The 72,089-nt window shown below is 38.5% G+C and overlaps 1 protein-coding gene across 1 annotated transcript; it reads left to right on the forward strand.

Moving 5' to 3' along the window:
• Positions 1–37,767: 37,767 nt before the first annotated feature.
• LOC145113660 (uncharacterized) lies at positions 37,768–38,247 on the forward strand. The gene has a single exon (XM_079049723.1). It carries the CDS (start codon positions 37,768–37,770, stop codon positions 38,245–38,247), a length of 480 nt encoding a protein of 159 aa, XP_078905849.1.
• The last annotated feature ends 33,842 nt before the right edge of the window (positions 38,248–72,089 follow it).

Consider the following 72,089-nt stretch of genomic DNA (forward strand, 5'->3'; position numbering starts at 1 on the left):
AAACCCGAACCGAACCGAATTATACCCGAATAAGCAATTCGATTCGGTTTTCGGGTATCTATATAAGGCTTATTCGGGTTTCGGGTTATTCGGTCCGGGTTACCCGAATAAGGCCTTATTCGGTCCAAAAGGACCGAACCGAATATGAAAAGTCACATTTTTCCCCCTTGCACAATTGCTTAATCGGTCTTGTGTTCTATCGATCGTTACCCAAAATACCCACGTAATACACCAAAAAAAATCAACGAAATCGATTGAGAGTAGCGTATTACACCAAATCGACGACATTACCCTAGTGTATCTCGTATGGTAAAAGGTATAACTTTATTATTTGTATACTTTTTTTATAATTATATTTTAACATTTTCTATGTTTATGTTGATAGATATTTTGGGACTACAAATCTCTACCGTGGCGTCAGAGGCGGCGTTTAGTGCAAGCGGGCGTATATTGGATCCATATCGAACAAATTTGTCTGCAAATATAGTAGAGGCTTTGGTTTGCACTCAAGATTGGGTAAGGAAATCGAGAAAGCCAATTGTGGACAACATTGATGAAATTTTGAAAGACGATGGGGTCGCGAAAGCTTTAGAAGAGGCGATAAAGAACGGAGATGGAAAGGAAAACAAGCAATTAATATTCCCGAATAGTTAATTCGTGTTTGAAAAATATTATTTTGGATATGGATAAAAACTTAAGATTCATATTTTAATTTGGGTGTGGAATGTTTAATGTTTAACTTATATACTTATAGATAGATTTTTTGGTGTTTTGGATGTTTAATGTTTAGTGTTTAATATGTTGCTTAATAACTATATCTTAAGATTGTGGTGGTTGGATTTTACATTTTATATATCAAGAATAGTTAATCTGTGTTATTCGTGTTTATCATAAGCTACAAAAGTCATACAAAATACAATATTTATAATCACATTGTAAATGTTATTTGGGTTATTCGGGCCGGAACCGAACCGAACCGAATAATACCCGAACCGAACCGAACCCGTATTGCTTATTTGGTTCGGTTTTCAGTTCATACAATTACCCTTATTTGGTTTTCGGTTTATTCGGGTTCGGGTCGGTTCGGTTCGGTTTCGACCCGAATAACATCCCTAACACTATTAGACAAGTCAATATTAAATACACTATTTCCTAAGCTATCAACACAGGTCACTGTTTCATACACACCATCACAATGCAAAGCTTCAAATACAAAAACACCATTCTTATAAACAGAAATTGAACCATTCAAATCATTAAAAGAATATTTAAAACCTTGTCTGAACAATGCATGAAATGAAATAATGTTTCTCGTCATCTCAGACGAATAGCAATAATTTAATAAATCTAATCTAACATCATTACTAAGCAAAAGTTGATAAACTCCGATCTTGGTCACTGGTGAAGACTTCTTGTTTCCCATGATCAAGTTTATCCTTCCTCGCTCTATCTCCTCACTTTCTTTTAGCCCCTGTAAATCAGAACAGATGTGAAAACCACATCATGTATCAAGCACCCATGAACGAGAAGATAATGAGTTATTAGAAGAAATAGTGTAAATACCTGCTGAAGATGGCTTCACTTTGCCATCTTTGATATCCTGCAGATATTTTGGGCAGCTTCTCTTCCAGTGCCCTTTGTCATTGTAATAAAAGCAATCTGCATCTTTTGGATCAGAAACATGGGGAATGGTAGCATTGGGCTTAGCCTTTGGGCCATTACTAGATGACCCAGCTTGAGCCTTGTTCTTCCAGTTTTGCTTAGGAGAACCTTTCCTCTTTTTCCCCTTTCCCTGTCCAATAGCCAAGACAGGGGCAATTACAGGAGTGGAGGCTATACTTTTACCCTTCATCCCTGCTTCAGCTGTCTGCAACAAGTTGTGCAATTGGGACAGTGTCTGCTCAGTGTTGTTCAAATGGTAAGTTAGAATAAACTGACCATAACAATCAGGTAATTAGTTCAAGACCATGTCAATGGCCAATTCCTCATCAAAGTGAATGTTGAGCTTGACCAAACGCTCTATGTAGCGTTGCATTCTTTACACATGAGACACAACCGACTCCCTTCTTTCATCTTGCAAGCCATGAGTGACTTGACTACTTCAAACTTTTCTTGACGAGCTCGCTTATGGTACTTCTCCATAAGGTCCTTGTTCATCTCAAAGGGCCAGTAGTCCTTATAGTACCTCTGCAGTTCTGGGGACATGGTTGCGACCATGATGCATGCCACTTTGGTAGCATCATCATAATGTTTCTTGTAGGCAGCATATTCTTCAGGAGTAGCTTTAGACTCATCAAGCTCTTTGAGCTCCTTTTCAAGGACATATTCTTTGTCCTCAAATCGAAGCGCCATCTTGATGTTACGCATCCAATCGTTATAGTTAGAGCCATCCATAACGACTTTGGAGCAAATATTGAGCAAAGAGAAGTTGTGGTTGGAGGATGATGAAGCAGAAGTGTTTCCAGGAGTAGACATCTGAAAGGAAAGAAAGTTTTAGTTAGATTTCAAGATACCTCAATATAATAACCCAAAGATATAATATTAAGGTTAGGATCCAACTATGAAGATTCACAACTTAGAAATGGGATGCCGAGATCCAAGTGTAAATTTCATAAAGGTAGGTGAATGACGATTCACCAATTCCACCATTAGACGAAATAAACGAAGTGAAATTCCTAATTCTTTCGAGATACATTGAAACTATTCAATGGCATGTTTTAATCTCAGATTATGCTCTTCTATTTGTGACTGGGATGCCGAGGATCACAAACAAGATGTGAATAACCATGCAAATGTGCTTGGTAACCTCATTGTCTTTATCATTAACTATTGATGTGCTGGTAAACCACACACGCTCCATCAAAATGACAATTATGAGATACCCATTACTACTCTTTATTAGTGCCTTTTAGTGTGCTGGTTAACCACACACGCTCCACTAACGACCAATAAAGCATAATGTGCAATTTCATGGATTAGCATACTTTTCACATTTTTCCTAAAGTAACTAGAGTTGGGATTTTGTAAAATAATGTTCTAGTACTTTCTTTAATAACATTATACTTTTAATGAGATGTAGTTGTCCTATCAAACCCGTTCTGCTAACGACCCTCCACTAATCAAGGAAGCGGTGGGTGAGAGTGGACACCCATTCAACTACCATTTTATAGGCAGTTTCCTTATACCCCCTTATAGACTAGCTTCATGAATGAGGCATACTAGCGATTTGACTGACCATATTCTTATACATATATAATATTAAACTTTTAATTATAATACATATATAAGGTGTGTTTTAAACTTTTTAAAACTTTAAGGTTTATATAAATTTCGAAAAATTAAACTATTAATTTAAATTTAAAATAAACCAAATAACTAGATTTAATAATTATCTATTAATTAAATTTTAATTAATTTATTAAATCTTGTAAGGATTATCTAATCAAATTAAACAATTAATTTAATCCTAATCCTTATCCCTCTAGATTTCGAAAATTAGGGTAAATGATAATTTCCTTATTTTTCTCAATTATCCAATTAGGCAATAACTATCCAATCAAATAATAATTATCCAAAATAAGATTAAACCCTAAAATAACAAGCAAATTTCGAAATTCAAGGGAGGGGGCTAGGGTTTTCCAAAACCCTAACCCTAATTTCGATTAGGGTTCATGGAGGCTAGGGTTTTTTGAAAAACCCTTTGAACCAAAAACCCTAAAAAACGAAAATTTTGGCCTTTAGGGTTTAATGGCTATAAACCCTAATTTGCAATTCAACTATTATAGCAATTCAATTTAAAACAAACAATGGCTCTGATACCACTGATGGGTTTTAGGTAAAACAAATAAACTAGAAAACAATTCCTAAGTTCACATGCAACCTACTTTAGATCTATGTTTTAACTATTGAACATATAACTTTGAATTGCAAAACAAGAACCCTAGAGGAGAGAGGCTATTTTCGAAAATAACTAACTAGGGTTTAAGAGTTACATACCTTTCAATTGTTATAGCAAACAATTGACAATCCTCTTGATCTTGATCTTGATCTTCTTGGAAGCTTAGCACCACAAATGTAATGCCTCTAATGGAATCACACCCAAGAGCTAGCAAGAAGGAAACTTGAAGGAGAGAGGGTAGGGTATGCAAAAATCGGCCTAGGGTTTCTTCCAAGGAAGGAGTGGCCGAATTTAGGAGCTGGGAGGCTCCTTATATAGCTGAGGGATCTAGGGTTTAGGGAAAACCCTAATACTCCTTTGCTTAGGGCCTAAGCTAACCCAAAGGCCTTATCCAAAGCCCCTTGGACGAAATCCTTAGGGTTTCCCCTATAGATTTCGTCGACCTCCCTACAAGGAGGTTCTGGAGCCTTCCACTCAACTATTAGATAATTGCAAATCAGTCCCTACACTTTATAATTAATACTTTTAACCCCAAAATTAATTCTGATTAATTTCTGGCTAACTATTAATTAAACATAACGATTTCTAATTGATATATTAATCTTTTAACATATTAATAAATCATTTATATTAATTTATTAATCTGATAATAAATCAATATCTCTCCTTTCATAATTTCCTTGTCTAGTTGCTAGGTTTGAGGGCAACCCAAAAGGACTGTGTTGCTATCAATTCAAGTACATACCAATTATAGTTATGGGCTTAGACACCTAATCCAACATTAAGACCAAAATGTTTGTATGTTTTTGTACTCTGAAATAGTGCAAGTGTATGTTTTCCATAAATGTATGTTTTGTTTGATAGCAAATAGTGTATTGCACTTGTATGAACTCTCTAGTGTATTAGTGCTGAAAGATAATGATAGGTAGTCCTATTACTTAGAATAAAACTATTGAAGTAATGTTTGTTTTGTAAACCAAAATGTTTAGTTAATGCTTAATGTGAATGAGATTATAACCATAGTGAACTGACTAGTGGCCTACACGACGTTCTTCATGCGTCGGAATGTTATGACATTTGTCACCCCTAGACTTGACGGTCCAACTGTAGCTAACAGTTGAGGTGCGGGATTGTCAGTCCCGTATAGATCTATACATAAATTCACGCTCTCCCTCCAGGAGACTGTGGTTATAAAATAGGACTTTAGCATATACCTTGGTAGGTACCATGAAGTGGTGGCTCACATTATAGTATTAATTCATTTACGTATAATGTATATATGTTTTCTTGTTCTTGTAACTGAATAGTATATTGGTAATAAAAAGTAATTGTACTTAAGTATTTGGTCATGTAATGTATCCATGAACTAGAAAATAGTGTGAATTGATACCTAAACTATACCTATTGAAGTTTATAAGTTGTTATGTTTGTATTGAAAATGATTAAGGAAATACCCCTTTTGCTCGGCATGTTACAAAAGGGTTAGCAATTGTTATTGAAATAAGTTTTATACTTATATATATATATATATATATATATATATATGTTGTATGTATAACTGTAATTTAAAAGACCGTCGGACCAACATTCCTATCCTAAGCCCACAACCAAACAAGGAACAGGATTTAAGGCAGAAACACTGGTACTAAGACTATTAAATCATAATTATACTTAAATATATATATATATATATATATATATATATATATATATGAATATAGTTTGTTAAAAATGATAATTTAAGTAGTTGAAAAGCAGTTTAAAAAGATTTGATAAGTTTATAAAACATTAAATATCTTGAAATGATTTGTAACCGTATTTAAGTATTAACACAATTACTTTGTGTTTGGCTTGTATTCTCCCCCTAATAGAATTTGAAAATGGTAAAACATAGGGGTATGAACTCACCTTATGTGAGTGTTCAAATGAAGATATGGTGTTGTAGAGTTAATTCCACAAGTTAAAACTCGCAATAATAATCGAATCCTAATAGCATTTCACGCAATATACACATATAATTAGTGAAAATAGTGGTAAATATGTTGTGGAATATCCTAAAATGTAAGAATCAATTACAAATAGGAGTATTATAAGTGAACCGTGAGGGAGATAGGTGTTTTCGGCCACCTATGTGTTTTCGGTCACTTGATGATTCAAGTGGTGTTCTTGATGTTCTTGGTGAAATCAAGGATATCAAGGCTTTTCGGTTGTAGCTAAGGAGATTGGATGATAAATTCCAAAAGGCATGAAGAACACTTGAAGAATTTAGCAAGATCCTATGAAGATGTAGGTGATTTTCGCATGATACTTGAGAGAAACGAGGGTGTTTTCGGTCTAGCTTTTGAGAGAAAAAGGGAGGTTTTCGGTTATAAGGTGTGAGAATGAGGATAGGTTTTCGGATTCACTTATATATGGACTAAAAACTAATGTGATGTATGCATTGGAAATCGGAATTCCACTTCGAAATGTGAGTCAAATGATAGAATTTAGGAGTTGTCGGTCAGGAACTCTATCTGAAAAATAGTTTTCGGCCGAAAATAGGCATCATGCAAAGTTTGCGGTCCGAAGAGTTTGTTTCCTCGCACGTTTGCGCTCAGGAGGGAGTTTGGGCCGAAAAGGGTTTGCGGTCCGAGACAAGTGGCCTTTGCGAGGGTTTTCGGTTCGAAGGCTTACACTTATGCGAGGGTTTTCGGTCCTCGCATTTGGATCATTAAATTGCAACACTTATAAATTAAAAGGGTTTAGCTATATCATACTTTGGATAAGCTTCTAATAATTAAATAAATCAACAAGTTTGACTTTTATTTGACAAGTTTTGACTTTTGTTGATTTTGGTTGACTTTTACAGACTTGAAAATAATGGGTTGTCACAAATGCTATGCTTAGTGATCTGTAGATCTGTCTGACTGTATGTAGACTGTTATATGATTATCTGTTATATGTGCACTTGTTTGGTTGATGATTGAGGCTTTACTGCTTTGTGCGTGAGCCAACAGACCAGGGGCATTCCAACCTGATGGGTGAGTGGACCCGAGGGTATTCCATCCCGAGGATGACAGGACCCGTTGTGTACTGGCATTCCAACATGATGGTTGACTGTACCCATAGTGCATTGGCATTCCAAACCGATGGTTAAGGGTCTGGGGTATTCCAACCCGATGGTTGATTGGACCCAACATGTTGTTATCGTATATGTTATTTATTTATGTGTTGGTACTTTGGGGGATCTCACTAAGCGTTGGCTTGCAGTTTTGGGTTGTGTTTCAGGTACTTCAGATGATCGTGGGAAGGCGAATGCATGACCGTACACATCCTCATATTTTGAATTATGATTTTGGGAGACTCTAATGTTGAAAATGTTTTGAAAACTATGTTTGTAAACGATTTGTGAATTTGGGGTTGGTTTTTAAATGTTTAAATGTCTTGTGTTTTTTTATGCGTGTTAAAACTACAAGCACATTTTTGATCTAGGGTTTGGAAATTCGTGGATCTGCAAAGGAGGAAGGGAAGAGATGTATGAATGGATAGATAGAAAGGGGTTTAATTTTTAAAATCCAAAAATGAAAAATAGAAACTAGAAAAAAATGTAAAGAAAAAATCAACACATTTTCTTTGTTACCCTCTGAAATAAGCCTAGTAGTAGCTTCATTGCCGCCATTATCAACCTCCACTGCAACTTCATCCCATCTTGAAGAATAGAGTAAACGTTTAGATGATTTCTTTGATTCTTTCTTTGCATACTCATTTGCTGAAATTCCTTTCGAGCACATACACCCTAAAATTGTTTCTAGATATGAAGCTTCACAATCCAATATATATCATCTAATCTTGTTATCCCTAATTACAAAATAAAAACTCACCCACGATGAATGAAAAACAATAATGAGATAATGAGATAAACCCAAATCGGAGTGAAATGGGGTGAATAAAAATGATGACGGGTGAAATAGGGTGATTGAAATACATAGTAGTGTCTGAGGGATGGAAGGAAGCTCGAATGGATTTGAGTTTTGACTTGTGAAGATGAAGGCAGTAGGCATGAAGGTTGATGATCTAGTGTGGATGTGTGTGTGTGTGTGTGTGTTTGTCTAGAAAGAGAGAGAAAGAGAGAGAGAGAGAGAGAGATTAAAATATATATCATTTTTTTAAATAAGTCAAAACCACATAAATGGTCCCTATGTTGAATCTATATGCACAAGAATCATTATTGAGTGACATTGCTAATAATATATGATCCTATAGGGACACAACTTTATCATGTTGGCATATTCTGTATATTTATTATAAATATGATTATTAATAAATAATATCAATTATCGTATTTAATTAGGGAATAATTATTGTTTTGTGAAAATAGTAATTATAAGAGAGTATAACTAGTTGTTATTTCATATGGTATGAATTAATAATTCATGCACAACCTTTTGGACTAGTTGGATCCTTTTGTCTTTTACCTAAACACAAAGTTTATATTTTATAAATTTTGAGTTTATAAAATTTAAAGAATCCTTCTCTTCTTTAGAGGTATGGCCGAAAGTCATTCAATAGGTATGGAGGTTGCTTTTCAGCCTCCATAACTTGTCTCTCATGCCTTCGTTTCTGGAGTATTACTTTAGAATTAAATAAGGAGTAGCCTTTTGCACGCATGGAGTATATAAGAGAGTCTTATGAAGAAAACTTGCTAATTTTTTTTGTCTTAATACCTCTTTTATTTGAAGGGGCCGAAAGTTCTCTATCTCTCCTCCTCTCTCTCTCTTTTGAATTTAGTTTGGTGGTTTAAAGCTTCCTTGAGTTATCTCCTTTAATGCTTATTTGAGTTAAGCACTTAAAGGCTTAAGACACTCAAAAATACAAGAGGGGACTATCAATCCAAATGCCTTACTCTTGATGGTGGATACACATAGAGAAATTATACTCTTGAGTTTTTGCTATCTTCATCAACACCTCAAAACCAAATGGGTTCAAAGGCTTCAAAGGTTGTCATTCTAAAACACTCTTTAGTTGTTTTTAAATATCATTCTAACCTCTATAAATGGATCCTTGATGGTTTGGTTTTGTTATAAACTTAAAAATAAACTTGTTATTTTTATAAGACTCCTGTTGCGGTTTTTATGGAAAACAAACTTATATTTTGTGTAACGCCCATGTTCCAGAATGGTTTAGCTTTATATTTTCAAGGACTAAAGATGGAGTTTTGGGGATAACTCTATCCCATGGCGTGGCACAAGGATTCCCACAGCATGGAATCGTGTAAATGGACGCGTGTTATATTTAACCGTCACGGCATGGCCATGGGATTCCACGGCGTGACAGTTGTTTTGGCCCAAAACCATGATTCTTTTAGGGTTTCATTCGTATTTAAACCAAACTACCTTGAACCTAGGGTTCCTTATCGGCCTCCATCACCCTTCCAAGCTCATAAACCCTAACCCTAGCCTCCCTTGTTGAGTGTTGAGCTCTTTGTAGTGCTTTGTTGCATTTTGAAGGAAGAAGAAGAATGGGTTAGCCCAAGGATCAAGCAACAACTCCTCTCCATCTTTGGAACCACTCTATGAACCATTTATAAGTCCTCAGGTGTCTATCTTGATGACTCTTTGGTTGTAGATCTAGTTTCCTAAGCATATTTTGGTCCATAGGTTGCAACTATATGACTTTGGTGGATACACATAGATAAAGGTTGCAACTATATGACTTTCTTGAGTCCTATGAACATTATATCTTGTAGATCTAGACTTTGGTTGGGGTTCTTGACTATGCGTGATTTTTTGGTCACTTTTGGCGCATTTTTAACCTAAAATGGATTCTAGACATGCATTGGACATTTATGTCATTAAAGCACCCACCTTTATGCTAGATATGGTATTAGATACTCTTCTAGAGTGAGTGGGTTAAGGACTTTTTCGGATTAAGGGATTAATGGTTAAGTCCTTTTGGTAATTTGCCTTATTTTGACCTAGGGTTTGAGATCTTGATCTCTTTAGGTGTCTTAATGGATAAAGTTGGGAACTTTATCCATCTAGACCATAGGAAGGACCAAATCTGAGCTTTAGAGCTCATGGGATCAAAGGAAACAGCTTAACCCATTAATTTGTTGGAACCCAGTGCCCACGACGTGGCCATATGTCACCACGGCATGGCGAATGGAAAATTCCCGACTGTATCTTTGTATGAGGGCCACGGTGTAGGCATGGATGCCAATAGCATGACGGTTGACTAAAGTCAACGTTGACCGTTGACTTTTGGCAGGGGTTGACGTTTGGTCAAATTTCTATTTTTAGAAGGTAGACTTAAGATTGTCGTGCGTGGTTTGCTAGGAGGTGATCAACACCCTTCTTTTGGTGGTGCGAACTGTTAGCGGCATTGAATGTGGTTTTAGTCGCTATTGTGATTCAGGTGAGTCTCCTCATTGTACTCGTGAATCGAAGGCACCAATACCGACCCACTGGATTATATTATGTAGGAAGAACAGGTGGTGGCCCCTAGCAATTATATGAAAGATTGGATATGGCTCCCGACAAATTGTATGCAAGACCAGGGTCTGGACCCTGGCAGTTATATGTAGGATGCTAGTTGTCTTTGTGATGCTTGCATAGAAGAACAGGAAGTAGCTCTTGGTACTTGTTTGTAAAATCTGGGCTTTTGGCCTCCGAATTAGCAAGGAAAGACCATGATAGGGCTCATGGCATGATAGTAATTGTATGACTACGGTTGGCACATAACATTCTCTATTCTATGTATAGTATGTAGTATTTAGGGGAACTCACTAAGATTTATGTTTATGGTTTTATATTATTGGTTTCAGGTACCTCCGGTTCAAAGGGGAAGGGGTCGGCGTGACTGCACAATATCCCCCAGAGTTTTCCACATTGGCTATTGTGATCTTTACTTTGTTGTTTTAATGATATATTCACTTTGATTGATTTTGGAACAACTCCTTTGTATGGTTTATTGTTTTGAAAATGAAAATTTTACTACATATTTTTGTGACGTTACAAGTTGGTATTAGATCCTTGGTTTGAGGGATTCGGGCACATCTGAACTCAAACTGAGGAATTAGTAATCTTTTAAAAAATGGATTTTCTAAAAAGATTTTTATAAAGAAAAGGGGGTGCGGTGTGTGCAATCAGCTGAGCTCAAGTAAGTGATTCCTAGAAATACCCATACATGATGTTATGTTATATGTTATGAGAATTTCATGCTAAATTAGGGCTAAGGATCTTCTCAGGGTTGCATGATAGAATGCTAAGAGAGATACCTTTCTATGTCTGTTGATTGAGCTTTTTTAACTGCATGCTAGTATGGATATACGGTGATTGGATAGAATGGCCTGATTAGGTGATGCATTGGTTTAGATTACTCGATGATCGAATGTTGCTTACTTTGTGTTCTGTGGGACTCATATTGATATAATTTAATTATTATATAAATATGTTAAGTTACATGCTGCAAAGGTTAAATAATCTCAAAGTGATTGATTTGGCCCTATTGCGCAGCTCTTGTCTGAGTCCAACCATTGTAGGGTTGAGACTTTTAGTCGAAGGATTATTTAAGCTTTGTTGCATGTAATTATATTCAAGGAGCAGTTAGCTAACATTATTAGGAGCTCTTCAGCAGCTGATGACATAGTGGGGTGCGGAGCCTAGGAAGTGTTTTAGTGGGTTTGGAATGTGCTGATTAGCGGGTACTTGGAGTACCAATTTGAGAAGGTGACTTAGAGGTTTCAAGATAATTCTTAAGGAAAGTATGGATAGGTGTGGAAGGTATTATTAGGCATGTACTACTGAAAGCATAGGATTTGTACTCGAATCAAAGAGAGTCACGAGGATACTAAGAAGCTCGTAGGATGAGGAATTATTTGGGTATGTTTTGATCATTTGTATGGTTGCTTTTCAGTATGATGATGAGCACACATGGAGGAGGTTCGAGTTCTGGTTCAGGCTCAGGTGCTAGTGTTAATCTGATTGATGAGTAAGTGCCAAAGTTCATCTCATCGGAGATCACCCGCAGTACCTTGGAGCAGACTCCTGTGATATTTGGTATGGTCAAGAGGGGATCATGGAGATTTTGGACAAACGTTTGGGCATATTCCACACTGAGATTATGGCTATGGTGGGAGCTCGCACTCTTTCTTGCGAGTTTCATGCTTGTGGGGCTCACGGGTTCTTTGGGGAGAAGGACCCCATTGATGGTAGGAGGTGGTTAGCGGACATGGTGAATGCTTTCCGGATGAGCTTCTGCACTGAACGGTTGAAGGTCATATTTGCATCCTGTCTTCTGAAAGACAGAGCTCGTGACTGGTGGGAGGATGTAGATTTTGCTTTGGGAGGCGAGGCCATTGAGATGATGACTTAGGATGAGTTTGTAACCCGGGTTTGGGTGGATTTTACATAAAACATCCCAAAAATACAGACCAAAAATTTCTTTTTAAAATCATTTATAATAAAACCATAAGTCATCCATCATCATAAAGAAACCCATAAATCGTGTATCTCAAAACACCGTGTCAAAATACTGTATCAAAATCATATGAGAAAATATCATAGTCTAAACATCCCAGGCTGAAGCTGTGGTGTGTGTCATGCGATCATCCGAGCCCTTCCCCTTGCTAGTGGAAGTACTTGAAACCAAACTGAAAACTATAAGCACGAAGCTTAGTGAGTTCCCCAAACTACCACATACCATACAAATATCATGCAACTAGGAGATACGGGCCCCGCCCACTCTCATGGAGATTCGGGCCCCGCCCACACTCCACTGTCTAGGAGATTCGGGCCCCGCCCACACTCCACTGTCCAAGAGATTTGGGCCCCGCCCACACTCCGTGGTCTAGGAGATTCGGGCCCCACCCACACTCCGCTGTCTAGGAGATTCGGGCTCCGCCCACACTCCGCTACTAACATGCATACAAGTATCACACAGACAACAAGTATATCTACCAAACAATCACATATCTATACTCAAATAATACTATGAGAATCGGGCCCCGCCCACTCTAGGCTGCTACGAGATTCGGGCCCTACCCACACTCAGCTACTAACATATCAAATATACGGGCCGACCTTGGTGCCTCCGACCCGTCCCTACTGAAAGGAAACTCACCTCGCAAAAACTGACTGCTGAAAACTCGAGTAAGAAATCCCTGTCTGTTGTTATGGAAACTCTCCGGCTATCAATTCCATAATAACACTTAATCAAAATCTCTTAATCCTCCTTAGGTTAAAATGACCATTTTACCCCTGGACAAAGTCAAAGTCAAGGTCAACTCCCAGTCAACCCAACTCGCCGAGTCCCTTAACAGACTCGTCGAGTTCTTTCTGTCATAATAATTAGGACAGCCCGCTTCAACTCGTCGAGTCCTTCCCTGGACTCGCCGAGTTCCCCTGTCTGGTTGAGCCATCTCAATGGATTAATCTCCTACCATTCAAATCTATGTTCCAAACTTCATCTACATACTGGGAATACACTCTTAAGGGTAAAGTTTCCAACTTTACTGGTCCTTAGTCCTTCCTAATGCGTTTAACCCAAACCCTAACTTCTTTAAGACATAAATCTTGGTCCACAAGCCATAATACCCTAAACCAAGGCACAATATACTAGATCTAGGCTCTTATCATCTGTGAGACACGTAAAGTCTCGAGCTTTCCTGCCATGCATGGTCTTTTAGGGCTAAAAAGGCCACGTTCTTGCATATAAGCTTGCATGGGGCCTCCATGGTCATAAAGTTTGCACCTTTATGCCATTTAACCCTTCCTAGACCCCAAATCTGAGATGTGAATTACTTGGGACTTCCCAATCCCAAGGACTAAGGTTCTTGAACCAAATCATTCATAAAATAAAAACAAATAGATCTAAGATAAGAAGGATCAAGTTAGGGACTTGATTACCAGAAAATGTAGTAAATTGAGTGTAGTTCTTGGATCTACTTCTTCCCCTTTGAGCCTTCTATCTTCTTCTTCCACAAGCTTCAAAAGACACAAATAACACTCAAAATGGAAGAAATAGCTCAAAATCACTCAAGGTGGATTATGGTTTCGAGATTAGAGTTTGGTGGTGATAGAGGTTGGAGTGGAGGCCAAATATGATGTTTAAATAGGGTGCAAACCCTAAAGATTAGGGTTTCCTCCTGATGGACCTATTCGTCGATTCAAGGGTTCGGCTCGTCGAGTAGACCACTTAAACCCCGCGTCCAAACTGGCATCTACTCGACGAGTTAGGGCTACCAACTCGTCGAGTAGCTCTTACAAAATAAATACTTTAATAGATTAAATGCGTACCAGGAACGGGGCGCTACAATTCTCCCCCACTTGTTTTAGACTTCGTCCTCGAAGTCCGCTGCATCTGAAAACAACTCTGGGTAGTGCTCCCTCATCTCCTCCTCGGACTCTCATGTCCACTCTGAACCCTTACGGTGCTGCCACTGCACCTTCACTAACTCAACCCTCTTGTGCCTTAGCTCATTCGTCTAGCGATCTAGAATCGTCATTGGTCTCTCAATGTAGTTCAGGCTATCATCAACCTAAATATCCTCAAGGGGTACCACTGCTGAATCGTCCACCAAGCACTTCCGTAGCTGGGAAACATGGAAAGTGATGTGGATCTAGCTGAGTTCGGCGGGAAGATCCAGTTTGTACGCTACCTAGCCCACCCGGGCTATGACTCGGAAGAGGCTGATATACCTGGGGCCTAGCTTGCCCTGTTTCTGGAATCATATGACACCCTTACAGGGAGACACCTTTAGTAGAACCATGTCACCCTCCCAAAACTGCAAGTCTGAACGTCGCTTGTCGGCGTAACTCTTCTGTTGACTCTGAACGGTCTGGAGCCTGCTCCAAACCTGCTGAATCCTCTCGGTGGTCTTGAGTACTACCTCTGTACTCCCCATGACCCTCTGACCAACCTCACCCCAACAAATTGGAGTCCTACACTTCCCCCCGTAGAGCATCTTGAAGGGAGGCCGGTCTATACTGGCGTGGTAAATGTTGTTATACGAAAATTCTGCTAACGGAAGATACGTATCCCAACTGCCATCGAAATCCAAAACACATGAGCGAAGCATGTCCTCAAGAGTCTAAATCGTCATCTTGCTCTGTCCGTCCGTCTGGGGGTGGAAAGCGGTGCTGAAGTGGAGACGAGTACCCATCTCGTCATGAAACCGCTTCCAAAATCTGGAAGTAAAACGAACATCTCGGTCTGACACCACCGATACAGGCACTCCATGACGTGCCTTTACCTATTGAACATAAATCTCGGCCGAGATGCTCTCCTGGATCGGTGTGAAGTGGGCGCTCTAGGTCAACCGATCCACGATGACCCAAATCGCATCAACCCCACGTGCGATCCTGCGAAGCTTAGTGATAAAATCCATAGTAATATCCTCCCATTTCCACACGGGTATGTCTAACGGCTGCATCTTGACGTGAGGCCTCTGGTGCTCTGCCTTGACCTTCCTGCAGGTAAGGCATCTCTATACATACCAGGCTATGTCCCGCTTCATGCAGGGCCACCAATAATCGGGTTGAAGATCTCTGTACATCTTCATCGCCCTAGGGTGGATAGAGAACATGGACTTGTGGGCCTCGTCGATCAGTATCTGTCATACTCCGCCCCAGTACGGTACCCAAACCCTCCCATGCAGGGTTAAAAACCCACGACTGTCATAATCGAAGGAGGCCACTTGGCCTATAATCCGCTTGCACTTCCGGCGCTCCCCCTTCAGGCCCTCAACCTGCACCTCTCGGATCTGCTCCAGTAGTGGAGTAATCACTGTCATCCTCAGACAGATGTCTCAGATCAGGGCCGCTACTGCCTTGCGGCTCAGGGCGTCGACCACTACGTTGGCCTTGCCCGGGTGGTAAAGGATCTCCCAATCGTAATCATTAACCACATCTAACCACCGACACTGCCTCATGTTCAGATTCGGGTGATCCATGAGGTATCTCAAACTCTTGTGATCCGTGTAAATGGTACAACGGACCCCATAGAGGTAATGCCGTCAAATCTTCAGGGAGAACACCACATCCCCCAACTCTAAATCGTGCGTTAAATAGTTAGCCTCGTGAGGCTTCAGCTGTCTCGAGGCATAAGCTATCACATGACCCCGCTGCATCAATATTGCTCCCATGCCTGTGATCGAAGCATCACAGTAAACTACGAAGTCATCTACACCCTCTGGTAGAGTGAGGATCGGAGCCTCGCACAATCGTTGCCTGAGCGTCTCAAAGGCTGTCTGCTGCTCAGATCCCCAGCAAAAAACTATCGACTTCTTGGTCAGTCGGGTCAACGGAACTGTAGTCTTGGAGAAGTCCAGAATAAATCTCCTGTAATACCCTACCAGACCCAGGAAACTCCGAATCTCAATTGGAGACCTCGAAATCTCCCACTGCATCACGGCCTCTATCTTGGCCGGATCGACCAGAATACCCTTTTGGTTGACAAGATGCCCAAGGAACTGCACCTCGCGCAGCCAAAACTCATACTTGGAGAACTTCGCAAAAAGTCTCTCCTTCCTCAGTGTCTCCAGCACCTCCCTCAGGTGCTCCTCATGCTGCTCCTCAGTCTTGGAGTAAACCAAGATGTCATCAATGAAGTGTTGGATTAATGTCTAAGTCCATAACTATATTTGGTATGTACTTGACCCGACCCGGCATGGTCCATTTGGGTTGCATGGCATTGGGACAATTGGATAGACAAGATGAGGAAAAAAAGGATACTAGTGATTTATATTAATATATTATAAGTTCTAATATATTAATATATAATCATATTATTTAATTAGTATTGATCAAGAATTAATTTATAATTAATTAAGTGATCAAAATGAACTAGTTAAATATGGACTCTTAGATATATATGTGTGATGGGCCAAGTTCATTTAGGTTGGGCTAAGCTTTCATGGATAGTCCATGGAGTGTTTAACCCATGGATCATATGAAATGAAGGGTCATGGGTTTAACCCTAATCTCCACATTATATAAAGATGTCCTTGGTTGGTGAAATTGGGACTAGTGTGTGTACACAAAAGGGCAAGGCCGATTTCACTAGAGAGAACCAAAGTATCCTTATTCTCAAGGTTATTCCAAGTGTTCATGGTGTTGTGTGAACCATTTGAGGTGTCACACTTGGGGCACTAGGCACTCAAGCTTCATGAAGACAAGTTACATCAAAAAGGTATGTATTCTATCTAGTTTATTACCCAAGTATCAAAGATTGTATGCTAGATAGGGTAATACATTGGAAAGTTCATATTTGCATGTATATTAGAGAAAACATAGATCCAAGGTATTTAGGGTTGTATGTGCACCATAGGATGTTGTAGTATACTAAAACCCAACAGTGGTATCAGAGCCATGGGTTGTTTTCTGTTATATTGATGCAAATGTTTTATTTTCAAAGTTGAAAAAAAAAAGAAAAAAAACATGACGTTTGTCAAATTTTAAGATAATTACTTGTTTTTGTGAAAAACTAATTATTTGTAAAATTTGAATCATTTGCTATATGAGTTGAATTAGGTCAAATTTAGTAAAAGATAAAATGATATGATTATTTTATTAGTTTTAAAAGTTTGATCTAAAGAGTTTTTTGGAACCTCCATAAGTTATGGATATGAAAAGGTTTTAAAAAAAATTGATTCAAAGTTTTTTATGGAGTTACAAAACTTGGTCTTAATGTTTTAAAGAATTCCATAACTTGTTCTTAAGTTATGGAACATGAAAAGTTTTTTTTTGTGTTACCTTGTTTTATGAGTTAATTTAGATTAATGGAAAAAAATTGTTAGTTGTTTTCAATCCAAATTGATCTAGAAATAGTTCATAAAATGTGTTTTTGTAACTTGTCCTCAAGTTATATGAAAAGTCACATTTATGAATCTTAAACCTCATAAAAATTGTCATAGGTTACAAAATGAAGAGTCTTGCCCTCATTAAATGGTTTTATGACTCCATAACTTGTCATCAAGTTGTGGAGGTTCAAGAGTCTCTTCATTAAATAAAATGTTTAATATTAATTAAACTCATAAGTTATGAAATAATCCAAAAGTTTTGAATAGTTCAAAACTTGCCCTCAAGTTTTGGAATTTATGAAGTTTCCCTCATGAATACTTTAATTCCAAATTAAGCCCTTAGATTTTTAAAAGTTAAAATTCAACCCTTATACTTTATAGTATTATAAGTTAATAATAATATATGTATAAGAGCAAGTCAGTCTTACCGTTAGTTGGCCTCATTCACGAAGCCGGTCTATAAGGGGGGTATAAGGTTACTGCCTATAAAATGGCAGTTTAATGGGTGTCCACTCTTACCCACCGCTTCCTTGACCGGTGGAGGGTCGTTAACCGAACGGGTAGGACAAGGACTATAATTCTCCCTTCATTAAAAGTATTAATGATAAATACTAAGTAACTAAACACTTATAAATTCCCAATCTTAAGTTACTTAGGAAAATGTGAATTTGGTGCTAACCCATGAAATTACACTTTGCACTTTGCTTAAGTCGTTAGTGGAGCGTGTGTGGGTAACCGACACACTAACCTGGATTTAACAAGGTAGGCAAAGGGTAACTTAATGTTTATCATAGTATCGGTGGAGCGCGTGTGGTTAACCGGCACATCGATTAAGGGGTAAATTATTAAGGGTACCAAGTATATTTGCATGGTTATTCACACCTTGTTTTGTGATCCTCGGCATCCCAGTCACAAAACCTGAAGGGCACACTCGAGATTGAAACATGCCATTGAACAGTTCAATGAATCTCAAAAGATCTAGGAGTTTCAAATCCAAGTAAAAACCTAATTAAATTATTTCGTTTTCATGGTGGAAATTGGTGAATCGTCATTCGCCTACCTTCAAATATTTTATAGCTTGGATTACGGCATCCCTCTTCCAAGTTATAAAACTATTGTGTTGGGTTCTAGCCTTAATATTTCATATTGGGTGTTATATTAAGGACTTTAGATCAACTATCTTGAAATTCTCCCAAAAGATGTCTAGTTCAGACATCTATGATATTCCCAAATCTTTTGGAACTTCACTTCCGCCATCTCCTCCAATTATTCTCCCTAACCCACAAGTTCAAGGTCACTCAAGCCCTATTTGCAAGCAAGGTCTATGTGTGATCGCATCTTGGAGATGAAGTCACATATTGACAAGCTGGGAGAGTTGGGTGTCAAAGTCTTAAGAAGGTTGGATGTTCAATCACTTTCTAAGTCACATAGTGAGTCCCTTTGGGACTACTATGAAACAGACTATGACATGACCCTTAATGATCTTATCTATTTGCTTGGTCAGCAATGATTTGAGGACTAGTACAACAAATTGATTAGGAGATCAACTTCCATATGGACATTGACAATGGTAACATTGGATATCTAGAAAAGCCTTCTCATCCCAAAGAAAAAGTTTGACCATAGTCAACTAGGTTGACCAAATGGTAAAGAGAAAGGCTAAGTTTGCGATAGTCCCATGTACCATTCCCAGTGAGTCCATATGTTTCTCTTGCCAAAGGAAGGGGCATTAATTGCGAAGCTGCCTATTTACCTGAAAGATCATAAGGTTGATCAAGTCAAGAAGTTTGACTCTGCTTCAGGTAAAGTCCACTATCTAACTCTGTCAAGTTTCTATTCTGAGATTCTTATTACATGATGTGACTTGGTCACATGTTGATGTTTTAAGAATCAAAGAAAAGTGAAGAAACTTAAAGGAAGTAAATGCTGATTCTGATCGAGAAGATGGATTTCGATCGCATGGTTCGGTGATCAGAATTTTGAGTTGTTGCTTAGGAGTTATAATATATTGCTTAGGAATAGATAACAACAAGTTTTTCATATGCTTTTGCACTGTAAGGATAAGTTTTTCCACAAAGTTTAAAATAAAAGGAAAATTTTTATTTTATTTAATTTAAAATATCCTTACAATGGCATTTGTGAAAAATTGTTGTTTATATGATTCCATTAATAGCAAGAGTGGAAATATGAATTTGATTCTTTCATTTGTAGTAGTGTCTAAATTTACCAAATAAGGAAAGATTCTCATCAACCAAGTTTCAGTTGGATAGAAACTTGGAATCATGCAAGTTGTGTAGTATGATGAATGAGAATTTTCATCTTTGGAAAATTAAGACTGATTCCTTGTTCACATGTATATGTGAGTCAAGTGAAGGACTAAGGGATCGAGTACACATTCTTGTGCACTGATCAAGTCCACCACAAAAGATCGATAAGACTATTCGTCATGATTTACTAAGGTTTAGTAAATATGGTTATACTTACCAGTTTAAGTATAATTCTGATACATTGGAAAAGTTTCAATGTATGGCAGAACGAAAGAGATGAATCAAATTAGGCAGAAGGGTAAAAGTTTCTCAAATCTGAAAAGATGGGAGAGTACTTTAGTATCATGTTTTATGATCATCTTAATGATTAAGAGACCTTATCACAATTCATCCTCTAAGTGCATTCTGATGGCTAAGAAGAGGAATCAAAAATTGTTGAAATGGTTAAATCAAGAAGATGTGTCATCCTCGTTTCGAAACAAATCTTAGAGTCATACTCCAAGATTGTAATTTGAGTGACATATATTTAAAGGAAGGTTTCTTAACACTAGTCAAATGTAAGAGTAAAAGTATCCTACTCTTGTACATTTGAAATTGGTAAGTTGTGATGTTTTGGATAAAACAAAGACCAACTAAGGCCAATTGTGTGAAGTGTTTGTCTTGATAAAGAATCCGCACTATCTCTTGAATATTTGACAAGTGGGTCTTATATGTCAAGAGGACAGTGGGAGTCTTAAAGATCCTGAAAGGATTTCAAAGATCTAATCAAGAATAAAAACTTGTAAGTTTGACACTAGCACACGACGTGAGGTTTATAACTTATCGTGTTGACATATTTCTATGCCCATTCCAGTTAAAGTTGGCTTTGCATATGAGTTCTGAGGGTTCTCAATTGGTTGCATAACAACTTGGAAGCAATGGCAGGCCCTTGTGCTGCCAGGTGGCAAGAAATTAAGATTGAGTTCAGTCCATATGAGTTTGGATTTGTCAGTAACCTTGTCTTGTGATTATGTTTTTGACAAATTCACATGGAAAGGAACACATACACCATAAAATCTAAGTGTCACAAGGTTTCTCTCCGATTCATGAAAATGATGGTGAGGAAACGCTTTCACTAAGCAAATTTTAAGTAGAACACTGTTGTGATATTTGCATTCTCAAAGTCGTTAGTGGAGCGTGTGTGGTTAACCGGCACACTAACATGGACTTGTGAGGAATGGCAAAGATCTAAACAATTGAGACTATGATTACGACATCCCTTTTCATAGTTCTGAAATTATTTAGACACACATGTGTGCTATCTAAGGAAAGGTGTATGATTTTGATAAAGTTTTATCAATGCATCTCGTATCAGAAGTCTGAACTTTGGTAAGAAAGTCAATAAAGTATTGATTTCTAGAAGTCCAGCTGATTTCTGAGTACATGTCAAAGCTAGTGGGAGCATAAGTGTTATGCTTATAATCATCATGTTAGTGGGAGCATGATAATTATGATAAGTGTTAATTATAGAAAAACAAAAAAGTTCAATTGGGAAAGGTTGTTTTGCTATAATTAAGGGAGAGGAAATTATACTTCATTTCAATTCTAAAAGGCTTATATTGAGATTTTAATCGTCTTTAGTCAAGGTTATATATATGAATTTTATGTTGGAATGGTTCAACATAAGGAAATTCTATATATATTGTGTTCTCAAAATTCGATTATGATTACGGCATCCCTCTTCATAGTCAAATTTTGAAAACATGGCAAATAAAAATATTGTAGCAAAAAGACTGGTCTAGTATCATGTCTTTATGTGAGACATCGTGAATCGTGTCCCATATGCTTCGGATATAGGATCGATTGCATGTGCTATAATATTCATCGTTTCTAAATTTTCCAAGTGCCCAAGGCATTAAGAGGGGAAAAGTCTAGAATTGGATATGACTAAAATGATTAAACAATTGTCAAGGAAAATCTAAGGTTTACCAAAGATTTGTTGCTCAGGGACAGTTGGAAGTATAGTGTTACTTTTGGAAGGACCATATTGACATATTCTGAAAAGAGGCAACTCTTGTTCAGAAGTGATAGTCAAAATGGTCCTATGGAAATGTTTCATAGGAGGAAGTTATTCAATTTGTGTAAGATTAGAAAAACTTAATTCAAGAAGGATGTTTCCATAGAGTTGATCTCCATTGGAATACTCTGTAATGTCTGTTGACAAGTCTTTATGACTTTGTGTATAATCATTATAAGAGCATCAGTGCATATAAGTTTAATATCTAACAAAATTTCGGTAATGGCAGGAATTTGGATTTCTTGCATTTGCAGTAAGGATTTGGGACTGTGAAATGAGAATCATTGGAATCATGTTCAATCGATCTATTTCACAAAGTAAAGATCATAGACAAACTTAGTATGCATACTTGGTGTATGGCATGACTAGTGTTTAGAAAACATAGTGTACATGCTTGGAGCATGGGACAGCTATTGTTTTAATTCAAGTATAAAGTTGATAGTTTGAAACAGTATACAATGAATAATTTGTAATCAATATGGTGATAAAGAAAAGGTGTTTTATTTATATTCATAAGTTCTGAGACCATATTGGATTCGATTATTCTTGTGTTTCACTTTGCATGTTTTGACTTCCAGAATAACTAGGTCGTTCTTCCTGAATGACTAAGTTATTCAAACTATCCACAGTCGGTCATATGTTGGAAGTAGATATGAATCAAGATTGTCATGGGTTGGCTTGTAGAGGTCTAAGATGTTGGACAAAGTGGTGCTACAACACTCATGAGTGCTCATAATTTCTGAGTATTGGATTCAACCCACGCTCATTGGAATCACTTCATGGATTTTATCACGAGTGATCATGAGACGATAATATCCTATATTCTTCAAACCTAGAGATCTGAGTTGTTACTATGAGTTGGTTATACATTGATTGCACGAAAACGCATTGGTAACTCGATGTTATAAAACGTGCCTTTGTGTATGATTCAACAAGTAGTAGAACAAGCCATATGAGTCAAAGTTTATCCATTCCTTTTACCTTCGGGATAAAAACGATATATGTGGGCCCCTCGATGATTTAGCAATGACACATGTGAGTGCTTGCCCAAGCCAGGACTGATTTGATTTGTTCAATCAGTCAGTCATCATAAATCGGAAATCGGGAAACAACAAATGGACTGAGAGAATGATTGATAATCCATGTCTCAGTCAATGTGATATCTAGAATGGAGGAATATATGATCCCTTATCTAATGGACAAGTCATTGACAAGATCAGAGTTCAGTTAACACGTCAGAGTTCGACAGAAGCTTTTGAGAGCTACGATTGCTAGTCGGGTTTTGAAGTCATACTCAATAATAGTTTTAGACTTATCCAAGTGGGAGACTGTTGGATTAATGTCTAAGTCCATAACGATATTTGGTATGTACTTGACCCGACCCGGCATGGTCCATTTGGGTTGCATGGCATCGGGACAATTGGATAGACAAGATGAGGAAAAAAAGGATACTAGTGATTTATATTAATATATTATAAGTTCTACTATATTAATATATAATCATATTATTTAATTAGTATTGATCAAGAATTAATTTATAATTAATTAAGTGATCAAAATGAACTAATTAAATATGGACTCTTAGATATATATGTGTGATGGGCCAAGTTCATTTAGGTTGGGCTAAGCTTTCATGGATAGTCCATGGAGTGTTTAACCCATGGATCATATGAAATGAAGGGTCATGGGTTTAACCCTAATCTCCACATTATATAAAGATGTCCTTGGTTGGTGAAATTGGGATTAGTGTGTGTACACAAAAGGGCAAGGCCGATTTCACTAGAGAGAACCAAAGTATCCTTATTCTCAAGGTTATTCCAAGTGTTCATGGTGTTGTGTGAACCATTTGAGGTGTCACACTTGGGGAACTAGGCACTCAAGCTTTATGAAGGCAAGTTACATCAAAAAGGTATGTATTCTATCTATTTTATTACCCAAGTATCAAAGATTGTATGCTAGTTAGGGTAATACCTTGGAAAGTTCATATTTGCATGTATATTAGAGAAAACATAGATCCAAGGTATTTAGGGTTGTATGTGCACCATAGGATGTTGTAGTATACTAAAACCCAACATGAAGACTATTACAAACCGATCCATCATCGTTCTGCACACGCGGTTCATGAGGTCCATGAACGCGACTGGAGCATCAGTGAGCCCAAACGGCATCACCACAAACTCATAATGACCATAGCGAGTCCTAAAAGCTGTCTTCTGCACATCATCATCCCTGAATCGCATCTGGTGATATCCTGACCGTAGATCAATCTTGGAGAACCAAGATGCTCCCCGAAGCTGGTCAAACAAATCATCTATCCTCAATAGTGGGTAATGGTTCTTCATCGTTACCTGGTTCAGCTCCCGGTAGTCTATGCACATACGATGTGCCCCGTCCTTCTTCACAAACAGGATCGGGGGCTCCCCGTGGTGAACTACTCGACCTGATGAAACCCTTGTCTAGCAGCTATTGCAGCTGCGTAGACAACTCCTGCATCTCTGGAGGAGCCAACCGATATGGTGCCTTAGCTATCGGAGCCGCACCAGGGACCAGGTCAATCCTAAACTCAACCTGTCTCTCTGGAGGTACCCCAGGTAAATCCTCCGGGAATACGTCTGGGTACTCTCGCACTACCGGTACATCATCACCTGTCGCCTTACCCTTATCCCGGGTATCCATGACATAGGCGACGTATCCTGTGTAACCCTGCTGAAGGTGGCGCCTCGCCCTCGCCGCTGAACATAAAATCGGTCCGCGTTTTGGCCTCTCGCCCTGAATCACTAGCACTCCCCCACTAGGAGTACGAACCCTCACTAGCTGATGCTCGCAGTCAATCACTGCCCCATTAGGGATCAACCAATCCATACCCACTAAAAACTGTTGATCGAATAACTGTAGCGTACATCCTCTATGAACCCTCACCACCCTGACGGTCCTATCATCGACTATCTCTACATCAAGTGGGCAATCCAGCTCCCCCAGAGCTCTACTAAATTGCTTGCTAAGTGCGAGCGACACAAAAGATCGGGTAGCCCCCGAATCAAATTGTACCATAGTTGATATGTCGTTCACTAAGAACGATCCCATAGACAAACACACAAGCATGAGTAATAATCAAAAATAAATAAGAGATAATGGAGAAGATACATACCCGTAACCACATCAGGGTCTGCACGTGCCTCCTCTGCTATCAACTAGAAGGCTCTACTCTTCGCCTCTGCCCGGCCCTGACGGCCGTCTGTAATCCTCAAAGTGGTAGCAGCGGGTGCCACCACCTGTCCTGTGTTGGATTAGTGTCTGAGCCCATAACTATTTTGGTATGTACTTGACCCGATTGCGAGCATGGTCCTTTTGGGTTGCCTTCACCAAAGCAACTTGATAGGATGATTTATGGAAAAATAGAATAATTATGATTTATTAATATATTATATGAATAATATATTAAATGAGAAATCATATTGTTTAATTAATATTAGTCAAGAATTAATAATAATTAATTTTGTGGCTAAAAGACATTAATTAAATAAAGGGGACTAGAACTGTCAATTGTGTGATAGTTGGATATTGGGCTAATGGACTCCATAGAAGTTGGAGTGGACGAAATCTATGGGGAAACCCATAAGAATTCGTCCAAGGCCTCTAAGGAGGGAGTCCATGGGCTGCTTAGGGCCTAAGCAGTCAGATTAGGGTTTCCTAGTTCAAAACCCTAATAGTATCACATATATAAGGACCCCTAGGGCACCAAAAACGTGGCTAAGCATTCTTTAGGGTTCTTGGACGTTTTTTGGTGCCTCATTCTCTTCTCCTAAGTCATCCTCTTGCTCTTGGTGTTTGTGAGCCATTAGAGGTGTGACATTTGTGACACTAAGCTTTCAGAAGTCAGTTACAAGAAGGAATAGATTGTTATTACTACATAACAATAAAAGGTAAGATCTAAACCTTATTCTTATGTTAATATCGATTATCACATGCTAGATCTAGGGTTTATGGCTTTGGATGATTATTGCATGTTCATTAGACAAACTAGATCCAAAGCTTTAGGGTTTGCATGTACACCATAGGAATGATGTAGTGCTCAAAACCCATCAGTGGTACAGAGCCTAGGCTGTTTGTTTGATGTATTTGATGCTTAATTCTTCATTGCTTGCTTGAAAATCGTTTTTTTTTTGGTTTCTGACTGACAGACTCGCCGAGTCCATGAATGGACTCGACGAGTAGGTCCTACTCGACAAGTTCCATTGTGGACTCGACGAGTCCAGGGCTCTGGTGCCGGGATTTTCGAATTTTCTGCCAGATTTTGTTGAGGATAATTGCCAAAACTCGTTTTTCTTGCCAAAATCCGAATTTTTAAGTTTGGAATGGTTATCCTCATCAAAATTGATGGATTTGGTTAAATATGGATAATATAGGATTATTATTAGTCAAATATTTGACCTAGTAAGTTTGAAAAGTTTCAAATTACACCCCCTAGGTTTTATAGTTTACATTTGAACTTTAAAAGTTTTAGTTTTAAAATTTAAATAGTTAAACCCTAATATTGGAATTTAAATATTTTGATTAGAAGTTTAATTTTGAAATATTTAAATTCTGAACCCTAATGTTTTTAAATGTTTCAAAACTTGCCCTCAAGTTTTGGAATTTAAATTTTTGATTAAAAGTTTAATTTTTGAAATTTTAAATTCTAAAACCCTAGTTTTGAAAAGTTCAAATTACACCCTTATGGTTTTGTTAAGTTAATTAAAAGTATAACTAAAAGAGAGTTAATAAATCCATAATGATATGGTTTATATTTAATTAAATTAAAAGTGTAATTTATAAAATTAAACCACCTAGTATTTTAAAAGTGTAAAATACACCCTTATACTATATAACGTTAAAAGTCTAATATTATATAACTTAAACTGCTAGTCTTACCGTTAGTAGGCCTCATTCACGAAGCCGATCTATAAGGGGGTATAAGGTTATGGCCTATAAAATGGCCGTTTAATGGGTGTCCACTCTCACCCACCGCTTCCTTGATTGGTGGAGGGTCGGTAGCCGAACGGGTAGGATAGGGCAAACCCTCTCCTCATTAAAAAGTATAATGAATAATAAAGTAACTAAATGTTTTTACAAAATTCCCAATCTTAGTTACTTTAGGCAAAAGTGAATTGATGCAATTCCATGAAATTACACTTTGTACCCTTGCTAAGACGTTAGTGGAGCGTGTGTGGTTAACCGGCACACTAATTGAGTGTTATTACTACATAACAATAAAAGGTAAGATCTAAACCTTATTCTTATGTTAATATCGATTATCACATGCTAGATCTAGGGTTTATGGCTTTGGATGATTATTGCATGTTCATTAGACAAACTAGATCCAAAGCTTTAGGGTTTGTATGTACACCATAGGAATGATGTAGTGCTCAAAACCCATCATCCTGTTGATGCTAGACTCGGACACTGGGACTTCTTGTGTTCCCTCTGATTGCACTGAAAGCAAATCAGATCAGAGGTTGTAGTGGTGGTGGTAGTAGCAGTACAATCCCTGCTGACATGTCCAGTTCGGCCGCACTTGAAGCAGCCCGAACTACCCGCCCTACACGGTCCCTCATGCCCCCTGCCGCACTTGTCACAGTGGCCTCGGCCCTGCTGGCCCTTCCCTCGGGAATCTACCTTGGGTTTTTTGCCCGAGCCCTCCGTGCCAGACACTTCCTCTGGCTTCATCTTCCTCTCCATCTCTAAATCAATCTCTTTATCACGAGCCCTCGCTATCATATCCTCGAGCGTCTTGCCGCAGGACCGACTCACAAACTGTCTGATATCACTCCTCAACATCTCATGGTATCAGGCCTTTTTCATCTCCTCGTCTCCCACGTACTGCGGAACGAGAAGGGCCCTCTCCCTGAACTTGGCGGTAATGTCTGCCACTGTCTCAATCGTCTGTCGTAAATCCTGGAACTCCCTAGCTAGCTGTTGCACCTCTATCACGGGTGCAAACTCGGCTCTGAACCTAGCTGAGAAGTCAGCCCAGGTCATGGTATCAAGAGCTGCATAATCACCGATGGCATTTCCGACCTCCTCCCACCAGTCTCGTGCCCTGTCCTTCAGAAGACAGGACGCAAGTCGAACCTTGTCCCCCTCGGGACATCTGCTAGTGTGGAATGCGTTGGCGACATCCGCCAACCATCTGGTGCTCGCAATGGGGTCTCGAGCCCCATGGTAGTCGGGAGCTCCACAAGCTCTGAACTCCCTGAAAGTCAGTGTGCGCGACCCCATCATGGCCGCCATATCAGTGCGGAAAGCGCTCAGCTTCTCATCCAGAATCTCTAAAATACCCTCCTTGACCGATCCAAATATCACAGGAGTCTACTCTAGAATGTTGCGTGTAATCTCAGACGAAATAAACTCCCTCGTCTGCTCATCCATCTGCCCGGCTCCAGAGCCCAAGCCTGATCCCTCACCACTGCCTGAAGTGCCAACCGGCCTAGTGCGTAGAACCACCTTGTTAGGTGCATTTCATGCATCTATATTGTAGTTTTACTCCATAAAAGTGCATTGCATTTAGGTTTAAACTCATGCATTTTGCATATTTTTTGGGATTTTTCATGATGCAATTCCATTCACATACTTTTGTGACATTTCAGGGACTTTTGGAGGTAGGAACTTAGTTGAGGTGATGAATAAGAGATATGGATGAAGTTTCGGGACTTGTGGAGCATCGAGGAGGAAGATATCAAGAAAATGAAGATTTTAGATTTATAGAGGTTTACATGGCCGTGTAAATGCAAGCCTTGTATTTACACGGTCCGTGTAAACGCATACTATTGAGCATCGAACTTTGAAAGCTTGACCAAATTGAGCATTCTACTTTTTGTGTTTACACGGCCGTGTAAATGGTAGTGTTAATTTACACGGGCCGTGTAAACGAGGTCGTCAGTTTAAAACATTTTAATTCCTTTCTAAAAAGAGGCAACCGGTTCCAAAAGTAAGTCGGTCGATTTTGTGAGTTCTATAAGCGATTTTGGGGAGCATTTTGAAGACAATTATTGCTTGAAAACACTTAGATTTCATTTGGATTTCAATTTGTAAGACTTTAATTTCAATTTCTAGGTTTGTGGTTTGTTCTAGTCATGAGTGGCTAGAAACCTAACTCTCCAACTTCATGTATTGACAATTATGTGTGTGAATTTAATCATTTGACTTGGTGTTTGTTTTAAATGCTATCTAGTGAATTTGATTTTGTTTTAATTGAAGGTTTGATTTCAATTATAGTTCTTTTTGGCCAATTGAGTGAGGGTTGATTCATTCAAGTTATCTAATATGCAAAATCCGTAATTGTTTTGTCATATAGAACAAGTAACAAACACTAGATTGAACATTCTTAAAATAATTCTGGTGTAAATCAAATTCACACATTCTTACACTTCCAAGCTTATGAGAAGTATTGAATGTTGTTGGTAAAATTCACACAAGCATAATGCAATCTTTCCACCTATTCTAAGAACTTGTTTAGATTAGGTTAGTTAGATTAGAATTAATTAAAGAACTTATTTTAATTAATTAAAATGGTGAATGTGAATTGCTAGAGCTTATTAGCATTTCTAATACCAACTTAGATAGAATTAAACAAATATCATTTCATATTTTGAATCACATTGTTAATTAGTCTTGCATAGAGTTGGAGTACTTACAAATCTTGAGTTTATTTTACTTAATCAGTTGCTTACTTATTCCTTCAGTCCTTTATTTAAATCATTGCATCTAACCCCCCCCCCCCCCTTTTGTTATCTCATTTGTACCTTGTGCAAAAGGGTATAAGCATTTATCTCGTGTCTCTGTGGATCGATCCTGCTTACCTTGTATTACATTTTTAGTACGAAGTAGTAGTGTTTAAAGAGTTATTTTACCCCTTTATTTGTTAGCTTTGACACGCTTAACAAATCACCATACTGAAAATACACCATAACCACCAGCAGTTAAACCTTGTGGTATTTTTACCCAAGTTGGACACCCCACTGATATGTGCCCGATGTTACAAGAAAATATAGAGCCGGTTCAAGCTATGGGATTCTCAAGTCAACATCAAGGAAACTTTCAGCCAAGAATTAATCCAAATTGGCACCAACCCAATACCAATTTTCAGCCAAGGCCACCACCTTATCAACCAAGACCTCCATTTCAAAACCAAATGCATCACCAACAAAATTATCAACCACATTTCCAGCCAAATCAACCTCCCCATCAATCTCAATTCCAACCTTAAAACATGCATCAAGGAAGTAGTTCAAGCGGATCAGGAATGTCTTTGGAAGACATTGTTAAGAGTTTAGCCACAAGTACTCAAACATTTCAAAATGAGACCAAGGCGAGTATAAAGACTTTGGAGCAACAAATGACTCAACTCGCCACTTCTGTGAGTAAATTGGAGTCACAAGGCAAACTACCCGCACAAACCGAAAAGAATCCAAAGGATAGTGCATGTGCCATCACTTTGAGAAATGGAAAAGAATATAAAGGTCCAAAGATGATTGAAGAAAAAGAATAAGAGATGGAGTTAGAAAATAAAGAAGAGAAGTCAAAAACACCTTCAAAGCAAGTTCCCATTGAAGCAAAAGTCACTCTCCTCCATTTCCCACAAGGTTAAGCAAGTCAAAGCGTGAAAGGGAAGACAATGAAATCATGGAGATGTTCAGAAAGGTTGAGGTAAATATTCCTCTTATTGATGCCATCAAACAAGTCCCTAGGTATGCTAAATTCCTTAAGGAATTATGCACATCTAAGAAAAGATTGAAAGGTAATGAAACTGTCAAAGTGGGTGAAAATGTATCTGCAGTGTTACAGAAAAGACTACCTCAAAAATGTAAGGATCCGGGTGTTTTCACGGTTCCTTGCAAGTTAGGTAATCTTCATGTTCCACGAGCTATGCTAGACCTTGGAGCTTCTATCAATGTTTTGCCATACTCTATTTTCAAAACTTTAAATATTGGCATATTGAAGAAGACCGGGGTAATCATTCAATTGGCTGACAGATCTTTAGTACATTAATATGTGCATATCTACACATATATTTTACATCATATATTAATACTTTTAGCTATAATTATGCATATCTGTTATGTAGCATAAAGACATTCTCGGGAGCAACATGGAAGCTGGAAGCAGGAAAATGCGAGCTTAGGCAAGAAGAAGACACAAGAAAGATGTTGTTGAACAGCTTGACCCCTCGTCAGTATTTTGACAATATCTCATGACTCGTAACTCCAATTGACGAGATTCAAAATGATCTGAAAACTAGACACAATTTCGGATGACTTTCATGTTTTGTGAAAAGTCGTATTTTCAACCACCACGACGTGGTGAATGGAATCTTCGCGATTCTTGACGCTGGCTTGGGGAATACGGGATAAACACGAGGACCACAACGTGGTGCCTTTACCACGTCGTGGTGTCGAGATTTTTGGTAACTATATATATCTCGGGCATTAGGTCGATTCCAGAGGAGAGAGGGTGAAAGGTTGTGACTATTAACGAGAAAATACCCTTCCAAGACCCCTTTGAGGGCAGAATTCAACTAGAGATCAAAGCATAAAGAGATTGGAGCGAGGATTCGCATCTACACATTCGGTTTGCCTAGTTTAATCATGATTAGTCTAGTTTCCCTTATGTTTATGTGTTTTCCAGCTGTGATTATGGGCTAAAAACCCTTGCTTTCGTTTAGTTAGATGAAACCTAAAACTATGAGTTAGTTTCTTACTTTATGGATTATATGAATTTGGTTTATGCATGTGTTTGATTATCATTACCTAGCATGTTAAAGGTTGTAACTTTGTTGCTTAATTTCAAGTGTAGTGTAGCTTAATGACCTTTAAAATTACATGAACTTGATTACCTAGGGATTTAGTGACCATTAATTTGCTAGAGCTAGGATCGACCAAATCTTAGATAAGTAATAAAAGTAACAAATTTAGCTGTGCTGGAGAACATAATTGTGACCATAATTGTGTTTGTTTAGATACATCTTACATAGCCCATCTATAATGAATAACTAATTTTGTGTTTTGCTTATGTATGACCATACAATGTAGTTCATGAATTGGTGAAAATATTAGTAAATTTGGACTTGAATTGCTAATTACAATAACTTGGTAACCAACTTCATTAATCCATAAATAAGAACTAACCATAGGAAAAAGATGGATTCGAAACTAAACGAAAGTGTTTTAGTATATTGATTACAATCGTTTTTATTTTAGTGCTTAAGTTTTTCTGAACTTGTTAAAGCAGATAAAACCCCCACTTTTAGTTGTTTTTCTTAGTTTAGCTTTTAGTAATTCTTTTATTAATTAAATACCGTTCCCTGTGATCGACACCCGACTTACCCAAGCTATACTATAATCTGACTAGGTACACTGCCTATAGGTGCATAGTTAGTATAAGTTTGTTAGGTTATAAATTTAAAAGTTGATAGGTTTATTTTGTGCACATCAAGTTTTTGGCGCCGTTGCCGGGGAACGGCTATTTTAGTTGTTAATTTAATTGCTTTAGGTTAATCGATCCTTTTTGTGGGGTAAAAACCGCAAAAGTTAATTTTCTACAAAGTTTTTATTTTTCTATTTGTTTAGTTTTCACTAAGTGAGTTTAGTAGTTTTCAGTTTTTATTTATTTTGTTTTTAGTTCGTTTTTTATGTATTTTCCAAATCTCGATGCTTTTGACGCTTTTCTTGAGGAAGTGGAACAGGAATTAGCACGAGAAGATGAGGGATATGACTCAGACGAAGATTTAAGGGAGCTGAAAAAATGGATAGATGACATCCTTCCTGACGAACCAGAACAAGCTGAGCTAGAGATAGAAGATGAGGAATTTCATCCAGAAAGAAATTTGGAGGAGCTGGAAAGTTTGCTAGCAGAATGCTCGGATGACGAACAAAAACAACCAGAAATTCAAGAACAACGTCATGATATGATCATTAACATGACGCGTCCCATCTGGTCCCCACCATTTTTAATGTCCTTGACATCAAACCTCATTTTCTTCTTTTGATCCATGCAAGATACAACTTCCAAAACCTCATTTTTAATGTCCCCGACAACGGCGCCAAAAACTTGATGCGTGAAAATAGCTACACCTAATTTTATATTTATAACCTAACTACCTTAACTAACTAATTGCACCTAGGCAGTGTACCTAGTCAGACTATAGTATAGCTTGGGGTAAGTCGGGTGTCGATCACAGAGAACAGTGTTGACTAATTAATTTATCTACTACTAAATTAACCTAATTATTAATAAAGAAAGGGGTTTTATCTAATTTTGCAAGTTTAGATGAACTTAATTATTTAACACAAATTCAATCAATAAACAAACACTTATGTTAGTTCTAATCCGCTTTCACTCAATGGATTATAAATTAGCTATGACAATTACTGTTGGTTACCAATTAAGACAATATTAGCAGTTTAGTTCTATATCTACTAACATTAATCAATTCATGTAAATCTATGTATGGTCACACAATAGTCAACACAGAATCAATTATTAAATGGAATTGGAGCTATGTAAGATTGGTTTGATAAAACACAATTACAGTCATAATTTGAGTTCTCTAGCACAGCCTAATTTAATAATTAATTGCTTAACTAAGATTGGTTTAATTCTAGCTCCAATAATTTAATATTCACTAAATTACCAGGTATTCTAATTCATGCAATTTGATGGTCATCAACTACACAGAATAAGACATCAAAGCAATCAACTACTAAAACAAACATGCTAGGTAAAATCAATCCAACACAAGTCTTAACCAACTAGTAATTCAAAGCTAAAGTAAACACTCCATGAGTTCCAGCTTCATCTAGCTAACAAAAGCAGCTAGATTTAGTTGGACATCCTAGCAACTAAGCAAACAAAATCCATAATAAAAGTGTACCAAACTATGAATCTAAGTATGAACTTCTCCTTCCTTGGTGTTGAAACCCTATTCCAGAACTTCTTTTCCTCTGAAAATCTTCTCCCGGTCTTCCTTCTATCAGCCAAAAGTCTTTCAAATCGTAATGGACAAGGATATATATAATTTCTGATTTTTCCCCGTTCACGTCGTGAGCCAATAAGTCTCACGTCGTGAATATGAGATAAGCGTATTCGGCAAGGACTCTTTCATCCGGATGCATATCTTCTAGAATTCTCCACTCACGTCGTGAGTCAATAACTATTCACGTCGTGAGTACGTCATTTGCTGAATTTTCCATTCTTCTTTCCTTCAAACCTCCAAAGTTCCATGTTTTGTCAATTTCAGTCCCTATCTTCGAAAATGCTTCTATTTGGCTGCAAAATATAATTTTAGCTTATAAGTACCATTATTCTATGCAAATAACCAAATTATTAGTAAAAATGTAAATAAATATTGCCTAAAAATATGTATATATATGGCAATATCAAAATAACCCACACTTGTGCTTTGCTTGCCCTCAAGCAAATCTAATTATTTTAAAATTAAACCTTCATCACCAACATCACATAGAACGATCCAACTCAAACTCAGCCATTATGCCAAGACCTCAACGTGTGCATTTTTGTCTAAAATGTTTCCTAAGTAACCCCCCTCAATTCTAAATACTCACAATCCTCATAAACACTCGCCCACTTCTTTTGAACAATGCTCATTTTATGCATCCCTCCGAATCCATCCGCAGAAAATCTTTTTAACCTCAATGTATTTTTGTAAAGCCACCCAAGCATACATAAACTAGAGAATTACAACTTTAAGATACCACAATGGAGCTCTTGAATTCTTCTTCCTTTGACATTTGATCTTCAATTTTGTACTTTGAATTCATCACCTTTTTGTGTGATTTTTGGTATCTTCAACTTCCAAAAGGTGTGCTAGAAGATGTGTTAGTCCAAGTGAATGAACTAGTATTTCCAGCAGATTTTTATGTCCTTGACATGGATGATGATGACTCACCAAATTTGAGTTCAATTCTTCTAGGAAGACCCTTTTGAAAACAGCCAGGACAAAAATTGATGTTTATGATGGTACATTGTCCATAGAATTTGATGGAGAGGTGATTAATTTCAACATTTATGATGCTATGAGATATCCAAGTGATATTTCATCTTTGAATTTTGTAGTTGTCATAGAACCATTAACCGAAGAGTGTTTTGATTTGTCTAATCTATATGTGCTAGCTCTTATTTTAGACATGAATCTTCAAAAGGATGGAGTGGAAAAACTTTCCAAGAAATTCAAATTGATGAAGAGATTTTGGAAGTTGTATATTGCATGGATCAAAAGAAGAAAATGAGGTTTGATGTTCCAAATCTGAAATTACCAATGTCTAATGAGAAACTTGTTCCTTCTATTGTGCAGGCACCAGAATTGGAACTCAAGAGTTTACCCGAGCATCTCAAATATGCGTATCTTGGAGAGAAAGAGACTTTGCCAGTGATCATCTCCACAAGATTATCAACAAAAGAAGAAGAAGAGCTTGTCACCACCTTAAAGGAGTATAAGGAAGCTATTGGGTGGACTATAGCCGACATCAAAGGGCTAAGTCCTTCACTTTGCATGCACAAGATCCTTATGGAAGAAGATTACAAGCCCTCCCGACAAGCTCAAAGGTGTTGGAATCCTCTAATGATGGAGGTTGTGAAGAAAGAGATTTTGAAGTTGTTGAATGCGGGGATGATCTATCCTATATCGGATAGCAAGTGGGTGAGCCCGGTCCAAGTTGTACCAAAGAAGATAGGTATTACCGTTACAAAGAATGACCAAGGTGAATTAGTCCCCACCCGTGTGCAAAACGGGTGGAGAGTTTGCATTGATTATAGAAGACTCAATTCCTCAACCCAGAAAGACCATTTCCCATTTCCCTTCATTGACCAAATGTTGGAAAGGTTAGCGGGAAAAACTCACTATTGTTGCTTGGATGGGTATTCCGGTTTCCATCAAATACCCGTAGCACCCGAGGATCAAGAAAAAACCACTTTCACATGTCCCTTCGGAACATTTGCATATAGGCGGATGCCTTTTGGACTTTGCAATGCTCCCGCCACTTTTCAAAGGTGCATGGTAAGCATATTGTCAGAGTATGTTGAGGAAATCATTGAAGTGTTTATGGACGATTTCAATGTATATGGTAATTCTTTTCATTAATGTTTGGGTAATTTGAAAAAGATTTTGCAAAGATGTATTGAGACCAATCTTGTTTTGAATTATGAAAAGTGTCATTTTATGGTTGATAAAGATCTCATACTTGGTCATGTTGTGTCTTCTAAGGGGCTAGAGGTAGACAAAGCAAAAATAGATGTCATTAAATCTTTACCTGATCCCACTTGTGTTCGTGAGATACGCTCATTTCTTGGTCATGCAGGATTTTATAGAAGATTCATCAAAGATTTTTCCAAGATATCTCGTCCCATGTGTGAGCTCCTACAAAAGATGCAGAATTCGAGTTTTCCAAGGAATGCAAGAAAGCTTTTTATCAGTTGAAGTAGTTGTTAATCTCAGCACCAATACTTCAATCACCGGATTGGAGTTTGCCTTTTGAAATCATGTGTGATGCCAGCAATCATGCAGTTGGTGCAGTGTTGGGGAAAAGAAAGAATCGAGTTCCTCATGTCATTTATTATGCCTAAAAAATACTTGATAGTGCACAAGCCAACTACTTAACAACTGAGAAAGAATTGCTATCTATTGTCTTTGCTTTAGATAAATTTCGCCAATATTTGCTAGGTTCTAAAGTGGTTATTTATTCTGATCATGCAGCTATTAGATACCTACTTGCAAAGAAGGATTCAAAGCCTAGACTCATTCGATGGGTATTACTCTTACAAGAGTTTGATATTGAAATCAAGGACAAGAGCGGAAAGTCAAACCTTGTAGCTGATCATCTTAGTAGGATTGTTTCTCCCGATGACTCGACTCCCATTCATGATGCATTTCCCGATGAGAATCTATTTTCAGCAAAAGTTTCCCCATGGTATGCCGATATTGTGAACTACATCGTCACAAATCAATTTCCACTAGATTTGACTCGATGGCAAAAAGACAAGATCAAGAAAGAAGCAAGAGGTATGTATGGGATGAACCATATTTGTGGAAATATTGTGCTGATCAAATGATTAGACGATGTGTGGATCAACATGAGGTACCTTCTATCTTAAAAAGTTGTCACTCTTATGCTTGTGGAAGGCATTTTGGTCCTCAAAGAACTGCAAGAAAAGTATTAGAGAGTGGATTTTACTGGCCAAGTATTTTCCGTGACTCTTATGTCTTTTGTGCAAGTTGTGATAAATGTCAAAAGATGGGCTCTTTAAGCTCAAATAATTAAATGCCCCTCAATCCCATTTTAGTTTGTGAGATTTTCGATGTTTGGGGCATTGATTTCATGGGACCTTTTCCATCATTTTCGGGTTTTACATACATTCTTTTGGCTGTGGATTATGTTTCTAAGTGGGTGGAAGCAAAAGCTACCCGTACTAATGATTCAAAAGTTGTGATAGATTTTTTGAAGGCTAACATCTTTTCCAGATTTGGTGTTCCAAAGGCCTTAATCAGTGATCGTGGTACACATTTTTGCAATCGTATGCTTGGAAGTGTGTTGAAGAAGTATGGTGTTACTCATAAAGTCTCCACAACATACCACCCACAAACCAATAGACAAGCCGAAGTGAGCGACAAATCAAGGGTATTTTGGAGAAAATTGTGAATACAACAAGGAAAGATTGGAGTACACGTCTTAATGATGCTTTGTGGGCGTACCGCACTGCATACAAAACTCCAATTGGGATGTCTCCATATCGCATTATTTTCGGAAATCCATGTCGATTACTCGTTGAGTTGGAGCATAGAGCCTATTGGGCAATCAAGCAGTTCAACATGGATCTAAGTGAATCGGGAAAGAAGAGGAAGCTTGACATACAGGAACTTGAGGAGATCCGTAACGAAACATATGAGAATGAATTCCTTTACAAAGAAAGCACAAAAGCATACCATGACAAGATGATTACACGCAAGGTATTTGAAAAAGGTCAAAAGGTATTACTCTACCATTCTCGTTTTAAATTGATTCCTGGTAAATTAAGGTCCCGTTGGGTGGGACCATTTGTTGTCACTAATGTTTTTGAGCATGGTGCAATAGAAATCAAAAGTGAAAAAACCGGGAAGATCTTTAAGGTAAGCGGTCATCGTTTGAAGCCTTATTATGATGGATTTCAAGTCAAAAATGAAGAAGTGGAGGAACTAACGGATCCAAAGTACCAAGATTGACAAATAGTTGGGTCCAAGTCGAGCCAACGACATTAAAAAGGGGCGGCTAACCGGGAGGCAACCCGGGGATAGTTTTGTCATTTCTTATTTTTCCATCATATTTTCTTCGTTTTCAAGTCTCCAAGTTGTTTCTCATTTTTAAAGAGGGTAAAAAATCATTTTCCGGGCAGTAGTGGATTAGCGGGTTGCAATTTCAAAAAGTGAAAAAATCAAAAATTTTGGCCTTCTCAGAGGTTTACACGACCGTGTAATCTTATGCTTATGGTTCACGGGCCATGTAAACGTGCGGACAGCACAATTAAAACGCATCATTTACACGGCCGTGTAAATTTTACCCTTCTGTTTACATGGGCCGTGTAAACGTAAAAACAGAGCTGGACGATTTTAAGCCTACAACTCGATTTTTTTAACTCATTCTTTTCACATAGCCTGCGATTCTTCTCCTCCCTACTGCCCCCTTCGAAAAAACCCTAAAACACACTCAATCTTCCTCAATTTTGCTTCAAAAATCAAACTCCAAGGTATAAAATTCTTCTCTTTTCTTCATCTTCTTTATCATACATCTCAATTTCACCCACTAATGACCGATTTTGGGGGTTTTGAGCAAACCCAAGAATTTTTGAATCTCCAAATTTCGTGCTAATGTTTGTAATATCTTGTAGGATAAGCTTGGGGAAAGCTTGGATAAGCATTGGACATCACCCTACCACCATTTTCAAGAACAAATTGGTATAATTGTTCCAAACTCTTTACTTTGTGCATATAGTTAGAACCACATTCTTTTGGGGTGATTTTTAGTGATATTGCTAGTTCTTGTGCATAATCTAGAGTTCAAAATTGTCCTACATTGTGTGCAAAACTTTGTTGAATTTATTGGGCAATGGCTTCCCGTGGAAAAAGGGCTAGAATTGGGACCTCACATATGGGTGGTCAAGAGACCAATGATGAACAAGACCAACATTCCATGGAAAACCCCTATGAATTTGGTCTTATTTTTGAGTCCAATCAACAAGAGATTTTGTATGCAAGCCTTATTCAAAGGGTAAAAGGGGCACAAAAATTTGTGGACATACAAGCCCTTAAGGACCTTCATATCTATAAAGGTGTCCACAAGCTCTTGAAGAACACAGGTTGGGAAGGTCTATTGAATCCCCATGCCTTAAGCTATCAAACACCCATGTTGGAACTCTTGTCATCCATCACCTTTGATTATCAAACACATATCCTTACTTTCCGTTTGCTCAATCAATCCCATAAGATTCATGCTAACACCCTTTGTGATATTATTGGTGCTCCAAAGGCGAAAAGGGATGTGTATACAACAAAGGGTAGAAAAAATGTTATATTTGAGCAAAGCTGTGAACGATTTTGAACGACCATCTCTTGTGAACACGAGTTTCAGTCGGGCACGACAAAGGCTTCCAGTATCATTAATCCGGTTCTTAAGGTCACCCACTGGATCATTGCTTCTCTCCTGTTTCCTCATGAAGAGATTAGCAAGGCAAACAAGAAAGAGTTGGAAGTCTTGTGGTGCATGATTCACAAGCCCGAGGAAGTTCCTCACTTTGGGTGTTGGTTAATTCAAAAAATGCTCAGAAACTCCATGAGCAATGGTGGCCAATTTCATTGTGGAGGCATGGTTTCTATTATAGCTGAACATCTTGGCCTCCATTTACCCAACAACCCAACCAATATAATTCCGGGCCGTACTTGTTTATCACTTGATGTTATGGAGACCATGCATCTCTTTCACCGCAATCCCAACGGGGATGTTCATTGGACCGTCGATGGTAAAGAGTATCTACGCATTGACAGCCGAAATAAGAAGATACTCGCTTGGGCCAATGACATCCCTTCTACAAATTGGCGTCTCCAGTCCAACTTGGGTGTTACTGCAACCCGTAGACCTCCCACCACCATTCCTAATCATCCTGCTCCAACTGCAACTACAGGTGCTTCCAGCTCATCTCGGCCCATTCCTTTTCCTGAACACAACCTTTACATGGGCGAATTTGCACGCTTAGACCACCATTACACGAGCTTACAGTAGGAGGTAGGAGAGATTTATACGGGTGTTGCTGAAAACACTTCCGAATTTCAAGACTACCGTAACCTTCAAGAAGAGCGTTGGGCCCAGCAAGAGCTGCGATGGGCCGAGCACGATCAACGGTGGGCCGTTCAGGAGCAACATAACAGAAACATTTATCACTTGTTGAGCGATATTCACCGAGTACTTGTCCTTCCCACGCAACAGCAACCATCATCATCCCAACCCTAGTGGCCTCCATATTATCCTACTGATTATCCTTCACAGTTCCCTCGACATCCTCCACCGCCCGGCTCTCAATAGGCCGACTATGCCTCTCTCCAAGCATCGAGAATGATGCTTATTTTAAGCTTGGGGAGGGGCATCCATCCATGCATAAATCCCGTTGCATGTAGGTTGCATGTACATGCATTAATTTTCATTTTGTTTTCCATTTTTCTGCATATAAAATTTTTCAAAAAACCAAAAAGATTTTGTTGCTATTCTAATTTTAATATTTTTGCATTTTGCATCTAAATTTTTGCATTGCATTCAATTCTTTAAAATAAAAAAAAAACCGAATCTTCTCAAAACAGTTGAGCTGGTAAGTTAGTCGTATGCCTTGAGATTAGACTTGCTCTTTTATTGAAAATCTAAAAGCAAGCTAATCACACACGAACACACCTCCCGAATCTTCTCAAAACAGTTGAGCTGGTAAGTTCTCCTTTATTTTATTTTCTCTAGTTTAAATTTTTCTTGTTCTTTCTTGAGGACAAGAAAGGTTCAAGCTTGGGGAGATTTGTTAGGTGCATTTCATGCATCCATTTTGTAGTTTTACTCCATAAAAGTGCATTGCATTTAGGTTTAAACTCATGCATTTTGCATATTTTTCGGGATTTTTCATGATGCAATTCCATTCACACACTTTTGTGATATTTCAGGGACTTTTGGAGGTAGGATCTTAGTTGAGGTGATGAATAAGAGATATGGATGAAGTTTCGGGACTTGTGGAGCATCGAGGAGAAGATATCAAGAAAATGAAGATTTTAGCTTTACAGAGGTTTACACGACTGTGTAAATCCAAGCCTTGTATTTACACAGGCCGTGTAAACGCATACTATTGAGCATCGAACTTTGAAAGCTTGACCAAATTGAGCATTCTACTTTTTGTGTTTACACGGCCGTGTAAATGGTAGTGTTATTTACACGGGCCGTGTAAACAAGGTCGTCAGTTTAAAACAGTTTAATTTCTTTCTAAAAGGAGGCAAACGGTTCCAGAAGTAAGGGGGTCGATTTTGTGAGTTCTAGAGGCGATTTTGGGGAGCATTTTGAAGACAATTATTGCTTGAAAACACTTGGATTTCATTTGAATTTCAATTTGTAAGACTTTAATTTCAATTTCTAGGGTTGTGCTTTGTTCTAGTCATGAGTGGCTAGAAACCTAACTCTCCAACTTCATGTATTGACAATTATGTGTGTGAATTCAATCATTTGACTTGGTGTTTGTTTTAAATGCTATCTAGTGAATTTGATTTTGTTTTAATTGAAGGTTTGATTTTAATTCTAGTTCTTTTTGGCCAATTGAGTGAGGGTTGATTCATTCAAGTTATCTAATATGCAAAATCCGTAATTGTTTTGTCATATAGAACAAGTAACAAACACTAGATTGAACCTTCTTAAAATAATTCTGGTGTAAATCAAATTCACACATTCTTACACTTCCAAGCTTATGAGAAGTATTGAATGTTGTTGGTAAAATTCACACAAGCATAATGCAATCTTTCCACCTATTCTAAGAACTTGTTTAGATTAGGTTAGTTAGATTAGAATTAATTAAAGAACTTATTTTAATTAATTAAAATGGTGAATGTGAATTGCTAGAGCTTATTAGCATTTCTAATACCAACCTAGGTAGAATTAAACAAATAGCATTTCATATTTTGAATCACATTGGTTAATTAGTCTTGCATAGAGTTGGAGTACTTACAAATCTTGAGTTTATTTTACTTAATCAATTGCTTACTTATTACTTCAGTCCTTTATTTAAATCATTGCATCTACCCCCCCCCCCCCCTTTTGTGATCTCATTTATACCTTTTGCAAAAGGGTATAAGCATTTATCTCGTGTCTCTGTGGATCGATCATACTTACCTTGTATTACATTTTTAGTACGAAGTAGTAGTGTTTAAGGAGTTATTTTACCCCTTTATTTGTTAGCTTTGACACGCTTAACAAACCACCATACTGAAAATACACCATAACAAACATCAGTATACATATCATATCTCGAGGGATCTCACATTCTACAAGTTTCCTGGATTCATCTCAGCCTTCCTTGAGTCAAGTACGGATCCTCTGCTTTCAGTAGTACGGGCTCATACTACCTTCCACATCTATCCGTACTTTCCTCAAGAACTGCCTCGACTCCACCAAGTCCCTTCTACTACTACTGTTGATCTCATGCTAACTTCATCCTAGGCTTGCCCTAGGGTAATCACCAACCACTCTCCGCTATCAGCTGCATAAGAATTCCCTGCTATCTCCCCCTAACTAGCACGTGAAAACTATTACATATCACTAAGACTAGATAATTCTTCGAATGAGAGATCCTACCCTACAACGGCTGGAATCGAACAAGAGCTGCGCAATAGAGCTAGACCTAACCTTCTGAAATTATTTAGTCCTCGCAATATGCAACTTAACATATTTATTTAGTAGTTAGTAAAAGATAACCAGAACTCCTAAAAGCACAAAGCAAGCATCATTCGAGCATCGACTACACATAATCAAGCATATCACATTCATGCCATCAATGACTAATCTGTACTAGCATGCAGTTCATAAAGCTGAGATACATATAAAAGGCACATAAGGCATCCTTCCTAGATCCTTAGTACTAAACTAGCATGCAATTCTCATAAGCTGATACACATATAATAGGCACATAAGGCATCCTTCCTAGATCCTTAGTCTTAAACTAGAATGCAGTTCTCATAAGCATATCATAACATAAACTTGTATGGGTAATTTGGAAGTACTTACTTGAGCTCGACTGATTGCATGCACCACACCCTTTTCTCTTTTTTCAAAGTTCTTTTCTCTTTTCAAAATTCTTTTCTCTTTGTCAAAGTTCTTTTTCTAAAAATGATTTTTTTATAAAAATTTTCATACCAATTCCTTAGTTTGAGTTCAGACACACCCGAGAGCGTGCCTGAATCCCTCAAACCAAGGCTCTGATACCAACTTGAAACATCCCAAAAATACAGACCAAATATTTCTTTTTAAAATCATTTATAATAAAACCATAAGTCATCCATCATCATTAAGAAAACCATTAATCGTGTATCTCAAAACATCGTGTCAAAATACCGTATCAAAATCATATGAGAAATATATCAGAGTCTAAGCATCCCAGGCTGAAGTTGTGGTGTGTGCCATGCGATCATCCCGATCCCTTCCCCTTGCTAGTGGAAGTACCTGAAACCAAACTGAAAAATGTAAGCACGAAGCTTAGTGAGCTCCCCAAACTACCACATACCATACAAATATCATGTAACTAGGAGATACGGGACCCGCCCACTCTCATGGAGATTCGGGCCCCGCCCACACTCTGCTGTGTAGGAGATTCGGGCCCCGCCCACACTCCGCTGTCTAGGAGATTCAGGCCACGCCCACACTCCGCTGTCTAGGAGATTCGGGCCCCGCCCACACTCCGCTACTAACATGCATACAAGTATCACACAGACAACAAGTATATCTACCAAACAATCACATATCTATACTCAAATAATACTATGAGAATCAGGTCCTGCACACTCTAGGCTGCTACGAGATTCGGGCCCCGCCCACACTCAGTTACTAACATATCACATATACGGGTTGACATTGGTGCCTCCGACCCGTCCCTAATGAAAGGAAACTCACCTTGCAAAACTGACTGCTGAAAACTCGAGTAACAAATCCCTGTCTGCTATTCCGGCCACTCTCCGGCTATCAATTCCATAATAACACTTAATCAAAATCTGTTACTCCTCCTTAGTGTAAAATGACCATTTTACCCCTGGTCAAAGTCAAAGTCAAGGTCAACTCCCAGTCAACCCAACTCGTCGAGTTATCTCCCAACTCGGCGAGTCCGTGAATTGCTTAAACTCGTGATCAACTGAGTCAACTCGTTGAGTCCCTTAACAGACTCGTCGAGTTCTTTCTGTCATAATAATTAGGACATCCCGCTTCAACTCGTCGAGTCCTTCCCTGGACTCGCCGAGTTCCCCTGTCTGGTTGAGCCATCTCAATGGATTAATCTCCTACCATTCAAATCTATGTTCCAAACTTCATCTACATACTAGGAATACACTCTTAAGGGTAAAGTTTCCAACTTTACCGGTCCTTAGTCCTTCCTAATGGGTTTAACCCAAACCCTAACTTCTTTAAGACATAAATCTTGGTCCACAAGCCATAATACCCTAAACCAAGGCACAATATACTAGATCTAGGCTCTTATCATCTGTGGGACACATAAAGTCCCGAGCTTTCCTCCCATGCATGGTTTTTTAGGGCTAAAAAGGCCATGTTCTTGCATATAAGCTTGCATGGGGCCTCCATGGTCATAAAGTTTGCACCTTTATGCCATGGAACCCTTCCTAGACCCCAGATCTGAGATGTAAATCACTTGGGACGTCCTAATCCCAAGGACTAAGGTTCTTGAACCAAATCCTTCCTAAAATAAAAACAAATAGATCTAAGAGAAGAAGGATCAAGTTAGGGACTTGATTACCAGAAAATGTAGTAAATGGAGTGTAGTTCCTGGATATACTTCTTCCCCTTTGAGCCTTCTATCTTCTTCTTCTTCCACAAGCTTAAAAAGGCACAGATAACACTCAAAATGGCAAGAAATAGCTCAAAATCACTCAAGGTGGATTAGGGTTTCGAGATTAGGGTTTGGAGGTGATAGAGGATGGGGTGGAGGCCAGATATGATGTTTAAATAGGGTGCAAACCCTAAAAATTAGGGTTTCCTCCTGATGGACCTACTCGTCAAGTCAAGGGTTCGACTCGTCGAGTAGACCACTTAAACCCCGCGTCCAAACTGGCATCTACTCGACGAGTTAGGGCTACCAACTCTTCGAGTAGCTCTTACAAAATAAATACTTTAATAGATTAAATGCGTACCAAGAACGGAGCGTTACATTACACTAGCTATCAAGGTGCAGTGGTTAGCGAGGGAGTTTCAGGACCTCCGTCAGACGACATAGACTATAGCAGAGATTACTACCAGGTTTAGGGAGAGAACTTTACTAGTTCTGCAGTATGCTGCAGGCAAGAAGATGGAGAAGACTCGATACCACGACATGTTGAGGGCAGATATTAGGGAGTTTCTTAGCTTTTTATCTTTCAGACATTGGAGGACATGATAGCCAGAGCCTGAGAGCAGGATATTGTCTTGCAGTGCCTCGAGAAAAGGAAGACATACAAGGTGTAGAAATTTGGGGGTCTTACGAAGAGACCTAAGACTTATGATCAGTAATTATGGGGCCAGCAGGGTCGAGGTCATTATGGCACGTGCGGGAAACAGCACGATGGGATATGTCGATCTGGGGGTATGGGTTGTTTCAGGTGTGGCAGATCTGGTCATGTCAATAGGGATTTTCCTCAAGGATCGAGTCTGATAAGTTTCCACTATAACCAAGTGGGCTACAAGAAGGCCGACTGTCCGGGATTGACAGGTGGAGTGGTGTGGGTGCCAGCTCCAGCCACTATGACGAATACTGATGGTCGTGATGACCGAGTGGAGACTCCCGTGGTGAGGGGCCGAACATTTCAGTCACATGCCGAAGAGATCCAAGTTCCATCAGTCGACATTGCAGGTATGTGCTGTATTCGCTTCTTTCTTGCTCACATTATTATTTATGTTATGATTATATGTTTGTTTGAGTAAAACACTATGTTTGGTTTTTATAAGTCTCCACCAAGGAATCAGGATTTCCCTATGATGGTCTAGCTATTATATTATGTCCATTTTGCATACTAAGAGTCGTGCTTAGAGGGTATTTGAGTGAGTTGATTTAGGGCTTCGATGTGGGAGTGTAACGTCCAAAAAATACCAAGTAAAATTTTAATTTTTAAATAAGTCAAAACCATTCATTCATTGTCTTAAAGACAATCAGAATAAAAGTATTCTCAAAACATCAGAGTAATTCGTGAACATTCAATGCGTAATAAATCTCCAGGGGATGTAGTGCGATCAAGTTGGACCCTTCCTTTTGAAACCAGAAGTATCTGAAAACATTTTAAACATAAATCGTAAGCACAAAACTTAGTGATTTCCCCAAAATACCACATACAATACATACAATTCCCATGGGCTACCCCAGGGTCTTACAATCCAAGTGCCATGGCTACCCCCAGGGTCTTACAATCAGGTATTTCCCTTTCTGGACTCAAAGTATCAATTATTGAAAAAATGGTCCTTACGACCTGCGTACTTGGGATGTATGTTGGGCGTAAGATTTTAAATGGGTGACGTGGATACATGTGAGTATGCAGGGCGTACTCATGGAGTACGCATGACATACTAGGATGATGAGCAAACCCAATTTTTTAGGGTTTGTGTAAGTCCCTAATCTGCTTGTGTATCAATCAAATCCGTTTGATGGTGCGGAATCCCAATCAAACGGATGATGTCAGATCAAATAGAAGAGAAAGAGAAGAAGAATAATATGAATCTTGAATGTATTGATGATATGAATTAAGTTCCTTACACAAGATTCACACACTTACACACACTAAAACTCATTTCTCTCTCTCTTGGTCGTACACTCTCTTCTGTTCATCAATCTCTCCTCAACCACCTAACACCTATATATATACTTGGGGAATATGGGTCATAAATGGGTTTACGGCCGTAAATGGGTTTACGGCCGTAAACACCCATTGGGCCGTAAACAGAGTTTACGGCCGTAAACACCCGCCTAGCCGTAAACCTGACCGTAAACTCATAAAATATTACATAAAATTACAATTGCTCAGAAAAGCAAAGTATAAACCATAATTTTGACCCAACAATCTCCCCCTTGGTTTATAGCTTTCTTTTCTTAATTGACCCAACAAGCTCCCCCTAAAAAGTAGCTGGCTTTTCTTGTCAATCTTCATCGAGAGCTTGGCTTCAGCATTAATCTTCAAATTCTTCACGACTTCAAGATGAACTTGATGAATCTTCAATGAATGGCTTCATCTTGAGCAGTTGGGCTTTTCTTCAGAATTTGACATTGCGCACATTGGGTGAGGAGGCTTCTTGTACTGATTCTTGAAAGATAGCGCTTTCAGTTTGAGAATCTTCAGAGAGAACATCAGAGAGAACAAATCTTCTGGATCACTTCAGCAGGTTCAAGTCAGCAGCAGACTGATTGAGGAGGCTTCAATGCAATCCGTCACATAATCTTCAATTTCAACTTCACCTTGCTTCTGGGGTTGAAAGATTGAATGTCGAAAGAATAATCTTCATTTCTTGCTCCTTCGAATGAGAATTCTTCGATGATCACGGATCCTTGGCTCAGAAATCTTCGACACAAACTTCCATGAGTTTCATCTTCACCTGAATTCACTATTCAAGACAAAACAAAACTAAAAGAAAATTTTAACACACAATATTTTTGGATTTTTCATATTTTCTGAAAAAGAAATAAAATAGAAATAACACTATTTTTGGATTTTTAATTTTCTGATTTTTGTTTGGTTTTTTAAAATTTTTAATTCTCCCCTAATATTTAAATTAGAAGAAACTATGAACAAATTTAACAAAAATAAAATGATATCTAACTTTAAGAGTGATTTGGGATCAAAGTTTTTAGACAACCTTTATCCGTTTATCAGTACCTCTCCCTTCATGAATAGATCTGGTCAATCGCCGATATTGTGGCCCACTTAAACACGAGAGATTGTGACAAAATTAGGACATACTATAAGTGACAAGACAATGTGATCCTAAGTTCCTAGATAATATTCCTTAAGGACCATTCAGCTGACGACGACCAAAGATATTGTTGTCCACCTAAATTGAGCAGCGAGATTTACAAACAACCTAGTGATTGTTCAATTTTAAATGTACTAGAACATGTTTCCCGCTTCCTGACATACCCCAATAATCAGGAACTTCCAAAGTACTCCTTACTTTAGGTGAACAGACAATTATTATGAGAGAAGTCAGATTTAGAGTGCATATGCTATACACCCAGGTCGGATCTCTTCCAATCTCGCAGAGGGTGAAACATATGACTAACCAGATTTAGAGGGATTGAGAAGTAGAATTGTGCATATGTTGTGTACCAGGTCGGATGTATTTCAATCACGCAAAGGAGATAGCATATGACTAACAGACAGGAAGAATTGCATAGATAGAAGATGCAGAGAAATAAAATTGCATATGTTACAGTCCAGGTCGGATGTATTTCAATCACGCAGAGGAGGCAACATATGACTAACAGAAAGAAAGCAAGAAAATAATTTCCTACAGACCTATTTTATCGGAATTCCCCAGTCGTCCCATCAATACCGGAATTAAGGACAAAGTCCGTACATAGAGGAAGAGTTAAACCACAGTTCTAGATACGGATAACTTTAATGTGACCGGTGGATTATCATGTATATCTCCCTGCTCAACCTATCTGAGCGTCGTATTGTCAGGCTAAATGGATCTATCTAGGTCAAGATTTTTCAAGTCTCTAGATTCCTTAAGTTCATTAATGCCTAGTCAAGTCCATTTTAATCTTTCGTGCCTACCAGCGCATCGAACACAGAGCCTAGACAATTCAGATTCAGTCCCTTACACAGATTCAGATTGTCTGTTATCACATGATTATATCACTTCCCAAAACATCTCCCTCAAGCACATTTCATTAACACCATATATATCTTTTTTTAACTTTTCTAATTTTTGTTTTGTTTTTATTTCTCCCCCTAAATTTGTGCATAGGAGAGAAACGAAAGTAAATGCGCAAATTTAAACTATCCTAAAACAAAAATTAGTCTTTCAAGCGAATCAGCTTAAGAAAAACTCAGGAGTATAGAGAAGAAAACTCAAACCGTAAGTCACCGATTGAATTTGCATCCAAAAGGTCTGAGAACAGCACGCGTAATCTCAGAACAGATCCGAAAATTCTTCATGTCATTAAGCACTAACCCCGTTTGTGATCTCTTCCTTTCTTCCTTTCCCGCAAAGGACACATACTCCCAAACAATGTTCTGAGTGTTGTACAGTTGAGAGATGCCTCTTATCATGTGCTAGGAACAGCCACTACCAACAAACCGAAGTCTGATGATATGCCTCCATAGCTGCTCCGACATAGAGCGGGATCAGTTGGTCTTTGAAGCCCAATCCATTTTGAAACTGGGTTGACCTTTTTCATCCTTGCACGGTACTCTCTCCCATGACATATCCTGTTTATCACAAACAGAAGATGAAGAAACATTAGAATCGTTAGAGGATTAGGGAGAGTGAGCCCTTGGAATCCATTTGTAGTTGGGTTTAACCCATTTCTTTTTCGATCCGATGGGTGGCTCAGTACTTGCTTTTGATCTTGATGTCGGCCGTTGAGATGACTTTGATTTTGGATTCACTGGAGCATCTCTTGGATTTGGCTTCTTAGCGGCATTCCCTTCTTGCCCTTGGGATTCGGATTCTTGGCCTTGTAGGTTTGATTCTTGGCCTTCTGCGCGTTCCAGTCACCATGGTCTGAACGTGACCTTGAGGGGTTTCTTTTGAAGTATCTCCCTCTTGGCGCGTTCTGCCACCCTTGTGCATAGTAGGGAATGTATGCGCGATTAGGACAATTTCGGGCAATGTGACCAGGTGTTCTACAGTGAAACATGTCTTTTTCTTCACTGTGAAGTTGTTTCTTCCTGCCCCTGGTGGCGTATCCTTGCCTTGTCTCTTATTTTTCCCACAATCACAATTGCAGGAGGCACTCTGTTTCACTGGAATTGGTGGCATGTATTTCTCAACAGCAGGTTAATCAGAAGCAGCTGAGTTCGAAGCAACAGATTCAGAGTTCAAGGAGATGTTGGTTTGTTCAATGGTGTTCTCTTTGTTCTCATCTTCTGCTACTTTACCTACACATAAGGTAGAAACATTAGTATTTTCAACCTGAATAACTCCTGACACAAATCCAGCTGGTTTGCCATATTGAAGATGTGCCTCCCTGTCAATTTCTTCCTGTGTCGTAGGGATGGATGTGTAGTTATGATTGAAAGGTGGAGGAACACTATCATACCCTAGACCCTTGTTTTGATTATCTTTGAATTTTAATTGGGTTTCAAATAAGGACTCGACGGTCTTACTTGACGCAGTATAATTTTTGAAACTAACATCTGTTTTTCCACACTTAATTTTCAAAGCGTCAAGTTCTTCAGTTACAGCATCAAGTTGTCTCTTAATATATTCATAATTTTCACACTTGTTGCTGAATTCTTCCTGAAGTCTCCTAAAATCCTTTATTTTTGTTTCTAACTGGGCCTTCAGGGGTTTCTGTCCTTTCCTGAGTTGATATCCTTCATATCTCAGGTCCTCAACTTCTCTTTTTAATAAATCATTATGTTCACGAAGAAGTTTAATCGTAGCTTCACATGATTGAGAACATGAAACTTCACATGATTGAGAACATGAAACTTCATTGACCGGAAGGTTTGCGGAACACATTGTTTTTCCACACTTCAAAGCGTCAATTTCTTCAATTATATCAGCAAGACTAAGACGATTGAGATTTTTTGTCTTCTTGATGACAGCCACGTTCTTATCCCACGATTTCGAAAGTGAATTCAGCAGCTTTTTGTTTATCTCAGATTTAGTCAAGAAAATCCCAGCTATATTCATCTCAGTAGTAAGTGTAGTAAATCGCTGCAACTGAGCTTCCAAGGTTCCTCTAGGGATATAATCGAACATGTTGAAATTTTGTCTAAACATATCCTGACGACTCTCTTTCATGTCTTCAATTCCCTCATAAACTTCAAAAACCATTAAAAGTCAAATTTAAAGAGTCAAGCTTAAAAGTCAAACTTAAATTTAAAAATGTCCTTTGACTATAAACCTCAAAAGTCAACCTTAAAAGTCAAATTTAAAAAACTCAAACTCAAAAGTCAAACTTAAAAGTCAAACTTAAAAGTCAAACTTAAAAGTCAAACCGAAAAGCTAAATTTGAAAATTTAAAAGTTAAACGAGAAAGTCAAAGTTTAAAGTCAAAGGTCAAACTTTAAAAGTCAAAGTCAAAATTTTAAGTAAAAAGTCAAAATTAAAAGTCAAAAAAAAATTAAAAACTAAATTTTTTTTTTAATTATTTTTTTTTTTATTTTTTATTTTATGGTTGAAAATGGAATTTAAAATGAAAAGAAATTGAATTTTGGGCTAAAAGTGTGAAATTTGCGAAAGTGGTGCGACAGGGAGTGTTTATGAATTAAATTTCGAAGTGTTCTTCCATCTAGCAAGCTAGATCAGCTGGTAAGGCGAGAAACCCGGGTTCGATCCCCGGCACCCCCCAATTCCGTTTCCTATTTTTTTATATGCGAAGGCGAGGCTGCTGTTTGCGAGGACGATGTGCAAGGTGCGAGACCGAGACTGCTGAACGAGAAGGCGTGCAAACCGGAAACGTTGCTGACCGTAAACCCGAGCCGTACACGTGCGAGCCGTAAACTCCGAGGCCTCGGACCGTAAACCGTTTTCGGTCGTAATCTCGGACCGCAAACTCCGGGGCCGTAAACTCGGGGCCGTAAACTCCGGAAACCCTAGCTGCTGGCCATGAATGTCGTCACCCCCTCGCTGGTTACGACCAAAAACAGCGATTTTTGCCATTTTTTTGCTTCAAAACTCGATCAAAAACCCGTTTTTATGAAAAACGCGAAGAACAAACCCCCCCTAATTTTCAGAGATCTATCCAAAAATGCAAAAATCTTTCGAAAATAAGATCAAATAAGCTCCAGATCTGACAAAATTGACTGATACAATCCAAGCTCTGATACCAATTGTAAGTCCCTAATCTGCTTGTGTATCAATCAGATCCGTTTGATGGTGCGGAATCCCAATCAAACGGATGATGTCAGATCAAATAGAAGAGAAGGAGAAGAAGAATAATATGAATCTTGAATGTATTGATGATATGAATTAAGTTCCTTACACAAGATTCACACACTTACACACACTAAAACTCCTTTATCTCTCTCTCTCTTGGCCGTACACTCTCTTCTGTTCATCAATCTCTCCTCAACCACCTAACACCTATATATATACTTGGGGAATATGGGTCATAAATGGGTTTACGGCCGTAAATGGGTTTACGGCCGTAAACACCCATTGGGCCGTAAACAGAGTTTACGGCCGTAAACCTGTTTACGACCGTAAACACCCGCCTAGCCGTAAACCTGACCGTAAACTCATAAAATATTACATAAAAATACAATTGCTCAGAAAAGCAAAGTATAAACCATAATTTTGACCCAACAGTTTGAGCCCTATATAATGTCATTATCTTCCTTGAGACCCTCCCACCTTCAGCCTCCATTCTCCCATTCGACTCCTTGCAAACCCTAACCATCATTTGTGAAATATTGAGCTCATTTTGGTGTTTGGTGTTCATATTTGAATGAGTGTTCATATTTGAAGGAAGAAAGTGATTGGAAATCTTGTGAGAAGTTTCAAGCCTTGTGGATCTGAGTTTTTCACCTTTCAAGCAACCTCCAGAAGGTATAAAGTTATGAACTTGACGAATGCTTCATTGGATCTTGCTAGTTCTTGAGTTTTTGTGCCTTTTGGTCCCATAATCTTGGTATATATGAGTATGGTCTACTCTAGACCAAATGAGTTGTCCTTTCAGATGTTATTGAGTGTTTGTAGTCATAAAAATGTGATCTTGGTCCCTTTCTCCCATCTATGCAAGAGTTATAAAGACTGGGTTTTGGGTATTAAGTTAGGGTTTTGATTTTGAGCACTTCTAGTCATGCAAAGTCATAAAGTTGGAAACTTTATGATTATGGAGGTTATTTATGACTAGATTTGAGTTCTGGACGTGAGGTCTTAACAGAATAAGCACTTAATGAGGAGATTGACAACTGATCAAGTATGCAGGGCGTACCCAGAGGTATACAACACGTACTAGGTTGGAGCCCCATAATTTGGGGAGAAATCAACTACGCCATGAGTAGTGATAGAGTACGCAGGGCGTACTCAACTTGATGTGAGATCTTTGACTTTTTTCACTTTTGACTCTTGACCTTCGACCATGGGATTTACCAAGTTTGACTTAAGGGCATTTTGGGTAATTTGAATAGTAGTTTGAGATTGGGTCCGTATTTTCGTATAGGTAATCTGTAGAGGCAGTATTTGGAGTAGTGATATGTTCAACTATTTTTCAGACTGTAAGGTGAGTTTTCCTCACTGTAGTTATGGGTTGAAGGCACCAATGCCAGCCTACTAGGTTATGTATCCTAGTATATAGGATGTTGCTAAGTAGTGATCAATGAGATCTGTATGATTATTTGTAGCTATTACACGATTTATTTGTTGCATATGTTCACATAGTGAGGTTTGGGTTGAGGTTTTACTGTTATGTGTGTAAGCTAACAGCCCAGGGCATTCCAATCCGATTACTAATTGGGCCTAGGCAATCCAGTCCGATGACTGTGGGCTAAGGGTAATCCAGTCCGATGACTGTAGACCCGGGGGTAATCCAGTCTGATGACTGTGGACCCAACATGCATAATTGTATATGTTCTGTTGTGTGGGGTATTTTGGGGGAACTCATTAAGCTTTGTCTTACAGTTGATTTACTAGTTTCAGGTATTTCAGAGGATAGGGGAAAGGCGAAGGCTTAATTGTGCACATCATCTAGGATTTTATGTGTTTTCTTTATGATTTGGGATACTCTGATTCATGATAGTGATTTTTTAGAACTTGTTATGTAAAACTTATCGATTTTGGAATGGTTTTAAAAATGAAAATTTTGCCTTGATTTTTGGGATGTTACAAGTTGGTATTAGAGCATTGGTTTAAGAGAATTGGATGAAAATTCGTGTGAATCTATACTCAAACTAAGGATCTGTAAAAGTTTTCAAATTATTTTCAAAAGTAACCAAGGAAGGACGAGATGTGTACGATCAACCGGAGCAAGAAAGTATTCCCCAAGATGCCTACATTGTTATTTTCTGATGATGATTATGATAGAATTTCATGCTAGTTTATAGGCTATGGATCTTTAGGAATTTCCTGGTAGAATTGCCTGATTTATGATTCCCGATATTCTAGGAGAATTTCTTGTATGCTAGATGGAATTGACATCATTAATGTAGTTGCTTAGTGTATGCACCATAATGGTACATAACCAAGATTTTATAGCCTAATAATGTTTTATTTAGACTTATTTCTTGTTCCTTGTTTGGTTATGGGCTTAGGGTAGAACCAAGTATTGAACTGTCTATAGAATACAACGTTATGTATGATTAGCATGCACGAGTGATTGTAGGGTTGGTGGAAGTTCCATGTATGTGTATCCTATGTGTTGGGTATTGGGATCAGTAGGTCCATGACGACCCCCCTTGATACGAATACGAATACGGATAGGTATGGAGGTAATATGGGTCCGTACTACTGGAATCATAGGACCCACACACGTAACGAGGAAATCACGAACCCCGAGGGTCTAGTCTTTCCCTAATGATTGTAATAGTATGCATCGTGGCATTTTTGATGCATTTTGGTTTAGTTTTAGTATGGTGTACACGAGGGGTTCTGTATCAGGAGAGGGTGGCCCAGCGTGGCCAAGATTGACTGATAATGAGATGTAGGAGTTAATGTACATTGAGGTGGTTGTGGTTGTTCGGGGTGCTATCCTGGAGGTTTTTGGGTCTGTTAAGACCGTTATGATCGATTTGTTCGATGAGCGACACGCCGCCGTGACTGAGGCTGCTGCTGCTGCAGCTACCACAACTGTTATTGTTACAGGGGTTCATGGGAGAGGGTCATTCTAGTACCGAGACTTTAGTAACACGAAGCCCCCGAAGTTCGGTAGTTTCAATGACCCGATCGTGGCTATGAGATGGATTTCTGATGTGGAGGGTTTCTTCTTCACTTTTTCATGTCCAGAGGATTGGACGGTCAAGTGCGTCCTGAACCTTATTCGTCTGGGCGTGAAGTACTGGTGGAACTCGATGACTAGTTCTTATACTCCTGAGCAGAGGGTTGTTGTTACTTGGGAGTAGTTCTTGGAGATGTTTCGCACATAGTATGTTCACCTGGTAGAGAGAAAGAGAGAGAGGTTGGCTCAGGAGTATCTGTCGTTAAGGCAGACGACAGAGTAGGTAACAGAGATCACCAAGATGTTTATTGAGAGAGCTCTTTTCTGTCCTAATTATTCTGCTTCGGAGCAGACCCATATATCGCAATACGTGAGCATGCATAAGACTGAGATTCGATAGTTTGTGTCTACCCAGCGATACAGTACCCTCTACGAGCTTCAGGATGTCGCGCGGAGGCAGGAGATTGAGATTGAGATCTAGACAAGGGAGGAAAGACAGGCTCCAGTTTAGCCACAACCTTCAAAAAAGCGGTTCAAGCCTGCTATTTCACGATCTGGAGGACAGAGGGACCACACTTTCGGTAAGTGTAGGAAGGCGTATGAGGGCGTTTGTCGATCATCTTCTGGGTGACACAAATATGGCAGGAAGGGCCTTATTGCTAGGGATTATCGTTAGCAGGACCCATTACCGAGCACCTATATTTGCTACCATTGTGAGTAGGTTGGCCATGTGAAGGCCAGCTGGCCCTTGCTTGCTGCCAGACCAGTGCATGCATTGGCCCCGACTACTTTGACGATTATAGATGGACGGCAGGAGAGAGCTGAGGCCCCGAAGGACAGGAGTTATGCTTTTCATCTCACCGCAGAGAAGGCCAGGGTGGCGCATGATGCTGTTACTAGTATTTTCTTAGTGAATTCCTTGCATGCTCTTGTGCTTTTTGACTCGAATGCGAGTCAGTCCTTTGTGTTTCAGTCCTTTAGTAGGAATTTTGATATGACTCTTGGAGAGTTTGAGTGTCTATTTCTAGTTTCCATCGCCAACAAACATTGGGTTTCTTCTTTGATCATTTTTTAGGATTGTACCTTGGAGATATTCGAGGTGTATTACCCGATCGATTTGATTCCTATCCCTATAAGGGATGTTTGTGTGATAGTAGGGATGGATTGGTTGAGCAAATTTGGTGCCACGATTAACTGTGAGACAAAGCAAGTAGAATTTCGAACCCCAAGTGGGGGAGAACTGACTATTTATGGAGAGGGTACCAGGCTTGGATCGGCCTTTTGTGCAACCGCCAGGTCACGACAGTATCTTCAGCATGGATGTTCGGATTATCTCGCTTATGTGATTGACACTCGAGTGGAGAAAGGAATTTCGGGTTCAGATGTGCTTGTTGTCAAAGAGTTCCCAGATGTATTCCCGAAGGATTTTCCCAGTGTGTCGCCTACGAGGCAGGTTGAGTTAAGGATTGATTTGATTCCCCGTGGGACCCCAATTGCTAAGGCACCGTATCGATTAGCACAGCCAGAGATGCAAGAGTTGTCCTCTCAGCTCCATAAGCTATTAGGCAAGCAGTTTATCCGACCGAGCAGCTCGCCATGGGGAGCACCAATTTTGTTTGTAAAGAATAAGGATGGTTCACACCGGATGTGCATTGATTGTTGGGAGTTGAACAAGTTAACGTGAAGAACCGTTACCCACTTCCACGGATTGATAATCTCTTCGATCAGCTGCAGGGTGCATCTTGGATCTCCAAGATCGATTTGAGGTCAGGGTATCATCAGATGAGGGTCAGAGAGGAGGATTTGGAGAAGACAACGTTCCGAACTCGTTAAGGTCATTACGAGTTCGTGGTGATGCCATTTGGGCTCACCAACGCACCGAAGGCAATTATGGATTTGATGAATCAGGTATGCCGTCCAATTCTTGATCGTTCGGTCATTATTTTTATTGATGATATCCTGGTCTATTCCAAGACCAAGAACCAGAATAAGGAGCACCTTCGAGAACCACTGGGAGTTCTGAGGAGGAAGAGGCTTTATGCCAAGTCCTCGAAGTGTGAGTTTTGGTTACGGGAGGTCCAGTTCTTAGGACATCTCTTTAACCAGGATGGGATTCTGGTCGACTCGGCCAATATAGAGGCGTTATGCAGTGGGTGGTTCCAAAGTTTCCCACGAAGATCAAGAGTTTTCTAAGTTTGGTCGGTTATTATCGGAAGTTGATTCAGGATTTCTCCAAGGTTTTTGTACCTCTCACTCGTTTAACAAGGAATGGCATGGATTTTCGTTGGGAGCATAACCAGTAGGCTGTGTTCGAGACGCTGAGACAGAAATTGTGTGAGGCCCCAGTGTTGACCCTTTCAGAGGGTGTGGAGGATCTTGTGGTTTATTGTGATGCTTCTATCACCGATTTAAGGGCAGTGCTCATGCAGCGAGGGAGGGTTATTATGTACGCTTCTAGGCATGGAGTTTGGGGCAATGATGTTTGCCCTCAAGATCTGGCGACACTTTCTATACAGGTTCCAATGTGCCCTCTACACGGATCGAAAGATTATGAGATATCTCATGGACCAGCCGAATCTAAACATGCGGCAGCGTAGATTTCTTTACGTGGTCAAGGATTATGATTGCGAGATTTTGTATCATCCAGGGAAAGAGAATGTGGTCATTGACGCCTTAAGCCGCAAGGTGACCAGTACTTCTGTTGGGGGTCTATGTATGAGGATTTCAATCAATTCGCCACTTCTGGAGTTGATCAGGGAGGCTCGGGCAGAGGGAGTCAAGAAGTAAAACTAGAAGCAGGAGAGAATCATAGGTGAGATTGACATGTTTTCTACCAATAGCCGCTAATTGTTGATTCAATGCGGTCGGGTTTGGGTTCCAGATTTTGGTGGGGTCAGACAGACTGTGATGGAGGAGGCACATAAGTCAAGATTTTTGATACACCCCAGAGCCACACAAATGTATCGGGATTTGAGACTTAGTTATTGGTGGCCATGCATGAAGAGAGAGAGAGAGAGAGAGAGAGAGAGAGAGAGAGCTTGATATGTGGAGAAGTGCTTGACCTGTCAGATAGTCCAGTCCAAGCACCAGAGGCTGCATGGCAAGTTACAGCCTTTAGAGGTTCCCATGTGGAAATGGGAACATATCACCATGGATTTTATCACCAAGTTACCCAGGACGGCTAAGGGATTTGATGCAGTATGGGTCGTTGTAAACCTTCTGACCAAGAGTGCCCACTTCCCAGCTATTCGTGAGAGTTCCTCTACCGAGAAATTAGTCGATTTGTATGTGCACGAGATTGTCACTCAGCATGGTGTTCCAGTCTCCATTGTATCTAATCGAGATGTTTGATTCATATCACGTTTTTTACAGAGGTTCCACAAGGAGTTGGGTATGAGATTGTACTTTAGCAATGCTTATCATCCGCAGACTGACAGCCAATGCGAGTAGACCATTCAGATGCTCGAGGATATGTTGAGAACCTGTGTCATAGATTTCGGTGGGAGTTGGGACTCCTACCTTCCCATAACTGAGTTTTCTTACAACAACATGTATAATTCTAGTATTGGTGCACCCATTTTCGAGCTTCTTTTTGGGAGGAAGTGTCGTACACTGGTTTTTGGGGGGAGGTCAGTCATAGGGTTATGGGGAAGATTGAGGTGGTTCTTCAGATGACATATCTTATCCAATAGATCAGGCAGAGATTGCAGACAGCTCAAAGTTAACAGAAGAGTTATGAGAACAGACGCCGATCCGATTTGGAGTTCCATGTCGGTGATATGGTTTTACTGAAGGTATCATGTTGGAAGGGTGTAATATGCTTAAGGAGGAGGGGAATGTTAGGGCCCCAATTTATTGGGACGTTTCGAGTAGTGGCCAGGGTAGGCCGGGTAGCCTACCGACAGGATCTACCTGAGGAGCTTAGCCAGACTCACAAAACCTTTCATGTTTCTCAGCTTCAGAAGTGTGTAACTGATGATTCAACAGTGGTTCCTTTGCACGATATTCAGGTTGATGATCTTTTGAACTATGTTGAGAAGCCAGTGGCAATTTTGGATATGAAGAAGATTGCCTTGCGCAACAAGGTGGTACAATTGGTCAAGGTTCGATGGCAACATCAGAAAGGTTCCGAATGGACTTGGGAACCCGAGGCAGAGATGCGGGAGCCCTACCTAGAGCTATTTGCGGTGTCGGTCTTCAAGGAATAAGTTTGATTCAAGTGGGGGAGAATTGTAACGCCAACCTCAGGTATTTCCCTTTCTGGACTCAAAGTATCAATTATTGCAAAAATGGTCCTTACTCCCTGCGTACTTGGGGTGTATGATGGGTGTAAGCTTTTAAGTGGGTGACACGGATGCATTTGAGTATGCAGGGCGTACTCATAGGGTATGTAGGGAGTACTAGGCTGATGAGCAAGCCCAAATTTTTAGAGTTTGAGCCCTATATAATGTCATTATCCGATTCGACTCCTTGCAAACCCTAACCATCATTTGTGAAATATTAAGCTCATTTTAGTGTTTGGTGTTCATCTTTGAAGGAAGAAAGTGATTGGAAAGCTTGTGAGAAGTTTCAATCCTTGTGGATATAAGTTTTTCACCTTTAAAGCAACCTCCAGAAGGTATAAAGTTATGAACTTGATGAATGCTTCATTAAATCTTGCTAGCTCTTGAGTTTTTGTGCATTTTGGTCCCATAATATTGGAATATATGAGTATCGCCTATTCTAGACCAAATAAGTTTTCCTTTCAAATGTTTTTGTGTGTTTATAGTCATAAAAATGTGATCTTGGTCCCTTCCCCCCATCCATGCAAGAGTTATAAAGCTTGGGTTTTGGGTAGTAAGTTAGAGTTTGGATTTTGAGCACTTCTGGTCATGCAAAGTCATAAAGTTGGAAACTTTATGATTATGGAGGTTATTTAGGATTAGATATGAGTTTTGTACGTGAGGTCATAACGAAATAAGCACTTAATGAGGAGATTGAGAATCGATCGTGTACACAGAGAGTACCCAGAGGTACGCAACGCGTACTAGGTTGGATTCCCATAATCTGGGGAGGTATCCATTACGCCATGTGTAGTGATAGAGTACGCAAGATGTACTCGGCCTGATGTGAGATCTTTGACTTTTTTGACTTTTGACTCTTGACCTTCGACCATGGGCTTTACCAATTTTGACTTAAGGGCATTTTGGGTAATTTGAATAGTAGTTTGAGATTGGGTCCGTATTTTCGTATAGGTAATGTGTAGAGGCAGTATTTGGAGTAGTGATATGTTCGACTAATTTTCAGACTGTGAGGTGAGTTTTCCTCACTGTACTTGTGGGTCGAACGCACCAATGCTGACCCACTAGGTTATGTATCCTAGTATATAGGATATTGCTATGTTGTAGTGATATGTATGATTATTTATTGTTGTTATATGATTTATCTGTTGCATATGTCGATATAGTATGGTTTGGGTTGAGGCTTTACTACTATGTGCGTAAGCCAACAGACCGGGGCATTCCAGTCCATTTACAGATTGGGTCGAGGCAATCCACTCTGATGACTGTAGGATGGGGGTAAAACATTCTGATGACTGTGCACCCAGGGGTAATCCAGCCTGATGATTGTAGACCCAACATGCATGATTATATATGTTCTGTTGTGTGGGTATTTTGTGGGAACTCACTAAGATTTGGTTTACAATTGATTTTATGGTTTCAGGTACTTCATAAGACAGGGGAAAAGCGAAGGCTTGATCGTGCACATCATCCTGGATTTTATATGTTTTTTATATGATTGTGGGATACTCTGATTCATGATAGTGATTTTTGAGAACTTGTTTTGTAAAACTAATGGATTTTGGAACGGTTTTAAAAATTAAAATTTTGCCTTGATTTTTGGGATTTTACACCTGCATAATTCATTAAACCCTCGTTACGCCCTGCGTAACTTTAAATCACGCCATGTGCAATTAAAAGTTCCTAGTTTTCGCTTCAACTTCTAACAACCATAACTTCTTCGTTTCAACTCCGTTTTCGGCGTTCTTTATATGCACATAAAGGTATTGAAGAGCCCCACCATCCTATCTAATTACTTTTGACTTATTACATACCAAAATAAAATATTATCTCATGAAAGCCGTTTGAAACATCACTTTTCCCATTTTACCCTTTGGCTCCAAAAAACAAACGAAGGGCTTGGATCTCGTAACCAATATTATCAAAATCCAATAGGGTATAAAACATATTCCCTTGAAACCTAAGGCCTTTTATTGATCCACTTATTGTCCACAATCCTGAAATAATAAACTTCTTGAAACAAGATGTTACAACTCTCCCCCACTTAAACTGGATTTTGTCCTCGAAATTCGTCTTGGTTAGGATCTCTGAAACAATGCCAACATATTCCATAAGCTCCTTATATGTAACATCCCGGTAATTTACAAGTATTTCCGAACCCTCTTTTATCATTACCTTGTCATTTACAGTCCTTGGGGTTGGAAGTGAAGAGCCAATAGAAGTTTAAGGGCCAAGTTTGCAAACTTGGGCCAAGAGGGTGTACGTTGCGCGTACATAAGAGTACGCTAAGCGTATTAAAGTCCGCCTTAGTACGTTGGGCGTACTAGTGTTAGGGTGAAACCCTAATATTTAGGGTTTGAGGCCTATATAAGCAACATAAAGTGCACCAAAGCGTCCCTTACCTCAGCCTCCACAGATCATACTCGTCCCTCCCAAACCCTAGCCTCCCCTTTGTGTGTTTAAGCTCATTTGGTGTATTCTTGAGTGCTTGAAGAGGAAAACCATTGCATCAAGAGTTGGAGGAAGAGACCAGGCTTGTAGATCTGAAGTTAGTTTGTGCTCAAGAAACTCCAGAATGTATAAAGTTCCAAACTTTACGCATGTATGATTAGATCTCTCCATTTTGCTTTGAAAGACCCATTTCTTGTCCAAAAAACCACAAAATGGTGCATGTCGTGTTTTGGACAAAAAGGACTGTCCTTCTAGGCTCTTGAGGGGACCTTGAGTGATAAAAATGAGGTCCCATTAGCTGAATGTGTCCCATGCATGGAAAAGTAAGGTCTTAATGGATTAAGACCAAGCATTAAGAACTTTATGGACGTCCAAAGCGATAAAGTTCATGACTTTATGGATCCTAGGCATGTTAGGTCTCTGGATCTGAAGTTTGGGCTTAAGTGCTTAAACCATTAAGCACTTAATCAGGTTTTGGCAAACTGTTGAGTACGCCCAACGTAAATCCAGTACACCCAGCGTACTGGGTCAACCACCCCGATGGTAGTCAACACCTGGTCGGGTACGCCCCGCGTACGTCCTCTGTTGGGCCTTTGTCAAATGGGCTTCGGGTTTTGGGCTGTTTATGGACTAAATGGATTTGGGCCCTTGCTGGACTCTGTGAATAAGATGTTTTGGGCCAGGTAGTGATAGTGGATCATGGAGTTAGGCCCAATAAGGAGGTTGGGCCCAATTTAGTAAATTGGGCCAATAATGGGTTTGATATATATTTAGACCTTCAAGTTAAGGACTTGGTGTTGGGCCTTGGACCAATAAAGAGAATGGATTTAATGAGTTATGCGGACACTTAGTCAAGAAGTTATTTTGGGTATTGATTTAGTTTTATTATGTAATAGTTAGGGATTCCGGTGAGACAGCAGTCAGAGGTTCGGTATTTCAGCACTACTTGCGAGGTGAGTCATCCTCACTATACTCAAGGGTCTAAGGCACCAAGGCCGGCCCTTTGGATTGTTATATGGGTATTTATGCTAGTATGATCTGTTAGATCGGTATCCTAGTAGGTAGGATAATATTATGTAGTATGTGTGTTAGATCGGTATCCTGGTAGATAGGATGGTATTATGTGCTATGTGGTATGATCCGTTAGAGCAGTTGTTGTCTGTAGACTGCTATGTGATTATCTGTTATATGTGAACATGTTTGTTTAGCGGTTGAGGCTTATCTGATTTGTGCGAAGCCAATAGACGTGGGCATTCCAACCTATTGGTTGTGGGCCGTTAGTATTCCATCCTGAGGATGATTGCACTCATAGTATGTGGGCATTCCAACCTGTTGGTTATGGGCCTGGGGTATTCCATCCCGAGGATGATTGGACCCATAGTATGTTGGCATTCCAACCAGATGGTTGAGGGCCTGTGGTATTCCAACCCGATGGTTGACTGGACCCATAGTATGTTGTTTATGATTATATGTGTATTGTTGTGGGTATGGGTATTTTGGGGAACTCACTAAGCTTTCGGGCTTACAGTTTCAGTTTATTGTTTCAGGTACATCAGGGGATCGCGGCAAGGCGAAGGCGTGATCGTACAACTCCTCATGTTTTATTTATGTTTCTGGGATGAACTCTGATATTAGACTATTTTGAAAACAAATTTGTAATAACTTCTGGTTTTAAATGTTTTGAAAAGTTTTAAATTGGCCTGAATTTTATGGGTGTTACATTATAACCATTTTGAAATCAATGTATATTTTAAAGAAAACTCGATGGACCACTTGGAAACCCACAACTTCCAACAAACCCAATAACTTGAAAATACTTAACCACAACAACTATCTTTCTCTCCCTAATTGTATGACCACTCAAACCGAGAACTCTCAGATATATAACCACAAACCAACTTCGTCACTATACTCCCTGAAACCAGGAACCTATCAATCTAAACTTCAGAAACCTTACCCTAAGACTAACGATTATCTAATCGTCGAACCTACCCCTAGTTCCCTAACTAGGAACACCACCAAACCATGCAAAAAGAATACTCAAACATCCGGATCGTGAATTTCACTCAATCCCAAATCCAAAAATTATGCACAAAAACCTTAAATATACTATTGACTTCCTGACAAGTCATTACCAGCTTGCTGCCCCCACAAGCATAAGGATGGTCAATCCAAGAATTCTCATGTTGCATCCAAATCCCTCATAAACTCAGGTGTACATCCACCTGACAAAAAACTCGAGATATTTACAACGAACTCCATGAATCGAGATTTCAGAACCAATACCCGACATTGGTAACCAAGCTCCTAATATACGACCCGTAAGCAAATAGGTTTCATAATGCAAACATTCAGTAAGAGACTTCTGATGCACAATTAATACTCCCAACAAACTTTTAATGTCCAAATGATCCAAATTGGATGGTCACTGAGTTACCTGACTCCTAATCACTGCACTAACACCCGAACATGTCAATAAGACTAACGATCTGAGACCTAAGAGTCTCAATCAAATGACTACCGGGTCCCACCCATATGAATCATACATACGTTGGTTCATGATACATCGTGAAACCTTCTAACCACTAAAATGATAGACTCACTGTACTACGCCGATCTTGCCGTCATTCCATCACTAACCTGAAGACTCACGACCAGCACCATAAGGGCCTAAAGATACACAACCATAAACCCACTAACTTGCATGAACCCAATCAACATCCCTCTTAATACTAACCAAACACCACAAGATCCTTAACCTTCTATAACACACAATTCCTTTCACAAAACAGGCTGCTACCAATGCAAAATCAGAAGAAAACATGTTCACACACAACCAGACAGTGAGATAGGTTGTTATACACTTGTTCCAACTCAAAGGCTATAACCCAAAAAGAACCATGCTTATAATTCGAACCAAGTGCTCCTTTGATATCTTGTTCAGTCCAAATACACCCTTCCTGACAATATCTAATGAACTTACTACAATAGACACCCTGAAGAGAACACATAACCAATCCTAGATCTACTGCGTTCCTTTTTCCTCACGACCTTAGCCAAAGGGTGAAGTACCAGTAGATCTAACGAAATGACAAACCTCAATCATTAATAGAAACATCCTCATATATGTCTGAAACAAAGTCCTACCCCTTGAATGAAACTGAACAAATTTTCCACCAACAAGTAACTAGCTTGATAAAACTTCTAAAGTTATCCGGAAATGTTACTAAAACCCTAGTTGGATGAATTAAAAAACCAACCCTATCGATATGACATTCCAAAATTGGATTCCGCGCAGATCCAAAGCCACGCCTGAAAAAATAAAAAATATCACTCCAACGTCCGAACTCCCAATAACCAGGTACAACTGCTAAACCCAAGCCGACTATAAACAATACTTCCATAACCAACAATTGAGGGTACCCATAACCATAAAACCAAAAGGTATAATGTAAAGATTTTGACGATAGGTTGAGGCATCCCTTGAACTTCCACTGATACAAATCAAAACTTTCAAAAAACCTCAGCCCTTGACGATAAACGAAATGGCCCACGACCAAGAACGCACTGAAAACTAATCCACTAATCCAATATACTACTGAACAAAGCCCATGTAGAACTACACATACCAAACTTGGAAGTTGATTCATAGATCATCAACTGCTCATCCTAGACTTTAGAAAGCAATCTATAAAACGAGCTAACAAATCCCTCAACAACCGATACTCAACCTGAGCTACCCAAATGCCCCATGACCTAAACATCAGTTATCCTAAAATAAACCATTAGATACGATGAGATCCTTGTCCAATAACTTCCTTTCGTGAAGACAAGTCATGCATTTATGAGCACATACATTTGATTGCAACTTGTCGTGCACCTCGTTGTTGTTGGATTAGGTGTCTAAGCCTATAACTATAATTGGTGTATACTTGACCCGAGAGTAGCATGGTCCATTTCAGGTTGCCTTCATCAGGACAATTTGATAGGATGAATATTTGAGTAAGAGGTTATTGGTGATTTATTAATATATTATAGGCATAATATCTTAATTGAGAAATCATATTATTTAATTAGTATTGAATAAGAATTAATTTGGAATTAATTTAGTGATCAAAAGAGACTAATAAAATTAACAGGGACTAATTATGTAAATCAGTGAGACATATGGTTTGGGCTAATGATCCATGATTAATTTGTAATGGGCTAAGCTTATGTGAAAGTCCATAAATTATTAGTTCATATAAGTTATGGATCATAAGCCTAAGTGTTAGAATTAGGGTTACATATAACTCTTGGAATTCTACACTATATATGTGTAACCCCTTTAGCCAAAATCGATCTAAGAGTGACATTACAAGAGTATGGACAATTTCTTAGTGCCTAACCTCTCTCTCAATATTCTCCAATTGTTCATGATGTTTGTGACTTGTTTGAGGCACAACACTTGGCGTGCTATGCTCTTGAAAGGCCAAATTCAACAAGCTACAGCAAGAGGTAATCTTCTAACTTACTTTTGTGATTCACATGTCAAATTGTATGCTAGTTGTAGGCTTTATTCTTTGGAAATTTTTGTTGCATGTATAACTAGAGAAAACTTAGATCCAAAGCTATTAGGGTTGTATGTGCACCATAGGAGTGTTATAGTACACAAAACCCAACAGTGGTATCAGATCCATGGGAAGTTTTCTGCTATATTGTTGCTTGGTTAATTGTTCAAAGCTGGAAAAACTGAAAAATTGTTGTCTGACAGGGGGACTCGACGAGTCCATGCATGAACTTGACGAGTTCAGCAGTCTGTTTGCAGTTTTTCGGGTTTTCTGGCCAGAATTGGATTTGGATCTTTACCTTAAACTGTTTTGTATCATAAATTCTGTTTTTTATATGGTAGTGATTAACCTCATCCAATTAAAAGATAAATTGTCAAATTATAAAATAATTACTAGATTATATGATAAACTATATATTAGTGTAATTTGATTTGAAATTATCTTACTACAAAAGTTGTATTATGATCAAGTTGGTAAAAGATAAAATGGTTATTTTATTAAGTTTAAAAATTTGATCTAAATGTTTTTAGAGAGTTACAAAACTTGGTTTTAAGTTTTGGAATTCTAAAAGTTTTTTTGGAGTTACAATATTTGTCATCAAATTTGGAACTCAAAGGTTTTTTTTAAGGAGTTACAAATAAATTTTAGTTAAATTGATCTGAATGTTTTTGAAGAGTTCCATAAGTTATCGAGCTTGAAAAGTCTCAACTTCACAAAACAAATTAACTCCTTAAGTTATGGAGTTCAAAAGTTTTCAAGAATTACAAAACTTGCCATCAAGTTTTAAAAGTTGAAAAGTCTCAATTAAGAAACATTGAATCCATAGAAACCCTAGTAATTTGAAAAGTTTTAAAAAATGTAACTCATGGTTTATAACTTAAAATTATATAAATAGTTTTAATTTTATGTTTTTGAATAGTTCAATTAACTCTTATGGACTTTATTAATAGTTAATTAAATGTTTAATTAAAAGAGTATTATTAAATCCATAATTATATGGTTTAAGTTTAGTTAAATTAAGAGTATAATTTATTAATAGATTAAACCATCAAGTGTTTTAAAAGTTTAAAATACACCCTTATACTATATAAAATTAAAAGTTTAATATATTATATATGTATAAGTTAAAGGTCAGCCTTACCGTTAGTAGGCCTCATTCACGAAGTCGGTCTATAAGGGGGGTATAAGTTTACTGCCTATAAAATGGTGGTTTAATGGGTGTCCACTCTCACCCACTGCTTCCTTGATTGGTGGAGAGTCGTTAGCTGAATGGGTAGGATAGGACACAAACTCCCACTAAAAGTATAATGAAAATACAAAGTAACTAAAAACTTATAAATTCCCAATCTTAGTTACTTAGGAAAAATGTGGATTTGGTGCTATTCCATGAAATTGCACTTTGCACCTTGTTAAGTCGTTAGTGGAGGGTGTGTGGTTAACCGACACACTAATTTGGGACTAACAATGTGTGGAAAAGGGTAGCTTGATGTTAATCATGGATCAATGGAGCGTGTGTGGTTAACCGGCACATTGATTAGGTGATTTGTAACATTGAGAGTACCAAGCTAATTTGCATGGTTATTCACACCTTGTTTGTGATCCTCTGTATCCCAGTCACAAACTTGAGAGGACATAATCAAGATTAAACATGTCGTTGAAAAGTTCAATGAATCTCAAAAGATCTAGGAATTTCAATTCATTTAAAACCTAAAATTCATTTTCATTTTTCATGGTGGAAATTGGTAAATCGTCATTTACCTACCTTCAAATATTTTGCAATTGGATTACGACATCCCTCTTCCGAATTGTAGAATATTGTGTTGGGTCCTAGCCTTAATATTTCATTTGGGTGTTATATTAAGGACTTAAATCAACTAACTTGAATTTCTCCCCTCATAGATTTCTAGTGTAGACAACTATGGTCCTCTAGAACCTTTTGGAAAAAGCTTTCCTCATGAAGATGATGTTCCCAGAAATCATACTTCACTTTCTCCACCTCCTCCAATAGTTCTCCCTAACCCACATGTTCGTCGACTCGAAAAGTTCAAGGTCACTCAAGCCCTATTGGCAAGCAAACACGAAGATGGAAGGTCTGTGTGTGCACATGTCTTGGAGATGAAGTCACACATTGACAGGCTGTGAATGTAGGAGTCGTTGTGTCAAGGAAGTTGGTTGTTGACTTGGCTTTTCAGTCACTTCCTAAGTCATATAGTGAGTTCTTTAAAGATTACTATATGACAGACCACGACGTGACCCTTAGCGATCTTACATATTTGCTAATTGTTGCTGAATCAGCAATGATTTGGCGCACTGGTAAGGAAATTTGATTGGAAGATCTACTTCCCAAACTTCCATGGACAATGACAATGGAAATATTGGAAGTCCAGAAAAGATTTCTCTTTCCAATGGAACTGGAAAGGCTAAGTCTGAGATTGTCCCATGTACCATTCCGAAAGAGTCCGTTTGCTTCTATTGCCAAGAGAAGGGGCATTGGTTGCGAAGTTTCCATATCTACCTGAAGGACCATAAGGATGGTAAAGTCAAAATGTATGACTCTGCTTCAGGTAAATCCACTATCTGACTCTATTAAGTTCCCATCTGGAGATTCTTAATACATGATGCTACAAGATTGCATTTTGATGTGTTTGTAGGATCGAAGAAAAGAAAGGAAGCTTAAAGGAAGAGTAAGTTGAGTCTGTTTGCGAAGAGATGGATTTCGATCGCATGGTTCGATGATCAGATTTGTGAGCTGCTACTTAAGAGTTATGATAGATTGCTTAGAAATTTGTAGCAACACAGTTTTCATATGTATTTGCATTGTAAGGACAAGTTTTCCGTGTTTTATAAATAAAGAAATATTTTGATTTTATCTTATTTTATATTTCCTTACAATGGCATTTGTGAAAATTGATGTTTGTATATTTCTATTTTTTTGCAATATGGATTTGATTCTTTTGTTTGTGGTAGTGTCTAAATTTACCAAATAAGGAAAGATTCTCATCACCAAAGTATCAGTTGGATAGAACTTGGAATCATGCAACTTGTATTGTATGATGAATGAGAACCTTCATATTTGGGAAATTAAGACTAATTCCTTGTTCACATGTATATGTGAGTCAAGTGAAAGACTAGGGGATCTAGTACACATAGATGTGCACTGGTCAGGTCCACCACAAAAAACAATAAGACTATTCGTCATGATTTACTAAAAGTTTAGTAAATATGGTTATGCTTACAAGATTAAGTGTAACTTTGAATCATTGAAAAAGTTTCAATGTATAGCAGACCGAATAAGAAGAATCAAAGTGGGCAGAAAGATAAAAATTTCTCCAATCTGAAAGGAAAGGGGAGTACTTTAGTATCGTGTTTTATGATCGTCTTAATGATTATGAAAAACATATCACAATTGATCCTCTAAGGACACCTTAGTGCATTTGTATGACTAAGAAGAGGAATCGGGAATTGTTGAAATGGTTAAATCAATTAAGGTGAGTCATACTTCATTCCAAAATCAAGTCTTAGAGTTATACTCCAAGATTATGCCTTGAGTGACATATCTTAAGTAGGTTTATTACACATTCAAATTGGTAGTTGTGATGTTTTGGATAAAACAAAGACCAACTAAGACAAATTGTGTGAAGTGCTATTCTTGATAAGAAACCGGAACCGCACTAACTCTTGAATATTTGTTTGTCAAGGAATGGTTCTTGACAAGAGAATCTTATATGTCACGAAGTCAGTGGGAGTCATAAAGATTTTGAAAAAGTTTCAAGAACTAATCAAGAATAAAACCTATTGTTTATCACTAGCTCACGACTTGAGGTTTTTAACCTTTCGTGTTGACATATTCTTGTTTCTGTGCCCATTCCAGTTTGAATAAGGCAAAGCACCTAGATCAGTGAAAGCTCATTGATCAGTAAGGGTGATCTGCTCAATTACTTGGAAGACATGGTAGGCCCTTGTGCTGCCAAGTGGCTAGAAATTAAGATTGAACAAGTTCAGTCCATATGAGTTTGGATTTGTCACTAACCTTGTCTTGTGATTATGGTTATGACAAATTCACATGGATAGGAACACATACACCATTAATCTGAGTGACAAAGGTTTCTCTCCGCTTCATGAAAATGATTGTGAGGAAACATTTTCACTAAGTTGATTTTAAGGAGATATCATTTGTGATATTTGCATTCTCAAATTCGATTATGATTATGGCATCCCTCTTCATAGTTCGAATTGTGAGAAATGGCAAAAGGTCTAAACAGTTGAGACTTATTGTTGTAAGTTCTAAAAATGTTTAGACACACATGTGAGCTATCTAAGGAAAGGCGTATGAGTTTGAGAAGCATAGATAAAGTCTTATCGAAGCATTTTGTATCAGAAATCTGAACTTTGGTAAGAAAGTCAACAAGTATTCATTTCTAGAAGTCCAGCTAATTTATGGGTACATGTCAAAGCTAGTGGGATCATAAGTGTTATGCTATTAAAGAAATAATTGTTATGCTAGTGGGAGCATAATCATTATGGTAAATATTACAAGTTAGCAATGTTAACTATAGAAACAATCGTTTCAATTCGCAAAGTTGCATAGTTTGAAAAGTTGTTTTGCTATAATTAAGGAAGAGGAACTCATACTTCATTTCAAATCTAAAAGGTTAGATTGAGATTTTAATCAAATTTAGTAAAGGATATATATATATATATATATATATATATATATATATATATATATATATACCATGTTGGAATGCTTCAACATTGGAAATTCTATGTATGGAAATATTATAGCAAAAGAATGGTCAAGTATCATGTCTTTATGTAAGACATTATGAATCGTATCCCATATGCTCCGGTTATAGGATAGATTGTATATGCTATAATATTCATGTGTTCTGAATTTTCCAAATGCCTAGGGCATTAAAAAGGAAAAGGACCAGAACCGGATATGACTAAAGTTGCTAAACAATTGCTAAGAACAATCTAAGGTTCGCCAAACATTGGTTGCTTGTGGGCAATTGGAAGTATTGTAATGGATGGACCATATTGACATTATTATGAATAAACAATATTCTATTAATAATGAGATGTCATATGGAAAATATGGAAATGTCTCCATAATGGGAGTTGGATATTAAGAGTCTATGTGTAGGTTAGAAACTTTTATGCAAGAAGAATGTTCAAAAGAATGTACTTTGAAATTAAGACTTCGCTTCCATGGAATTGTTTTGTAACAATCTCCAAAGGAATACTTTGTAATATCGTTGGCAAAGTCTCTCTGACTTTAGTACCATGACAATACAAAAGGTTAAATTGGATGATAGTTTAGAATCTAACACATTCTAGCAGTGTCAAGAATTTGACATTCTTACACTTGTGATAAAGATTTGGAGATATGAAATGAGTTTCACTGAAGATGTATTCAATTGATATATTTCACAAAGAAATGATCATAGGTAAACATAGTGTGCATGCTTGGAATATGGGATAAC

Source organism: Lactuca virosa, chromosome 5 (assembly GCF_052849685.1).
Source record: "Lactuca virosa cultivar CGN04683 chromosome 5, Lactuca_virosa_CGN04683_v6, whole genome shotgun sequence".
NCBI lineage: Eukaryota > Viridiplantae > Streptophyta > Magnoliopsida > Asterales > Asteraceae > Lactuca > Lactuca virosa.

Coding starts and splice junctions, on each gene's coding strand:
- LOC145113660 (XM_079049723.1), top strand. CDS start 37,768: ATGTCTCCATATCGCATTATTTTCGGAAATCCATGTCGATTACTCGTT.